The 72,089-nt window shown below is 36.7% G+C and overlaps 3 protein-coding genes and 1 long non-coding RNA gene across 7 annotated transcripts; 3 read left to right on the plus strand and 1 right to left on the minus strand.

Annotated features, from left to right (window-relative positions):
• Positions 1–3,496: 3,496 nt before the first annotated feature.
• Positions 3,497–24,237, minus strand: LOC102148421 (uncharacterized). 3 transcript variants are annotated; one of them, XR_011438672.1, is made up of 5 exons: positions 24,085–24,237; positions 23,811–23,955; positions 15,389–15,460; positions 13,032–13,110; positions 3,497–9,976 (listed from the first exon to the last, which is right to left on the minus strand). It is a non-coding gene; the product is annotated as an uncharacterized lncRNA (long non-coding RNA). The 3 variants fall into 3 exon arrangements; XR_001380829.3 differs by having other exon boundaries at positions 23,811–23,866; positions 24,005–24,099; XR_002807999.2 differs by lacking the exon at positions 15,389–15,460 and having other exon boundaries at positions 23,811–23,866; positions 24,005–24,099.
• Positions 24,238–38,211: 13,974 nt separating this feature from the next.
• On the plus strand, positions 38,212–54,774 carry OR10AA6 (olfactory receptor family 10 subfamily AA member 6). Of its 2 annotated transcripts, XM_070266246.1 has the most exons (2): positions 38,212–38,300; positions 50,818–54,774. In XM_070266246.1, exons 1-2 carry the CDS (start codon positions 38,255–38,257, stop codon positions 51,765–51,767), a joined length of 996 nt encoding a protein of 331 aa, XP_070122347.1. In that variant the 5' UTR covers positions 38,212–38,254; the 3' UTR covers positions 51,768–54,774.
• Positions 42,364–43,308, plus strand: OR10AA1 (olfactory receptor family 10 subfamily AA member 1). The gene is given in 1 exon segment (NM_001391778.1): positions 42,364–43,308. A coding segment is annotated over 1 exon segment (945 nt).
• Positions 54,775–62,398: 7,624 nt separating the features above from the next.
• On the plus strand, positions 62,399–63,352 carry OR6N2 (olfactory receptor family 6 subfamily N member 2). Its single transcript, NM_001390984.1, has one exon. The coding sequence runs from the start codon at positions 62,399–62,401 to the stop codon at positions 63,350–63,352; it is 954 nt and encodes a 317-aa protein (NP_001377913.1).
• The last annotated feature ends 8,737 nt before the right edge of the window (positions 63,353–72,089 follow it).

Here is a 72,089-nt window from a genome sequence, read left to right on the forward strand (position 1 = left end):
TGATTTATCTCTCCATGCAAACTTTAGAATCAGGTTGTTGATACTCACAAAAGAACTTGCTAAGATTTTGGTTGAGATTGTATTGAACCTATAGATAAGTGGAGAAGAGCTGCCATATTGACAATATTTAGTTTGCTCTTTTTTTTATGGTTTCCGAAGAAGGAAGCATAGGTGATGGATTTTAGATCTTTCTCCTTTCCAATACATGGATTCAGTGCTATAAATTTCCCTCTAAGCACTGTTTGCTGCATCCCACAAATTTTGATAAGTTGTATTTTCATTTTTATTTAGTTAAAAATATTTTAAAATTTCCCTTTAGACTTCTTTGATTCATATGTTGTTTAGAAGTATGTTTTTTAATCTCCCAATATTTTGGAATTTCCAGCTATCTGTCTGTTATTAATTTCTAGTTTAATTCCATTGTGGTCTTAGAACATCCATTGTATAATTCCCATTCTTTTACATATCTTAAAGTGTGTTTTATGGCCCAGAATATGGTCTACCTTGGTGAATGTTCCATGTGAGCTTGAGGAAAATGTGTATTCTGCTGTTGTTAAATGAAGTATTCTACAGATGTCAGTTATATCAAATTGATTGATGGTGTGGTTTAATTCAATTATGTCCTTATTTATTTTCTTCCTGCTGAATCTGTCAATTACTGATAGATGGGTGTTGAAGACTCCACCAGTAACAGTGGATTAATCTATTTCTTCTTGTAGTTCTATCAATCTTCGCTTCATGCATTTTGACACTCTGCTCTTAGGAGCATACTTGTTAAGACTTGTTATGTCTTTTTTGGAGAATTGTCCCCTTTATCATTATGTAATGTCTCTCTTTATCTCTTATAATTTTCTTTGTTCTGAATTTATTTTGTGTGAAATTAATATAGCAAATCCAGCTTTCTTTTGATTAATATGAGCACGATATATCATTCTTCATCCCTTTACTTTTGGTCTGTGTCTTTATATTAAAAGCAAGTTTCTGGTAGACAACATATAGCTGTATCTTATTTTTCAGTCACTCTGAGAATCTCTATTTTTTAATTCATATATTTAACCATTGACATTTAAAGTGATTGTTGATATTTTGGATTAATATCTACCATATTTGTTACTGTTTCTATTCATTACCCTTTCCTTTATTATTTTTTGTCTTCCATTCTTTTGTTTTTTTCTGATTTTTAGTTGAACATTTTATATGATTCCAGTTTTTCCCTCTCTTAGTATATCATTTATACCTTTTTGAAACTCGTTTTAGCAATTGTCCTTGAGTTTGCAATATAAATTTGCAATTAAATCCGAGTCTTCTTTCAATAACACTATAACCTTTCACAGGTAGTGCAAGTACCTTATATCAGTGTATTCCTAATTACTTTCTTCTGTCCCTGGTAGCATTGCTGTCATTCATGCACTTATCCATAAGCTATAATCACTGATTAATACATTGCTGCTATTAGTATTTGAGCAAATTGTTACATATTAAATCATCTAAGAATAAGAAAAATTAAAGATTTCATTTTGTCTTCATTTATTCCTTCTCTCATGTACTTCCTTTCCTTTTGTAGACTTGAGTCTCTGACTTTTATATTTTTCTTCTTCCTGAAGTATCTCTTTTAACATTTCTTGCAAGGCAGGTCTACTGGTAACAAATTCCTCATTTTTTGCTTCTCTGAGAAAGTCTTTGTTTCTCTTTCCCATAGGAAAAATAATTTTGCTGAATACAGAATTCTAGGTTGGTATTGCTTTTTCTTCTTTTTTTAAAAACACTTTAAATATTTCATTCTCTTCTTGCTTGCATGGTTTCTGAACTGAAGTCTGATGTAATTCTTATCCCTGCTTCTCTACAAGTAAGGTGTTTTTTTCTTTGAGTTTTCTCTTTGTTATTGATTTTCTGCAGTTTGAATATGATATGTGTAGATGTAGACTTTTTGGTATTTATCCTGCTCAGTGTTCTCTGAGAAACTTAGATCTATAATTTGTTTTCGTCAATTTGGGAGAAATTTTCAGTCATTATTACTTCAAATACTTCTTATTTTCTTTTCTCTCTTTTCCTTCTGGTATACCCATTATGTGTGTTACACCTTTTGTAAATGTCCTACAATTCTTGGATATTTTGTTTTACCTTTTTCATTGTTTTTCTCTTTGAATTTCAGTTTTGGAAGTTTCTATTGACATTATTTTAAGCTCACAGATTCTTTCCTCAGCTAGGTCCAGTCTACTAATGATGCCATCAAAGGTATGATTCATTTCTGTTATAGTGCTTTTGACTTCTAATATTTCCTTTTGATTCTTTCTTAAAGTTTCCATCTTTCTGCTTATATTACATTGTCTTTTTTTGTATATTCTACACGTTTTCCATTAAAGCCCTTAGAATATTAATCATGGTTATTTTAATTTCTCAGACTAATAATTCCAACATCTCTGACATATCTGAGTTTGCTTCTGATGCTTGCTCTCTCTGTCTCTTCAAACTTTGTCTTTTGTCTTTAGTATGTCTTGCAATTTTTTTTGAAAGCTGGACATGATGTACTGGATTAAAAAAATAAGGCACGCAGGCCTTTACTGTAAGGTTTTATGTTTATCTGGCTAGGTATTGGGCTGTGCTTATTGTTTGCTGTAACTGTAGCTGTCACGGGCTAAAATTTTTCTTTGTTTTTGTCTCTCCAGTTGTCTTTGGGCTTCTCTTGAAACTTTTTCTGAAATAAGGTGTGAGACATATAGTTCTTTCATTTGCATTCCCCTGTTATTATATAGGAGCCCTGTTAATGTGCTGTAAGGTGTGAGGATGAAGAGTCCAATGGTTCTATGATTAGGTTTTATTCCTTTGGTGAGCTTAGGGCCCTGAGCTGTGACTGTCACAAGTGCTTTTCAGTTCCCTCTCCCACCTTAGGTGTGACAGGAAAGCTAGAGAGGGCTGGAGTTGGGTATTTCTCTTCCTTCACGTCTTTTAGATAAAATCCCAGTTGGTTAGGATCTGGTAAAATAGTTATTTTTGAGATTAGGTCGTGTTAAGAAGAATAAAATGTTCTGAACACATCTCAAAATGGCAACTTACTCCTTTCCCTTCTGGAAACATGAGGGGATTTTTCTTGCAATCTTCACTGTGAGAACCTGGTAGGTCTCCTGGAAATAAAACTCACAAAAACCTGTAGGTGCACCTGAGACTAGGCACTCTTTAGTTTTAAATCCTCAGACTTGTCCACACTGAACTTCCAGCAACTCATCAATTAGAATTTTGATTTTCCTGCCCTGGTGCTGGTTCTCAGGAGGTTTTTCCTTGTAGGTTTTGGCTCTGCTAAGTTCAGATTCTTCATATCTGCCTATGTGTGTCTCTACTTTTTTAGGGTATTAGTTTGCCCTGTGTTCTCAATTCTACGATGGATCCAAGAACAGTTGTTGGTTTGCAGTTTGTTCAGCTTTTTTCTTATTTTGTAGTTGATGACTTCTAAGCTCTTTACACACCAATTCAGAAACTGGAACTGAAATACAGTTGCAATGAATACCATAAATTCAGAGATGCAAGGAACTCATCAAAACAGAAACACAAAGAAAACCACACTGAGACAGATTATTATCAAATTGCTGAAAACCAACAATAAATAAAAGTTCTTAAAAGAGCCAGACAAAGGAGGTACAATCTGTACAGAGGAACAAAGATAGGAATGACCACATTTTATAAACACAATGCTTTTTATAAATGCATTTCTTATCAGAAAGCATAAAAGCCATAAGACAAGATAACAACATGTTCAAAGTACTGAAAGAAAAATACATCAATTTAAATTTCTATACATTTAAATACATAACATGCACTTCAAAAATGCAGGCAAAAGATAGACTTTTTCAGACAAACAAGAGGTAAGAATATTTGTCACCAGCAAAAAGATACTCTCAAAAAATGTTAAAGGAAGTTCTTCAGGCATAAGGAAAATGACCTTTGATAGAAATTTGGATATATGGATAAGAATAATCAACCCTGGAAGTGGTTAATATGCAGATAAATCAGAAAGATTTTTTTTCCATTTCATATACTTTAAAAGCAATAAAGTATTTAAAACAAACACTAACACTATCGTTGTATTTATAAAATGAGTTGTAAATTGTATAATGACACAAATGACAAGCGGAAGAAACTGGAAAAATGTTGCTGTAAATATAATATATGTGAAATGGTAAACCATCTTATGAAGGTGTATTGAGATAAGTTAAAGAAACAAATTGTGAACCTTGGAGCAAAAGATTAAGAATCTAACAGTGATATAGCTAATTAGCCAACAGTTTAGATAACATGGACTACTAAAACAAATAGTAGTAGAGGCCAGCCCCATGGTATAATGGCTAAATTTAGCACACTCTGCTTCAGTGACCCGGGTTTGTAGGTTCAGACCCTGGTCGTGGACCCACACCACTTGTCAACCATGCTGTGGTAGTGAACCACATATAAAGTGGAGGAAGATTGGTACAGACGTTAGCTCAGGGCTAATCTTCCTCAGTGAAAAAAAAAACCAAAAAGTAGTAGTATAATGACAAAGAACATGGATAAATAGAAAGTAAGTAGTAGCAAGACAGTAGCATTAAATCCAAACATATTGGTAATTTCATTGACTATAAATGGCTTAAGCATTGAAACTAAAATGAAGATATTGTCAGAATAAATTAAAAAGTAAGACCCATCTTTTTGCAGTCTACAAGATACATCCAATTTAAAGACAGGAGTTAAAAACAAAAGAATGCAAAATATGTACCACACCAATTCTAATAATGATAAAGCTGCAATGGCTATATTAATATCAGAAAAAGTAGACTTCAAAGTAAGTAACATATTACCAAGGATTCAAAGGGAAAATTTAGAATGACCAAATTTCAAGTCTGGAAGGAAGTGAAACTGTCTCTATTTGCAGATGCTGTGACTTTATATACAAAACACTAAAGAATCTACTAAAAAAACCTTAAGAAATAATAAATGAATATGGTCTAGTTGCAGGATACAAAATCAACATACAAAAATCAGTTCCATTTCTGTACACTAACAACAAAGTAGCAGAAAGAGGAATTAAGAATACAATCCCAACTATAATTTCAAGAAAAAGAATAACATATCTAGGAATAAAAAAAAAATTTCAAGTCATCAAAAAGAAATACCAAACCTAACTGAATATGTGTCAAATTTCAGACCTTAAAAATTCAGGAAGCAAAATCTGCAGAACTGAAAGGAGAAATACATAAACCCACATTTATAGTTGGAGATTTCAACAAACATCTCTCAGTAATTGATAAAACAAGTAGATAAAAAATCAGTGATGGGCACTGGCCCGGTGGTGCAGCAGTTAAGTTTGCACACTCCTCTTCAGTGGCCCGGGGTTTGCCTGTTCAGATTCTGGGTGTGGACCTATGCACCGCTTGTCAAGACACATGCTGTGGCAGACGTCCCACATATAAAGTAGAGGAAGAATGGCACAGATGTTAGCCCAGGGCCAATCTTCCTTAGCAAAAAGAAAGAGGAGGATTGGCAGCAGATGATCGCTCAGGCCTAAGCTTCCTCAAAAAACAAAATCAACGATGACAGAAGAATTGAACAAAAACTATAAGCCAGCTGGACCTAACTGATGTTTAAGAACACTTCAACCAACAACTGCAGAAATAATTTTGTCAAGTGCACACACATCATTCACCAAGGTAGAGAATATACCAGGTAATAAAAAAAACTCTTCAAATTTAAAAACAATCACATCATACAAAGTAAGTTTTCTGACCACTGTGAAATTAAATTAGACAATACTAAAAAAAAATCTAAAAAATTCACACATGTTCAGAAATTAACAGACTTCTCAATAGTGTGTAAAATCACAAGGGAAATTAGGAAATATTTTGACTAAATTATAACGAGAATAAAATATGTTAAACATTGTAGGATCAGCTAATTCAGTTTCAGAAATATAACTATAGCTTTAAGTACTTCTATTGGAAAAACTAAGAAGGTCTAAAATAAATGGTTTAAGCTTCTTCTGTAAAAAGCTGAAAAACCAAAAACCTCCAGCAACTAAACTCAAAATAAATAGAAGGATGAAAATAATGAAGAATGCAAAAAAAATTGAAGAAGGCCCAAGCAGAAAAATCAATGAAATCAGAAGCTGTTTTTGTTTCGTTTTAAAGATCAACAAAATTTTCCTATGTCTCTGGTCTCTTTCGCTCGACAAAAGCTTTCTGAGATTTATCCATGTCGTGTATATGAATAATTTGTTCTTTTCTATTATTCAGTAGTATTCCATTGCATGAGTATATTACAGTTTATTTATTTTGTATTGTTTCCAGATTTTGACTATTATGAATACCGTTGATATGAACGTTCTTGTATAAGATTATGGTAAATATATGTTTTCATTTCTCTGGGTATCTAGGAGTAGAATACTTCGTGATATTGTGATTGTATGTTTAAAATTATAACAAATCGTTAAACTTTTTCTAAAGTAGTTGTATCATTTGACATTACTAATAGCAAAATATGAGTGTTTCCATTGCTCCACGTCTTTGCTAACACGTTTTATGATTTTAACCATCCTTGTGAATCAGAAATCGTATCTCTATGATTTTCATCTGTATTTCCCTGATAACCAAAGAGGTTGAAGGTTTTTTATGTGCTTATTTACTATCTGTGTATCTTCTGTGAAATGTCTGTTCAAACATTGTATTCATTTTTTTAATTGGGTTATTTGCCACCTTATTATTGAATTATAAGAGTTCTTTATCTCTTCTGGATACAAACCTTTTGTCCAATATGTATTGAGAATAACTTTTCTCAGTGTGGGGTTTATTGCTTCGTTTTCTTTTTTCTTTTCTTTTTTTTTTTTGAGGAAGATTAGCCCTGAGCTAACTACTGCCAATCCTCCTCTTTTTGCTGAGGAAGCCTGGCCCTGAGCTAACATCCGTGCCTCTACTTTATATGTGGGATGCCTGCCACAGCACGGCTTGCCAAGCAGTGCCATGTCCACACCCGGGATATGAACCGGCGAACCCCGGGCCGCTGAGAAGCGGAGCGTGTGAACTTAAGCGCTGTGCCACCGGGCCGGCCCCTGTTTGGTTTTCTTAAAAGTATCTTTTGAAGAGCTGAAGTTTTTAATTTTGAGGAAGTCCAGTTCATCAATTCTTTGTTTTTACATTCCGTGCTATTTATTTGCTGACTAAGAAATCTTTGCCTACTCCTGATTCACAAAGATTTTCTTGTCTGTGCTATTTTATTGCATTATACTCCTAAGTTTTCTATTGAATTCTATGATCTCACTTGAGTTAGTATTTTTCTGTGTGGGGCGAAGTAGAAGTCAATGTTGACCAATTTCTTTGTATTTAGACTACTTAGCGTTGACTGAATCTCTTAGTCAATGTTTTTCAACACATTTGTGTAATTTTCACCCATTATTTCTTCAGATTTTTTCTGCTTCATTTGTATTCTCCTCTTCTTCTGGGACTTAATTACACATATATTAGGCTTGCTGCTATTATCCCACTATTCTGTAGGTTGAGTTAATCTTTCTTCAACTTTTTTCTCTCTGCACTTCCTGTAAGATAATTTCAACAGATCAGTATAGGAATTTACTTATTCTTTCTTTTCCAATCTTCACTTTGTTGTTAAGACAACTCAATAAATTTTTCATTTCAGGTGTTAAACTTTTCAGTTTAAGAATTTCAATTTGGTTCTCTTTGAGTCTCCTTATCTGTTCGTTTATCCAGATGAATTTGCTTATAATTATGCGAACATTTTATTTCAGATTTTTGCAAATATTTATGGGTTGCCTTAAAGACTTTGCTAAATACAATACTGGGCTATCCCAGCATGAATTTCTACTGGCTGCTTTTTATTTTTTCTCTTGTAATTGATTTCTATTCTCATACTTGGTATGATTTCAATCTTCTTAAATTTGCTAAGAGTTGGTTTATAACCTAATGTATGTGGATTATTATTCAGCTGTGAAAAGAGAAGGAAATCTTGCCACTTGCAACAACATGGATGAAACTTTAGGGCATCATGCTAAGAGAAATAAGTCAGACAGAGGAAGACAAATACTGTATGATGTTACTTATATGTAGAATCTAAAAGTCAAACTCATAGAAACAGAGAGTAGATAGGTGGTTACCAGGGGTAGTGGGTAGGAGAGATGGGGACATATTGGTCAGAGGGTACAAACTTCTAGGTATAAAGTGAATAAGTTCTCAGGATCTAACGTGCAGCCTGGTGACTGTGGTTAATAATACTGTATTACATACTTGAAAGTTTCTAAGAGAGTGGATCTTAAATGTTCTCATCACACACACAAAAACAGATAATTATGTGAGATACTAGAGGTAACTAATCTTATTGTAGCAATCATTTCACAATATATACATATATTGAATCATCCCATTGGACACCTAAAGTTACATGATGTTATGCGTCAGTTATATCTAAATAAAGCTAGAAAAAACCTCTCAGACTCATATCTTTTTCCTGAATCACGTTGAGGCTTAGTTCCAGGCTGTGTTAGGATGGGTCTAGAGCTGTCATTAGTCTGTTGTACGATGTTTACTCCTCATATTCAATCTCTCTGCTTTGTTAGTTTGATACCCAGGTGCTAGAGATGTGTCTCTATTCTAGTAACATCCAACGTTGCCAGCACTGTTTGTTCTCTTGTACCTCTGTTCTGTTCTCAACCCCGTAGCAGCTGTTCTGTGGCAGGCTTCATTTTATCTCACCTCCTATATGTGCAACCCAGGACTCACCAACGAATGGGGCCCCCTCAGTGTTCTCCCTTCTCTTTAGAGTCAGTGTCAAGAAAACTGATTCTTACCCCTTTGGCCCAGTGTGACTGCCATGCTCTGATTTGACACCTGCTTACTAGCCTGCAGTCAGGAAATCCTCCTAGGTAGCGATGTGGGGTGATTATAAAGCCCACCTTCTGAGTTGCCTTCTATCATGGATTTATGCTGATGCTGCCTATTGTCCAAAGCCTGGACACTGTCACCTCATGTTACTTTATTGAGTTTTGTTGTTGCTTACAGTGCCGGGCCACTCCGTAATCATCAGAAACAGAAGTCAACAGTTATATTTTAAATATTGATTTTAGATATTTAATTTCTTTAGATGATATTTACTGTCGCTTAGAATAGATTTAATCCACTTAGAGTAGATTTAATTTACTATTCATTACTTTTTGCTCAATGCATGTCCCTACTTAAGTAACGTTGGTCTGAAATCCACACATTAAAAATGTAACAATAAGAAAATATAGTTTGAGAATAATGAGATGTACCTACAAATCAAATGAATGAGACTAGATATTCCACAACAGCTGGGAATAGGGGAGACCCTTGCATATATTGGTATTTTTGTGCAAATCACTAATGGTGCTTCCTCCAGAGAAACCAGTGATTCAAATGTTCCCCTTCTGGGCATACAGTTACAAAAAGGAATTCTTTTCTGTGTATCTTTGAACATAGGCTGTGGAACCAACCCGCATAATCTTAGACATAGCCATAGTTAGAGCCTTGTTTTCTGGAAATCACAATCATAATGTAGATCCCATGTTGATGAGGCCCTGTGTGTACCACCCGGTGTGCCTCACATGCACAAATCAACCATCATCAAATAGCTCACGTCTGAATTAAAAAGGCCATATCTGACACTTTGGCAGACAGTGCCCTTTAAAAAAGAAATTTTATGTATTTGCTTTATGGATGTTAGAGATGCAAATTATAGTATTTTTTAAAAATACAGAACAGTACAAGAAGAAATGTTTTAAAAAGAAAGCCACTTAATCTACAACTCAGATATAAAACACATATATTGTGGGGTATTTCTACTGAATCTATTGTTGAAATGAAAATCTCAGCTTTTACAAAATCAATGTCAACATCACTTAATTGATTGATAGGAGGGTTCTTCACTTCACCTTCCAGATTTAAATTAAAAGTGACTACTCTTTTCTTGCTTTTCTGGTCTTGATAACCTTGGAGGAGAGATTAAAAAAAAGACGTAATGAGATTCTAGCAATTGACATGAGGCTCTGCTTATATTTCTCCCTTTTCCCACAGTGTCTCACTTATCTAAGGGCCAATCATTCCCACTTGAACCCTCTCTGAGGCTATTCTTTCTTTCTTACCAATCTCTTTTACTACATTACCACCTTTTGAGTTTTTCCCCATGATCATGGTCTGGAGCCTGTAAAGAAATATTTTCTCATTTTCACATTTGAACAGAGTAGGAGTTCCACGAAAGAAGTGAGAGAAAACCACAGGAGAGAGAGAATGGCTTATTCAAAGGCTTATTAAATGCAAGGCATTGTGGGAGGTCCTAGTTAGGCAGCATGTTGGGAGGGGTTACAGTAGATAAAAGTTTTTCATGGTGCAACCACTGTTCTTAGATTAGAGTACAAGGATTGTTGAGGGAATTCGAGAAGTAGAATAAATTGTGTGCATATGCATGTCTGTGTGCCTGATTATGTTAGTATTTTCATTTGAATCATTTGTATTTAAATTTAGCTTTGATTAGTGTTATCAATAAACCCATAGCAGGCCTCTGTGTTGTGTGGTTTTTGGGGTATGAGAGAGACAGTGTGATGCCATTTAGAGTCAACCACAACTTTTCCCTGTTGGCCAGGATGCGCATTTCAGCAAAGGACGGGCACCGTGTGCTCTTAGATGAAGTTTATTCCAAGACTCTGGGACTCCTTTTATAATTTGTCTGGTATGAAGAGTCGAGTCCTCCTCGCTAAACTTCTTTTTGATGCTTATTATACATATTTCAGTTTTCCTTTGAAAACTCTGTTCATTTCTTTTCATTCTCATGGTAGAAGCCTTTCACCTCTGGCCACTCCCAAATACACATTCATCTTTTCCATAGCTTTACCCTCATCTGTCTGATCTTCTCATTCATCTTGCCTAAGAATCTACATTCTGGAGCCAGCCAGTCTGGGTTGAAACCTCAGTTCCACCACTTACTGGTTGTGAAAATTATAAGCATCAGTATCTATATCTATGAAATAGGAATGATGATCATATCTTCATTATTGTCTCTTGTAAGGATTAGTTAAGCTAAAATACTTACAATACTTGGAATATTTCCTAGTATATAGTGAGTGCTCAGTGTTTTCTATTGGTATAAATGTAAACGTTATTATATGGTTATTTCCTTCAAGGAATATCATCCAAACTCATAACTTAAACAATTATCTCTGAACTGAAAAATACATACATCTCTAGCACAAATTACTTTTTTATTCCAGATCTACAAATATCCATATTGATGTGTAGATATTTCTTGGATATCTAATAGACACTTCAAATTCATCCTGCCCAAGAAAGAACACATTTTCATTCCCTGGATCACGTTCTTCTGCATTTTCAACCTTAGTGAATAGTAACACCATTCATGCAGTTGCATATATAATATTCTTGAATCATCCTTGAATGTTCCTTGAATCCTCTTTCTCTTTACCATCGTCAGTTAATTAGTCACAAAATCATGAGTCTCAACCTTCAAAAAGTCCATTTTCTCTGCTATTAATCCAAGCCCTCCTAGTGTTTCCCCTTCGTAAGTAGATTTCTAAAATTGGTGTCCTGGTAAACTAGCTCTGCAACTTTAAAAAGTCCTGATTTCTAGGATTTGCACATTTTTATGTTATAACTAATTCCACCATGGCTGATTTCAATCTGCCAAAGATTTAACAAACAGCTCGTATAATTCCTGAATATTTAACCGTCAGCTCTTTTTTGTTAGGAAATCACTGCATCCAGCAGCCCGCTGTTTCCAGTCAATCTCTCTTCCTCCAAACCTAATCACTCTCTAATGCATTGCTCTAGATATTTACCAGGATATTTTTTGCTAAATTGTTAAAGTGATCAAGCATTCTTCTGCAGAAAATCTCTTGTTACTTATTTTCACAACGAATTTTCATTTCTTTATTTCAGACAAAAGGCTACATGTCTGTCACTTTTTTTTAACCCTCTGGTCTCCTCTTTCCACATTACTGAATTTCAGTTGTATGAAACTCTTTATACTATTTGGGATATTTGCATGTGTCATTTCCTTTGCTTAGAACTCTTTCCAATGTCTTTACCTTGTTAAGAAAAATGATACATAATGCAGATTAATTTCTTACTATGTGTAAGGGCAGTGAGATAAGTAACGTGGAAATAGTGTCTCATTAACTTTTAAGCCAACCCTATGATGTAGAGATTTTTACCATTTTAGAGGACTAATTAAACTTTTCTCCAATATCAGGCAACTAGTGAGTGCTGAAGCCAAGATTCAAATCAAGTTTGTCCTAATCAAAATCCTGCTCTTGACCACTATATTAAATTATTTCCTCACCCTGCTAATTTATAGAAACCTTTTAATCAATTAGCACAAATATCATATCCTTTCAAAACCTATATGTATGCCATTTCCTTAATGTCCTTTTAACAATCCTCCACTTACAAATGAATGCAAGGGCATTGTTTGTGTTCTCCTCCCACCTGCTGAACTCTCTGTGTAAGAAAACAGGATCTGGTGCTCTAAAAACCTAAACAAAATTATTTGCCTCTTCGTCAAACAAATGATCCTCTAACCAATTCCCACTTCAATGAAACTGTGATTTCTACATGTCAGTTTCAGCTTCTGATCTGTTGTTCTCAGTTGAAAGAAGAAAGGGGGTGTTCATCTCCTTCCTCGAACTTGATATTGTGTGATTTTCCAATCCCCGCTACATCCATCCTTCCTGTGTTATCCTGTGTCTCATAACTTGTATTCTTCTTATTCACTCTTTTCTGTAAAAGATTAACATCCAGTTTCTGAGAGCATGTTAGTAACTGCCATATGTGTGAGAAAGAGTCTTCTGATGGAGTAAATACCATATGTGTAATAGTATCAGCATGTAGAGATACACATGTAGCTTGGCCTAGGTCATCTAAGAAGGCCCTCCTTTTATTACCCTGCTTTTCTTAAGCCTTTTCTACTCTAAGCGTTTTTCTGTCTGGTAATTCTAGAACAATGAATTATCTTTCTGTTTCTTCAGATCTCACCTTCAGTGCAGTTGAGATTACTTAAAGCATCTGGGTATAGAGGAAGCAGAAATCTTTGGTGGATTTCTTTGGCTTGAGCCTTATACAGAAATAAAAGAATATCCATTACAATTATTCTTTCAGTAGATCATAAGGAATTTTATAAAAAGCAAACTTCTATAACTCACTAATTCTTTTTCAACCTTTCTCATTCACTTGTCCCCATTGAATAGCTCACTGAACACACACTCTATAGTCTTTCACATGCCTCAGCTATTACTGATCAATTCTATAGTTGCATTTATAAGCATGATCACTTAAAGAGAGTGTAAGAAAATAATGGAGGCAAAATTAAGGAGTTATCCTAGAAGACAGATATAATGGAATTATGTAGCAGTCAATCAGGTAAAATGTTAATAGAGTTCATAGCAGTTTGTAAATTTTGGTGGGGAGGAGAGGTAGAAATTGAATGCATTATACTAACTAGTACCCTGAATTTGGACATGGATATATCAGTAAAATTCTCTGTGACTTTTTATTTTTCGGTTTGTAAGTTGGAGGATTAAATTACCTTATTTTCCTCATACTGTGCAGTTCAATATTTCTCTGTTGTTCAATAATCTTTTCATGAATAAATGAATAAGAGGAGACAGCACTGACTGGTTAGATCATATGACTAGTATTGAATGTATGGGGGTCTGGGTATGCTTTTTCCTACTCTACAGCGTTAGCCAGCCTGGTGCAAGGGGACGGATAGTAACAACACATGCATGCTGCCTCAGTAGTTTTTGTACTCATTCCTGTGCAGTGAGCATGTCCTTCTCATCTTCTGGATCCCATGTACCTCAGTCAAACTCTCTCCCAACTCCGTTCCCCTATCATTTCCTTTGAAAAAAGTCTAAGATTTTCTTGATGTTGACTGGTTGGTCATGTACTTTAAAAGATCTGTTAAAATTACAGAAACCAGTGAAAGAAAATATGATATGGATTTGTGAGGTGACAAAATGGCAATAGTATCCTTTGAATTTTGAAAAATTTTGTTTTTGCCCAGTGATTTTATAAGAGGGTAAGTTCTTTACACCTCTGAGAGGTAGGTTTTTATGTTAACTACTGCTATTTCTTTGTTACTAGAGGGGATGATGTTCACAGAGCAAATAGTCTTAATAGAACAGGCACTTTAAGTGGTCAAATGCAAATATTTTTAAATAAACCAGAATTCTTAAGTTATTATTTTGTCATTTTCTAGCATTTCTAATGTACTGGAAGTCTCAGCCTCTCATCAAATCCTTCTGTCTTTCATTCTTTATCCTCACCCCAAATACACCCTCCAACACACATCAATACCCATTATAAGAAAGAGGATGCCTGAAATTGTCAGCTTATTTGCATCTGAAGTACCACCATTGCAATGGATACTGAGCAGCAAATTGGGAAAGGGATGTATCACCTATGACCAAGTCAGGGTTCTAGTCAAGGTTGAGGATGGTGCAGAGACAGTGAGAGTGAGGATTTCTTCCTCATTACCTTTCACTTTTCAATTTTAAGGATTTTTAACAAGGCTTTTAAGTTCTCCTAAGTCTTTGTCTTTGAATGATTCTATTAGTTTGTCAGCACAAGTGGCTCCTTGGAACTTTACTGCCACCACGTCAGTAATCTTAATTTTACTACGGTTTTTTTTTTTTTTTTGAGTTTTTGTAGTCAGTTTTAAATCATTGGCCAACAAAGACTTACTGCAATTTCAGGGTACTTTTGCCTATTCTTGCCCCATCCCTTCCCCACTGTGGTGCTGCATGGTCAGGAAGAAGCTGTCCAATTCCTAGTTACTCCCTCGAAATGAAAGGAAAAGAGTGAAACACCTTCAGTATTCTGGCTTGTGTAGGGGATCCTCAAGGAATTTGTTTCTGTCTCATCTGATTTGGAATATGATGAGGATGGTAGCATAGTTTGGATATCAGAGTTGAGGTCACTAAAAGCAATGGTGGGTGCCCCAGCACATGAGAGCTACATGAGGACTACAGACCCACAGGCACCAGGGGGCAAGACATCATGGACAAAGGAATATAATATATCATTCAACCTGAGTGAGAGTCTTGGGGAAATAAAGACATTTAAAACCAGCTTTGTTTGAGAGAGAATTGGAAGGAAAGCACATGCACAAGCCCAGGGAAAACATATGTCTTAAATTGGCCTTGAATATCTTGAATCTTCACATTAAGCTGAATAATGAAGATCTTCCCCTACCTTGCGGCAATACACAAAAACTAGGGGAAGTGATTGTCTTTTCAGATGTCCAATTTTCAAAAAAGATCATAAGGCATACAATGAAACAGGAAAACATGGCTCAATCAAAGGAAAAAAATAAATCTCCAGAAACTTACCCTAAAGATACACGGGCCTCAGAGTTATTTTAAAAAGACCTTAAAACAGCTGTCTTAAATATAACCAGTGAGCTAAAGGAGAAAATGGATAGACAATTAAATGAAAATAGGAAAAGGATAAATGAACAAAATGAGAATATCAACAGCTGTATTGTTAGAAATATAAAAAAGAACTTATAGAAATTATAAAGAGAAATTATAAAAGAGATAGAAATTGTTAAAAAGAATCAAACAAAATTTCTAGAGCTGAAAAACACAAAATTGAGTTGAAAAATTGTCAGAGAGGTACAATAGCACACATGAACAGGAAGTAGAATCAGTGAACTTGAAGACAAGTTATATTAAATTATCAAGACTGAGAAGCAAAAAGAAAAAAGAATTAGGGAAAGTGAACAGACCCCAAGAGACTTATAGGATATCATCAAGCAGGTCAATTTTGAACTGCCAACATTATGGCAATTCAAAAAGGAGAAGAGAAAGAGAAAGGAGTAGAGAGATTTTTTTGAAGAAATATTGACTGAAAACTTCCCAAATTTGAGGAACGACATGGGTATACAAATACAAGAAGCTTAACAAGCTCCACATAAGATAAACCCAAGGGGACATACACCAAGACATATTATAAGCAAACTATCAAAAGTCAAAGTTGCCAAGAGAGTAAATCTTAAAGTTCACATCACAAGAAAAAATACTTGTAAATTTACCTGATGATGGCTGATAACTAGACTTATTGTGGTGATCATTTTGCAGTGTTTACAAATATCAAATCATTATGCTGTACATCTGAAACTAGTATAATGTTATATGCAAATATATATGAATTAAAAAAATGCCAAAGACAAAGAAAGAATCTTGAAAGCAACAAGCAAAAGGCAACTCATCACTTACAGGAGAGCCTCAATAAGATTATCAGCAGCTTTCTCAACATAAACCTTGCAGACCAGAAGGTAGTGGAATGATATATTAAAGGTGTGGAAAAAAACCTGTCAACTAAGTTTACTATATCTTGCAAATTTGTCTTTCATAAATGTGGGAGAAATCAAAGTATTACTAGATAAACGTAAGCTGAAGGAACTTATTATAACTAGACCTGCCCTACGTAAAAAGCTAAAGGGAGTCCTTCAAGTTGAAGCAAAGGATACTAGATGGTAACTGGAACCATATAAAAATATAAAGTTCTCAGCCACAGATAAATATATGGACAAACATAAAAACTATACTATAACAACTTGATCTATAGCTCTATTTTTTATTATTTTGTAGGACTTAAAAGGTGGAAACATAAAAATTATAAACTATATTAATGTAGACACAGTATGTTAGGATATAATTTGTGACATCAATAACAAAATATGAGTGAGTTAGAGCTCTAAAGGAGTAAAATTTTTGTATGTGATTGAAGTTAAGTTGTTATCAGTTGAAAGTAGATTGCTATAACTTTGAGATGTTTCCTGTAATCCCCATGGCAACCACAAAATAACTATTGAATATATACAAAAAGAAATGGGAAAAGAATCAAAATATATCACTACAAAAAATCATCTAAACACAAAGGATGGTGATAAGGGAGGAAATGAGGTACAAAAAAGCTTTAAGACATATAGAAAACAAATAAACTAGCAATTGTAAGTTTTTCCATATCATTAATTACTTTAAATATAAATAGATTAAACTAATTGGTGGAATAAAATGGATTAAACAATCAAAAAATATTATTGGTAGAATGAAAAAAAAACCAGGATCCAACTAAATGCTGTCTATAAGAGACCCAATTTAGGTTGCAAACAAAGAATGGAAAAAGATATTCCATACAAACAATAACCAAAAGATAGCAGAGGTGGCTATATCAGACAAAATGAAGTTTAAAATGAAAGCTGTTATAAGAGAAAAAGGAGGATGTTGTATAATGATAAAAGGGTCAATTTACCAAGAACATATAACAATTATAAACATATATGCTCCAAACAACAGAACTCCTATATATAGGAAGCAAACATTGACAGCATTGAAGGGAGAAGGAGACAGCTCTACAATAACAGTAGCAGACTTTGGTACACAATTTTCAATAATGAAATAAGCTACCAGAAAGAAGATCAATAAGAAAATAGAGATCTTGAAAATTAGACCTAAGAAATACATACGGAACACTCCACCAAACAATAGCAAAATACATATTTTTCTCAAGTGCACCTGGAACATTATCCAGAATACATCATAAGTTAGACCACAAATCAAGCATTAATACATTTTAAAAGTTTGAATCATGTAAAGTATCTTTTCCAATCAAAATGGAATAAAATTAGAAATCAGTAGCAGAAAGAAAACTGGAAAATTCATGACCATGTGGAATTTAAACAGCACACTCTTGTTAATTAATTAAATAATTTATTTTTGGTGGGGAAGATCGGCCCTTGCTAACATCTGCTGCCAGTTTTCTTCTCTTTCGCTTGAGGAAGATTGTTACTGAGTTTACATCTGTGCCAATATTCCCCTATTTTTTGTATGTGGCATGCCACCAGATCGTCGCTTGACAAGTGGTGTGTAGGTCTTCACCTGGGATCCAAACCTGTGAACCCTGGGCGAATGAAGCAGAGCGTGTGAACTTAACTACTACACCACCGGCCGGCCCCTAAACAGCACATTCTTAAACAACCAATGGATCAAAAAGAAATCATAAGGAAAATTACAAAATATCTTTAGAGAAATGAAAGCACATAATGTCATTTCACCAGATGCAGTGAAAACAATGCTGAGAGGAAAAATTATAGCTGCAAACCCTTACATTTACAAAGAAGAAAGATTTCAAATCAACAACTTAACTTTACACTTCAAAGAACTAGAAAAAGAAGAATAAACTCAAAGCTAGCAGAAGGGAAGAAATAAAAATTAGAGTAGAGATAAACAAAATAGAGATTAGAAAATAATAGAGAAAAATCAATGAAAATAAGCATTTCTTAAACGATAAACAAAATTGGCAAATCTTTAGCTAGACAAAGTAAGTAAAATGGAGAAAAGACACCAATAAATAAAATCAGTGATGAAAGAGGGCTATTACAACTGATATCACAGGAATAAAAAGGATTATAAGAGGCTACTATGAACAACTGTATACCAACAAAATGGATAATCTAGATGAAATGGATAAATTCCTGGAACTACATAACCTTTCCAGACTGAATCATGAAGAAATAGAAAATCTCAACAGACCAACAATAGATAAAATTGAATTAGAAATCAAAAATTTCTCAACAAAGAAAAGTCCAGGATAGGATGATTTTACTAGTGAAATCTACCATTTAAAGAATAATTGACAACAATCTACCTCAAACTCTTCCAAAAGAATACAGAAGAGGGAAGGCTTCAAACTCTTTGTGAGGCCAGAATTACCTTGATACAAAACCTGACAGAGACACTACCAGAAAAGAAAATAGCAGACCAATATCTCTGATGAATGTTGATGCTAAAATTCTCAATAATATACTAATAAACAGAATGCAATATCACATTAAAAGGATCATATGCCATGACCAAGTTGGATTTATGCCAGGAATGAAAGGATAGTTCATCATATGAAAATCAATAAATGCGATAAGCCATATTAACAGAATAAAGGATAAAAATCACATTATCATCTCAATAAATGCAGTAAAAACATTTGTCAAAATTCAATACCCTTTCATGATAAAAACTCTCAACAAATTGGATATAGTATGAAACTACTTCAATAAAGGTTATATTTGACAATCCCACAGCCAACGTTATAGTCAATTGTAAAAAAACTGAAAGCATTTCTCTAAGTTCAAGAACAAGACAAGGATGCCCACTCTTACCATTTCTGTTCAACATATTACTGGAGCTGTAGCCAGAGCAAATAGGTAAAAAGTAGAAAAAAGAAAAAAACATGCATGTTGGAAAGAAAGATGCAATATTATCTGTGTTTGCAGACATCATGATCCTATGTGCAGGAAACTTTAAAGATGCCACCAAAAAAACTTGTTGGCAGTAATAAACAAATTCAGTAATGTTGCTGGATACAAACTCAACATACAAATATCAGTTGTTTTTCTTATACACTAACAATGAAACATCCAAAAAGGAAATTAGGAAAACAATGAGTGCAATAGCATCAAAAAGAATAAAACACTTAGGAATAAATTTAACCAAGTGCACAAAAGACTTGTACACTGAAAAACATTGAAGAAAGAAATTAAAGGGGAAACAAATACATGGAAAGACATTTCATATTCATGGACTGAAAGGCCTAATATTGTTAAAATGTCCCTACTACCCAACACTATCTACAGATTCAACAATATCTCTATCAAAATTCCAATGGCATCTTCTACAGAATTGAAAAAAAAAAATCCTAAAATTTGTATAAAACCTCAAAAGGCTCAGAATAGCCAAAGCAATTTGGAAAAATAACCCACAAAACTGGAAGCATCATACTGCTTGACTTCAAAAAATATTACAAAGCTATAGTGATTAAAACAGTACAACACTGTGATAACAACAGGCCATCAAACAAATGGAACAGAATAGAGAATCCAGAAATAAACCCACAAATATGCAGTCAACTGATCTTTGACAAAGGTGTAAAGAATACACAATGGATAAAGCAAGGTCTCTTCCACAAATGGTATTGCGGAGACTAAATATCCATGCAAAAAAAACATAATTGGACCTCTACCTTACATGATACACAAAAATCAACTCAAAACAATATGATCCAATATGAAGAACACCCTAAAGTTTCCACTATTACAACTAATAAATAAATTCAGCAAAGTTGCAGGACAAAAAGTCAACACACACAAATCAGTTCCATTTTTACATACTAAAAAGGAAATTAAGAAACAATCCCATTTGCAATGGAATTTTGAACAAAATGAAATACTCAGGAATAAATTTAATCAAGAAAGCAAAAGAATGGTACATGAAAATTACAATATGTTGATGAAAGTAACTAAAGAAGACAGAAGTACACGAAAAGTCATCCTATGTTCATGCATTGGAAGAGTTAATATTGTCAATGTGCCAATACTACCCAAAGTGATCTTCAGATTCAATGCAATCCCTCTCAAAATCCCAATGACATTTTTTTTACAGATATAGGAAAATACATCCTAAAATTTGTATAGAATCTCCAAGATTCCAAATAGCCAAAACAATCATGATAAAGAAGAACAAATTTGGAGGTCTCACACTTCCTGATTTCAATCAAAACAATGTGGTACTTGCATAAAGACAGACATAAAAGACACCAATGCAATAGAATAGAGAACATAGAAATAAACCCTCATATATCTGGTAGAATGTCTTTGACCCAGATGTCAAGTCCATTTAATTGGGAAAGAACAGTCTTTTGAAAAATGGTGTTGGGCAATCAGGATAGTCACATGCAACAGAATGAAATTGGACAATTACCTACACCATATACAAAAATTAACTCAAATGGACCACAGATTTAAACATAAGATCTAAAACTGTAAAACTTTCAGAAGAAAATATCAAAGAAAAACTTCATGACATTGGATTTGGCAATTATTTCTTTGATATGACACCCAGTGCACATTCAGGAAAATAAAAACTAGATGAATTGGACTACATCAAAATTAAAAGCTTCTGTGCATCAAAGTACACAATCAATGAAATGGAAAGGAAACCTATGAAATGAAAAACAGTATTTGCAAGTTGTATATCTGAAGGACTAATATCTGAAATATATAAAGAACTCATACGACCCAATGGAAAAAAACAAGTACTCTAATTAAAAAGTGGGCAAAGAACTTGAGTGGACAGTTATTCAAAGATGTTATACCAATGGACAGTAAGGACATGAGACTCAATAATCATTAAAGAAATTCAAATCAAAACACAGTGGTATACCACATTACATCCACTAGGATGGATACTATTACAAAACCAGAAAATGGCAAGTGTTAGGGGAGAAATCAGAAGACTAGTGCATTGTTGGTGGGAATGTAAAATGTTCCAGCTGCTATGGAAAATGATATGGAGATTCCTCAAAAAAAAAAAAGAAAATAGAATTATTATGATATAGTAATTCCACTTCTAGGTATATATCCCAAAGAAGTGAAAGTAGCATCTCAAAAAAATATTTACACATCCATGTTCACTGCAGCATTATTCACAACAGCCAAAAGGTTGAAGAAATACAAGTGGCCGCCAATAAATAAATGAATATTTATCATTATAAATAAATGATATATACACACAATGGAATATTATTCCACCTTCCAAAGAAAAGAAATTCTAACATACACTATAACATGGATGAACTTTGAGAACATTGTGCTAAGTGAAACAAGTTAGTCACAAAAAGAAAAATACTGTATGATTACACTTACATGAGGTACCTAGAGTATCCAAATTCATAGAGACAGAAAATACTGTTTCTGGGGTTTGCCGGGGCCTTGGAGGAGAAGGAATGGGGAAATTACTGTTTAGTGGGTATACAGTTTCAGTTCTGCAAGATGGAAAAAGGTCTGGCAATTGGTTGCACAACACTGTAAATGTACTTAACACTACTGAACCGTATACTTAAAAATTGTTAAGATGGTAAATTTTATGTTAGATATATTTTACCACAATTAAACAAAATATAACTGTTTTCATACTATAAGCTCCAGGAGTTTTGCAACACATAGATTCAGATCAACAACTCTTCGGGAAGAATTATTCAGTGAGAAAAGAAATAAATCTAAGAAATGTTGGAGGCCAAAAGGGAAACAGGACTGAACAAATACCTTCATTAGGGGGTCTTACAAAAATAAGTAAAGCCAGAACCAAAGAGAAGAAAACAGCGAATTTATCAACATAGTAGGGTTGGAGGTTGGGGGACCAGAGGATATAAAAGTTTGCTAAGGCACTTGTCTTTAAGGAAAAGATAGATAAAATTTTTTAAAGAAAAATTTGGCAAGAAAGGAGAAGAAAGCACAAATAAGTGTTACAAATTGAAATAAACTAAGATGGCAGAACCAAGTTAAATAATATACATAAAATATGTACATAAATGGACTAAACTCACCAGCTAAGACACAAATTCTTTCAATTTGGGTTAAAAATAAACCCAGCTATATGTGGCTGATAAAATATACACAAAGTATAAAGTCACTTAAAAAAAGTTGGAAAAAGTGATCTTATCTAAACCCTAATGTAAAGAAAGTCAGTTTAGATATAACAGTGTAGCTTAAAAAAGATTTTTAGAAAAAATGTATCAGGACAGATAGAGCTTCACTACCTAGTGACAAGATATTCAGCTCCCAAGAAAATACAATTTAAATTATGTATTTACATAATAAAAAATATATATGTAATTTATTTATATTACTTGATATGGTAACATATAATACATTTTTCTTTATTTACAAATATACACACAAAATATATGTCTACTTGTATATATATGCAAACTATTTATAAAAATATATGTTAGAAATCAAAACTATAATGAGAAATTGACAAAATCTCCATTAGAGTTTGAGATTTCACCATCTCTCTCTCAATTGCTGAAAGGAAAATGTAAAACAAATTAAGATTTAAATTTAGAAGATTTGACTAACAATCAACAAGCTTAAGAAATTTTATCTGACTCACAGGATTATGAATTAAATATTTATAAACTCTTCAAGTACACATGAAATAACTAGAAAATATTCATCATGTGCCAGGTCATAAAAAACCCAAAATATACCCCCAAATGAATGTAATACATTTAAGTGACTCTTCCCGCCTCTTCTTTGTATCTTGGTACCAAAAAAAGTTATCCACGACTGAATAAAGAATGGACCAACTGGAAAGGATTGAAATAAATGCCTGTGACTCTTTAGAATGAAACATAAAATAAAATTAAACTGACTCATGAAAAAGCAAAGAAGCCATATTTTTGTGCCATTGTGTTGGGGAATTGAGAGATTATCTCCTGTGCATATTCTAAAATTGGGATAATACCATAAATATCATGTAATATAGCTTTACATCCTGCTTTATTTTTTACTTAATATTATTTCATGATAATTTTCTCATGCTACCCTCTTGTCTTTTACCCAGGCCTGACACCAGTCACCACGTTTCCCACTCATCCTCCAGGTAAGAAAACAAGCCTTCCTCCAAATATCAATTTATGCTGATAGACATGTGAGAATGAATTTTAAAACTCATCATAGTGAACATGCATTTCCCTTTGTTCAAGCCTAAGTTGTGGTGGAATAAAAGATGTCTATTTTCAGTGTTGATGGGTAAAGGATTAGAATCAAGCTACTTTAGTTTTCAGTTTTCTGAATATTGTTGATACAGCCCTTATTCTCCCAGACAATCCCATAATTCATTCTCCACTGTCGTCTTGTGTTAACAACTAGGTACCCAGCTCTTTCTCTAGAGAAGTTCCCACAGATCTCACCTCACTGGATACTTCTTCCACAGCAGTCTTCAGAAATGCAGGTATCATTGTCTTGCCTGAATAAAAAGATATGTCAGAAAAAACTCTGCAAAGACTGAACTTCAGGATGTTATAATCTCGTGAAGAATTGAGAAGATGAAGTATTCTGAAAGATAAGGAAAAATGGCACTAGTTAGAGTCACTGAAAAACTCACTTGCTGATGTCCGTGTCACCCTCTGCTAACTTCTAAGGAGAAAGAAGTTATGTATTTATGAAACAATTTTGAAGCTCCACCTGTCAAACTTTGTAACTTTCTGTTTCAGTAGTCAGAGAAATTGAACATTTCCCGTTTGTAAACAGTAATCTTAGCCACAAGAAGAAATGATAGTTAAGTGCTCCATCTTTGCTTTTTTGACTTAAAAATATCAGTGGCTGAAAGGAGTGTGAACATAAGAATTTTCTTATTCAGCTGACTTACATGTGGGTCGTTAGAAACCTGTAGCCTGGAATGAGGCTTAATACATCACGTGAGAAAACTGAGTCACCCAGCCTCTTCTCCTGCTTTCCTGTTAGAACAGCAGTGGACAGAGGAGATATTAGTAAAGGCATATATCACTGCTAGTACCTCACTGCATCTCCTGGAATGGGGAGGGTCTTCTAGGAAATTGCTTTTGTTTAAACGGTACATCAGCATTCATCCAATTATTAATAACTGGCAAACTGGAAGATTGACAAACATAGATGGTGATTATGAATATATAAATCCTTACTCAAATGTGTCAAAGGAGTTTGGCACTCGTTGCCCTTTTGACTATGCCTAGGGTGCATTATCTCAATGATTAAAATCATGATTATTTATGCTTTCTGCATTATTCATGGATAAATACAAATCAGTGATGATCACGTATTATGACAGTATTGAAGCTTTGAAAATTCTGGAAGAGCACTAAGCATCTAGAAGAGTAAAGGGCCTGAGAAATCCTTGTCCTTCAGGATTTTTCTGTGACATGGTGGATGCACTCTGGAGTATCATAAGCCCTGAGATATCAAATAAAAGGCACCAGTCAGCAGACAGTATTGTGGTAACCCACCAGCTCATCTGCAAGAAGAATGTGGCCATGACTGGAAGAAGAGTCCCAAAAGATAGCTATTGTAGCCAAATGATTCGAGGGCATCTACGAGAAGAAAAAAGCTGATTGTCTTAATCCAAATGCAACATCATAGAGGAAAAAGTTGAAGTTTAGATTTGAAACCATCTGAATAACTCCACTAAAGCAGGAGTAAGTTGGGAAAAATCAAGGAGGATCTGGAGTAATAGCCTACTTGTGTGTGTTCATTGTTCTCTTACAGACTTTAGTTTCCTGGTTATATGGATGCTTCAAGCTATCTTAAGTAAAGAGTAGACAGGAACATAAAGAGAGTTCACAGAGGGCCCCAATTCAAAGTTTGGAGACTAGAAGAACTCATGGCAGGAACGACCATGATAAGGACATATTTCTACCCTTTCTAAGAAACCAATTCATGTGATCTGATACCCTCTGTTGATTTTCCAGGAGACATCATGCAAATTGCTGACTCAAATAAAAGTAATCCCTAACAATACTCCCTTATCCAAACTGTGTAATTGGAATTTTAATAAATGGACTAAAGTAATGCTCAAAATTGTGTAGTTTTACTGATTTATGGGCAGTGGCCAAGTAAGAGGGGTTTTAGGTAATTATGTAAAAAGCTCGCTAGTAGAAAATGTGAGAACTCCCACAAACACAAGATGTCTAGATAAACTTGTGTGGCTTCCCATCATCTCAAGTTCTAATCCTCAAAGTCATTCAAAATCTTCAAGGAAGCGTTCCCGCCAGGTTGATACCCTAATAATTCAGTCTAGAAGATGGTCAGAAGTCTCCTAAGGAGAAGCACGAGAGCAAGAAGAGCAACCACACTAAGAAATAGCAGCCATGTTCTTTAAAGTCCATATTAGGCCCAAGGATAAAGGCATAGGTGTAAGGTCTGTAGTCCCAGAAAAGCAAATAGAAGGGGACAGTGTGTTGGGCATACTCAAATGAAAAGTCTTTGTCCATCTCCTTATCTCTAAAGACCAGAACAACATCTTTCAGTGTGGGAGCCTGAGCTGACCAAGACGATTTATGCATTCACCTAGTCATCACCCAACTAAACAATACACTTCCCTAGTTTTCCTTTGCAAGAAAATCAGTTTTTTGCTCATCCATAGTTGTCATCTGGGAGTGTGACCAGGATGATAATTCATTCAAGTTATATTTTAACTCTTAGCTAGATCTTGCACTATTTCTAAGCTCTGTTTTTATTTTATTTTTTTTAATCAAGTCACCCAATTCCATAAATACTATTAAAGATCTTCTTCTCCTAAGGTAAAATCTGTGCATTAGCTTCCTATTGCTGCTATAACAACTTAGGACAAACTTGGTGGCTTAAAACAGGAGATATTTATTGTCCCACAGTTATGGAAGCCAGAAGTCCAAAATCAGTATCACTGTGTATTAGCCACGTTCCTAGCTTCTGTAAACTTGATACTTTAACATCTGCCCTACATGCTTATGCCAGACATATTTTGTTCTGGACAATCTAATATATGACTGAGTCACCTAACCTTGGCTTCCTGGTGCTCTCATCATGCCCTTTCATTTTTAGGTGGTGTCCTCCTCCGAGAGGTGCACTTTTCAAATGGCAACCAACCAACTCAGAATTTGTACACTCAACCACTTCCTTTATCAGGCTCTTGCCCTCTACTCTGGGCTACTGTACTCCTGCCCTAGTCACCCCAGGACCAGGTACCAGACAACTAGGGACAGCCCTGCACCCCAGAGCCTGCTGAAATTGTTCAAACTAGCCAATCCCAAACCTGCTTACCCTCCTTCATGTGTTCCTTCCTGCAGAAACCACAATAAAGGCTCTTGCCCACAGTTTCCTTCCTCTCTCTCTGCCTCAGACTGAGCCCAGTGCTTTCTCCTTGTGGCTTTGGATGACACGGCATACCCTTTCCTCTTGGGAAGTGGGCATGAGAAACTATCTTTTCAGTGGCACTTGTATCCTGATCTGTTCACCCTACTATATCTCAAAATTTCTATTAATACAGTATATTTTAAACCACACAATGCTGAAATCAAGGTAAGACCACCTTCATTCCAGAGGCTTGAAGGGCGAATTGGTTCCTTGCCTCTTCTATCTTCTGATGGCTGTTGGTATTCCTGGACTCCAGTATTCAAGATCAAAACCTCCTATTTCTCCTTTGCCTTCATATCACCTTCTCCTCTGGTTGTATGTCAAATCTCCTCCTGTCTCCTTTTATAAGGGCACTTGCGATGGGATGTAGAGCCCACCAAGATAATCCAGGATAATCTTCCTATATCAAGATCCTCAATTTAATGAATCTGCAAAGATCTTTTTTCCAACCAAGGTAATAGTCACAGATCCCAGAGATCAGGACATGGACATATCTTTGGGAGCCATCATCAACCTACCTAAGCTGAAGAGAGAAAATCCTCCATGATCTGCACCACGTTCACTGATTCAGGTTTATTTCTCATCACCTGTTTTCTCCAAACGCCCTGCACTTTTTTCCTTATCTGAGATATCTCACCGTTCTAAGTTTAAACTATGATCACAGACACAAGAGAAGAAGCCATGTGATCAGGGGTGGTGCAGGTGGAGGCAGAGAGTGGGATGATGTGGCCACAAGCCAAGAAAGGCCAATACATCCACAATAAGTTGGAAGAGGCAAGAAAGGGATTTTACACTAAAGCTTTCAGAGGGAGCACAGCTCTGCTGATACTTGATTTTGGACTTTTGGCTTCCAAGACTATGAGAGAATAAATTTATCACCAAATTCATAGTAATTTGTTACAGCAGCTACAGGAAATAAAATCACCTTATCTATCAAAACATATGACTTATCAAAATCTGAAATTATCTCACATATTTATTTGTTGGTTTACTTATTATCTGCCCCTTTAATAAAATGTCAGTTATAAAAGAGCAAAGACTTTGTCTTATTTACCACAATTCTCCCAGTACCTACACACAGTCAGTACAGTGTCTAGCACATAGTAGGTGCTCAGTAAATCCTGGATAAATGAACTAATGAATGAACCAGTTATTCTGTGTTGTTCCAGGAGTAGGAAATACTGAGAAATAATTTGAAAGGAAGAGAGACAACTCAGATGTGCAGGGTCTCTGGTCTCCAGCAGATACTCCTAACTAAATCGATCCTAAACAGTTCAACTCCTTCAATAAACAAACAAACAAAGACTTCTTCTCCATCTCTTGTGCCATTATGCTTACAACCATATAAAAATATGATTTTATCTCATGCATATTTCCCAAAGAATACACTGGTCTCCATCTCTACTACAACGTCACTGATTCAAATTCTCACGACCTCTTTCTAGGACTGTTAGTGTTGTAACTGATCTCCTCGCCCCCAGCCCAAAGTTCTCAAATATACCTTCCATCATTTTAAGAATGATCTCTTAAAAAATTAGATAGTAACAGATTACTTTGATTGCCTGCACATAGTTTGTCTACATAATGCTTCCCCCACCCCGCCAAAATATTAGCCATCTAAATATTTGTGCTGGCCTGCTCTTCATCTCAAAGAGTGGACTATTATTTATCTAAGTCAATTAGGGAGGTCTAAATCCCCTTTCAGCAGTTGATTGAAGAATATCCGTGTAACCCAATTTTAGCTAATGGTGCCAGAATAGAAACCTGCTATAGGGGAATATCTGAAAAAGATTTTCTTTGCTAGTAAAGAGATGCCCAGGAAGAAATACATCTTTTTTTCCTGAGTATGTTTGTGTTTGCATTTGGTGTGAGATGTGAAATAGTTGGATTAAGAAGAAAAGAAGAAATGTTCCATAGAAGATATTATTGAACCAATGACCTAACTACCCCTGCCCCAGCTATAGAATTTTCTTACAAATTTCATTCTTTTTTTTCTTTTTATCTTACCCCCTTCATCCATTTATCTCATCCTCCATCCCCCACATCTGGCAACCACCAATTTGTTCTCTTCATCAATGAGCTTGTTTTTGTTTTTTCATTTTAGATTCCAACTATAAGAGAAATTACATGGTATTTGTCTTTGTCCGACTTATTTCACTTAGCATAATGCCCCCAATCTATCTATGTTGTTGCAAATGACAAGATTTTATTCTTGTTTAAGGCTGAATAATATTCCATTATATGTATAACACTTAGGCTCTTTCCATATCTTGGCTAATGTAAATAATCCGGCAATGAACATGGGGGTGCATATATCTTTTTGAATTAGTGTTTTTGTTTTCTTCAGATAAATACCCAGAAGTGGAATTGATGAATAATATGGTAGTTCTATTTTTAATTTTTTGAGAAACCTCCATACCATTTTCCAAAGTGGCTGTACCAATTTAAATTCCCATCAACAGTACACAAATGTTCCCCTATCTTCACATTCTGGTTAACATTTTGTACTTCTTGTCTTTCTGATAATAGCCATTCTAACAGGTGTGAGGTGATAAGTCATTGTGGTTTTGATTTGCATTTTCCTAATGATTAATGATGTTAATCTTTCCATGTGCTTGTTGCCCATATGTATGTTTTCTCTGGAAAAATGTCTATTCAGATCTCCTACTCATTTTTTAACTGGATTTTTGGGTTTTGCTATTGAGCTCTGTCAGTTCTTTATACTCACAGAGTATAAAACTTTTGGGTGTAACTGCTTAACAGATATAGATTTGCAAACATTTTCTCTCATTTAGTGGGTTGCCTATTCACTTCATTGTTACTTTCCTTTGCTGTACAGAAACTTTTTAGTTTGATGTAGCCCCACTGCTTACTTTTACATTTATTGCTTTTGCTTTTGGTGTCAGATTAAAAAAAAAACATCACCAAAGCCTATGTCAAGGAGCTTACTGCCTATGTTTTCTTCCAGGAGTTTTATTGTTTCTGGTCTTACAGTCAAATTTTTAATCCATTTTTAGTTAATTTTTGTGTATGGTGTAAGATAGTGGTTCAGTTTCATTCTTTCATGTGTGACTCTCCAGTTTTCCCAACACCATTTATTAAAGAGGTATCCTTTCCCCATCGTGTATTCTTAGCTCTCTTGTTGTAAATTAATTGACCATATATGCATGGGTTGATTTCTGGGCTCTCTAATTTGTTCCATTGATCTATGTGTCTGTTTTTGTGTCAATACCATATTGTTTTAATTACTATAGCTTTGTAATATAGTTTGAACTCAGGGAATATGATGTCCCCAGCTTTGGTTTTCTTTCTCAGGATTGCTTTGGCTGTTTGAGGTCTATTGTGGTTCCATAAAAAATTTTAGGATTGTTTTCTCTATTTCTGTGAAAAATGACATTGGAAATTTGATGGGGATTACAGTGAATCTGTAGATTGCTTTGGGTGGCATGGACATTTTAAAAATATTAATTCTTCCAATCCATAAGCATGGGATGTCTTTTAATTTATTTGTGTCTTCTTCAATTTCTTCCTAACGTCTTATAGTTTTCTGTGTACAGGTTTTTCACCTCCTTGGTTAAATTTATTCCTAGGTATTTTATTCTTTTTGATGCAATTGTAAATGTTATTGTTATCTTAATTTCTCTTTCTGATAGTTCATTATTAGTGTCTAGAAGCACAATAGATTTTTCTGTATTGATTTCATATCCTGCAAATTTGCTGAATTTGTTAGTTCTAGTCTTTTGATGGACTCTTTAGAGTTTTCTATCTATAATATCATGTCATCTACAAATAGTGACAGTTTTACTTCTTCTTTTCCAATTTGGATACCCTTTATTTCTTTTTCTTGGCTAACTGCTCTGGCTAAGACTTCCAATACTAGGTTGAATAAAAATGGTGAGAGTGGGCATCCTCATCCTGTTCCTGATCTTAGACAAAAAGCTTTCAGCTTTTTGCCACTGAATATGAGGTTAGCTGTGGGGATATATTTTTTACTTTTTAAGCCTTTTTAGTTAGTTCTATGTTACCTGCAGCTGAAAATATTTTAACTGACTCACTGATCGCTTAATTTCCCTTCTTAAAATTCTCCAGTGATTCCTCATCACCCATCAGATAAAGTCCTGATTCCTTAGCTTAGTATTCAGACCTTCATGACATGATTGCTCTTTTCCAGTCGAATTTTCTATCAGTCCCTACCTCTTATCTAGTTTTTCAGCATCATCTGAAAGATTCAGGTTCACACATTTCCAAACCCTCCTCACATATAGTACGATTTCATGACTTAGTGAATTTACTTATTATCTTCTTTCATCCTGAGATTCTCTTCTCACCTTTTTCACTTTACTATCTACCACATTTCCTTTTAATAATGATGCTGAGGCTTAATTTTCTTTGGAAACATTTCCTTGTCCACACAGATTGGGAAAATGCCTGCCTTTGGGTGCTTCCATGACACTCTATACATTCCTATATCAACACTTATCATGTTATATTGACATTTTCTGTTTATGTGTCTTTGTTCCCCTCTGTGTTGAAAGAGCCTCGAGGCAAGGAATCATTATTGCATTAATTCCCCTTTATCCATGGGGGATGCATTCCATGACTCCCAGTGGATGCCTGAAACTGTGGATAGTACTTAACCTTATATATACTATGTTTTTTCCTATACATACATACCTATGATAAAGTTTAATTTATAAATTAAGGACAGTAAGAGATTAAAAGCAATAAGTAATAATAAAATAGAACAATTATAACAATATACTATAATAAAGGTTACCATAGACCTTAGCAATCCCAGTATATGATTTTTTTCTTTCCTTATTAAGTTGAGAACTTTCTCTTTTTCACTTAAAGGAAGCACTTTATGGCTTCTCTTTGGTATATGTGAATTGCCAACATTACTATTCATGTGCTTTGGGGTCATTATTAAATAAAATAAGGGTTATTTGAACACAAGCATGCGATAATGTGATAGTGGAACTGAGAACCCAGGTGGCTACTAAGGTACTAAGTGACTAATGGGCAAGTAGTGTATACAGTGTGGATATACTGGACAAACGGATGATTCACATCTTGGGTGGGCTGAGGTGGGATGGCATATTTTATCACACTACTCAGAACAGTGCTCAATTTAAAATTTATGAATTGTTTATTTTAGGAATTTTACATTTAATATTTTTGGTCCAGGTAACCAAGATTGCAGAAAGTGAAACCACAGGTAAGAGAGGACTATTGCATTTCTTGTCTTTGTCTGACAAATTGCCTGACATATATAAAGATGATCAAGAAATATTGATTGAACTAAACTAGCTATAGTCAAATATGCACAAAATCCACCTAATAAAATAACTGAAAACTATTTGGATGATTTGTTTTGCATTTTATTTCTTCCCTTTCTTTAGCAATTAGAACTAAATAAAACACAATCATTTCTTTCAAAGTTGTTTTCCTGTACTTATTTTAAATTCTGCTAATAAAAAGGATTTATTAATAGAAGTGAACTTCCTCAATTGATGTAGAAAATCTACCAAAAAACTACAGTTAACATCATGCTTAACGATGAGAAAGCTGAAGCTTCCCAGCTAGGATCAGGAACAAGACAAGAATGTTCCCTTTTACAACTCCCTTTCAACATCATACTGAAAGTCCTAGCTAATGCAATAAGAATGAAAAGGAAACAAATGTATATGGATTGGGAATAAAGAAATAAAACTTTCTTTGTTCTCAGATGACTTGATCATCTATGTGGAAAATCTTAAATAATCAACAGAACTCCTGAAACTTATAAGCGGTTATAGCAAGGTTGCAGGCTACAAGATTACTATAGAAAACTCAATCAGTTTCTTATATACCAGCAGCAAACTATTGGAATTATGAATAAAAACACAGTACCATCTACATTAGCACTCCAAAAAATGAAATACCTTGGTTGGAATCTAAGAAATTGTGTACAAGATCTATATGAGGAAAACTATAAAACTCTGATGAAATAAATTAAAAAAGGAAATAAATAAATGAAAAGATGGTCCATGTTCATGAATAGGAAGAGTCAATATTCATTGTCAATATCTCAGTTCTTCCCAAATTGATCGATAGAGTCAACACAGTCTAAATCAAAATTCTAGCAAGTTATTCTGTGCATATCAATAAACTTATTCTAAAATTTATATGGAGAGGAAAAAACCCAGGATAGCCAAAACAATATTGAAGGAAAACAACAAAGTCAGAGGACTGATATTATCCATCTTCAAGACTTACTATAAAGCTACAATAATCAAGATAGTGCAGTATTCATAATAGACTGGCAAAGTAGATCAATAGAAAAGAATAAAGAGCCCAGATATAGGCCCACAAAAATATAGTCAACTGATTTTTGACAAAAGAGCAAAGCAAATACAATGGAGAAAAGATAGCATTTTCAACAAATGGTGCCGGAACAACTGGACATCCACATGCAAAAAATGAATCTAGACCAGACTTTATATTCTTCACAAAATTTAACTGAAAATAGATCATGGGCCTAAATGTAAAATACGAAACCATAAAAATCCTAGAAGATAATATAGGAGAAAAATCTAGATAATTAGGTTTACATATGACTTTTTAGATACAACAACAAAGGCATGATCCATGAAAGAAATAGTTGATAACCTGCACTTCATTAAAATTGAAAACTCTGCTCTGCCAAAGATATTGTCAAGAGAATGAGAAGACAAGCCAGAGACTGGAAGAAAATAATTTCAAAAGACATAGGTGATAAAGGACTATTATCAAAAATACACAAAGAACTCAAAACTCAACAACAAGAAAGTGAACAACCTGATTAAAAAAAGAGCAGAAAATCTGAACTGACAACTCACCAAAGAAGATATATAGATTACAAAGAAGCATATGGAAAGGTGCTCAACATCATAAGTCACTAGGAAATTGCTAATTAAAACAACAATTAGATACCACTACACACCTATTAGAATGGCCAAAATCCAAAACATTGACACTAACTGCTGACAAAGATATGGAGCAATAGGAACTCTCATTCATTGCTGGTAGTAATGCAACATGGTACAGCCACTTTGAAGGCAACTTGGAAGTTTCTAAACATACTATTACCAAAAAATTTCAGCAATCTTGCTTTTTGGTATTTATCCAAATGAGTTGAAAACATGTATCCACAAAAAACCTGCACACAGATGTTCACAACAGCTTTATTGATGATTGCCAAAACGTGGAAGCAATCAAGATGTCCTTCAGTAGGTGAGTGGATAAATAAACTGTGGTACATTCAGGCAATGGTTTACTATCCAGTCATAAAAAGAAATGAACTGTTGAGCCATGAAAAGACATGGGGGAACCTTAAATGCATATTATTAAGTGAAAGAAGCCAATCTAAAAAGGTTGTATGATTCCAACTATGTCATTCTGGAAAAGACGAAAGTATGGAGACAGTAAAAAGATCGGTAGTTGCTAGGTGTTAGGCAGAAGGGGCCAAGTACATGGAACACAGGAGATTTTTAGGGAAGTAAAACTGTGTGTGTGTGTGTGTGTGTATAATTTATTTACTTACTTTTTGTGAGGAAGATTCACCCTGAGCTGACAGCTGACATCTGTTGCCAATCTTCCTCCATTTCATATGTGGGATGCCTCCACAACATGGCTGATGAGTAGAGTAGGTCTGCACCCAGGATCCAAATCCAAGAACCTGGGCTGCAGAAGCAGAGCATGTGGAATTTTAGCTATTCAGCCACAGGCTGGCCTCCAGTAAAACTATATTTAATGATGCTGTAATGATGGATACATTTCTTTATACATTTGTCCAAACTCATTAATGTACAACACTAACAGTGAACCCTAATTGCAAACTAGACTTTGGGTGATAATGATGTATCAACACAGGTTCATTGATTGTAGCAAACGTACCACTCTGGTGGGGGATATTGGTGGTGGGGAGAGCAGTATGTGTAGCAGGGCAAGAGGTATATGTGAGCTCTCTACTTTCTGCTCAGTTTTGCTGTGAACCTAAAACTGCTCTAAAAAAAATAAAGTATACTGAAAAAAACGATGTGTTATGGTATTTAAAGGCAACTGAAAATTTCTTTGCAATAAAACAACAGGAAGACCAGAGCTTGTATGCAACCCTCTGGGTAAGGTGAAAAGTGATCACACTTTGATAAAGATTTTAGTAATATGGGCACTTCTGAAAGGGAAGAGGATAAAACAATATTAATTAAACTTCTCTGTAACAGGCTTTGATCAGAATCCTTTCTTATGTCTTCTGATTCCTCCCAATAACTCATTAAGGCTGGTATGTATCAGTTGAGACCTCATATGTCTCTAGATGGGATCTCTTCTTAGGTCATGGCTAAAAAATTATTCTGGTTTGCTTGGCCCTTTTCAGAAGAAGAGTTCAGATCATCAAAGATAACTAAGTCTGGGTGAGTTACGGAAGCGGTTCTGATCACTTTTAAGTAGCTTGTTCTGTGAGTGATCGCAAGGCTTCTGAAAGGACACTGTGACTCCACAGAACTAAAGCTTGTTTAGTATTTTAGCACTTTGTTGAACTCCTCAGTGAACTATTACTCTTGTAGATTGAGGAGTCATCTCTCTGGTTCTTTTAGGTATTAGATGTGCAAATACAATGCTGATAACAATAGCAATCAACATAGTCAGATTTCATTCTTGTAGCACCTACTATATGCCAACATAAGTTATCTTAACTCTCCTAGAAACCTTAAAGGTAGGTATTGTTAACATTTTCAGTTTTGAAAATGAGGCAAAAAGGGGTTGGCTAAATTGCACTCAATTTTACAAATGCTTATTTATGACATTAGAGTTCAGACCCAAGGTTTTCTTCCTGCGTGTTCTTCTATATTATTACGAACACTGAAAATTGCACTTGTGGTTCTTATTTCCTGGTAGCATCTGAGAGTCACGAGAGCTAGTGCCATATATGTATGTATGGGTGTGCAGACAAGCAGAGATGTGCAGATACACAGATGATCGGAAGTGCTTTATTTTTTTCTAAAAGTAAATGATAGTCTTTGTTCCTAAAAAGGAAATGAGAGTTTAGAAGATGTTCTGAAAGAACAAACAAATGTGGCAATGCCTTCCTTTGTTTGAAGTCAGATGGTATACACCTCTCCTTTGTGGGGGGTGAGGTGCCCCTTGGGGCATATATTTATTTCACTCTCATATTCCTTACTTCTGTCTTCACTTCCTTCACACTCAAGAATTTTTTTTCAAGCAGAAGTGAGGCTACTACTTTTGAATCTTGATGTTGCTGCCTCGGGTTTCAGAATGAAAAACATGATTTATCATAGTTCTTAACAGTACAGTTCAAAGAAACTGAGTAGTTCATGAAAAAAAATACAAGTCAGGGAAGGTGTGTGACACACTTTGAGTGAGAGTGAATTAGAGGCAGAGCTTAGACTAAAACTCAGGCCTCCTAACTCCCAAACTACACCTCCAGAGTGCCTCCTATGAATGTAGGAAGCAGATGCTCTTCCGTCTGGTACAGGCAAAGCTGTGAGGCTGGGGTCTCCTGGGTAGGCCTGGGGAAAGAACTCCTAGAAGTACTGTATTCTAGATCTGTTTTTGTGACATCCTGGTCTGCATTCTCACGTTCCCAATTAGTATTAATTGAGAGAGGCAAGAGGAGAAAACTGGGACCTCCCCAAAGCTCTCTGCTCCACACTCAGTTTCTGGGAAGTCTCTGCAGACAAAATACCGATAATTACTGAAGTTGAGGCTGTGCTTCGTTAAACAGGCACAGCCCCCTCCTGGGAACAGTTCCTCTGACTCATCCTCTGGCCTCCCCAGCTCAATTAAGCAGCTTATTCGCCTTCTTATTAGCAAACTTGTTAGGGCTTTGCTCTGTTCCCCTGAGTTGCTCAGAAGAAAAGTTTTGTGGAAGGATTTCCTTAGCTGGCTAGGTCTGTCTCTCTTGCTTCCCTATGGGATATCTAGGTCTCCAGGTCCTTCAAACAGGCTGTGTGCGACAGTGGTAATTCAGCAGTGAGTCCAAGGCTTCTCTGCTTGACCAAAGAGAAGTGGAAGCAAAAAGCCTGGATTGGATAAGGATATGAAAGTTCAATACAACTGCCTGAGATCTAACTGAGAAGAAGGGGGAATGGATATTTAAGAGTTGTTTTGGATACACTGCTCAAAGATTGCCAGGGTCATCTCCTGGTGCTGGGCCTCTGAGCAGAAGTACCCATGCCATCTGGAAGCTTCCCCATGTACAGAATTCCTACAGGCCCCATACATTGGTACAGCTCTTTAATACTTACCAAGCACTCTCAAATTTCAGTAGTGCCTACTCAATGAGGCAAGGTGGGGCACATTAGGAGACTATACTGCTAGGGGGATTTCTAGCCCTATCAATTAAGATCGGTTTAAATGATGTTCAGAATTGCCTAATCCTTTAGCCCGTTCGGACCAACCATCAGTAATTTAATTCAATACATAGATTTACAGCCAACACATTAGTAGTAATAGCAGTAATACTATTTATTAAGTGCCCACTAAATTGGGTATATAAACTTATACATGAATATACTGAGGTTCAGAAAGGCTCTATGACTAGTCCAGGACCACAGCAAAAATGATGGCTCATGTTCATGCTTTAGTGAAGAAAGAGGGAGGAGGACATTTTCTATAAAGCAGTGATATAGGACAGGTAAGGAGATGAGTTCAGTAATTAGTAAGTCTGGAATTCTTGGAGAGGAAGGCACATAAGGGGAGGTAAATGGGAGACACAATTAAAGATAATAGATTCAGAAAATGCGAGAGCTCATCATTACCCTGATTTTACCTTCCCTGACCTGTGACACCTGGATCTACTAAAACTCTCATCCTTATTCTCCTAGACTACCCAGTTTCTGTGTTAGACATAGCAGAAACAGAAGACTCCTTAGTATGTCAAGGGTCTCAGACCCGGCCCCAGTTTCCTCATCCTCTCTGTCCCTCACTATTACTAGGAGTTTTAAATTAAGTTAGGCCATCATTCAGCCCTTGGTTTCTGGACTCCAACCCTACATGAGGCCCTAGTCTTGTCGACTGTTTTGATGAGAGCACTGAATGGTATTACCAGTTCAGAATGTACCCCTGCCTATTTCTGCCACAGGTAGGCAGGTAACCTGGAACTAGGAATGTTCTTTCCTTCTTCACGTTAGTTCAGCAATTGTCGCATAACCCTAGTAAGAAGTAGACCCAGCTTTCTCAAAGTATCAAAGAAGACAACCAGGGAATCTGATCCTATATTTTCAAACAAACAGCATTAGAGCCATAGTAGATAAAGCAGATGAGTAAAAAGCAGAAAACAGCCCGAAACAGAAAATAGAAACAGGCACCGGAAGCCGTAGCCACTCCCTATGCCCTCTTTCCTCTCCTGGTTCCTCAACTAGTTCCTCTGCTGAGATGATTTAGTTCAATCTTCTTACTTTTCAGATGAGTGAATTGAAGGCCAAGGAGGCAACATGACCTGCCAAGGATGCACAGCTCATTGGTGACTAAGACAGGACTGGAATATGGCAGAGGCAGGTCACTGGGTCATGACTGCTCTTTATTAAATTGTTTTTAATCATTTTTTCTGTAAAAATAAAAACGGAAAGATTACTGGGCTTATACTAAAGAGACATGGATTCAACTTCAGATCTACTCCAGTGGGCTGGTGACCTTGGCAAGACTTCCTCAGCCACATTCTCTGTCTGCCAAATGAGAGGCTGGAGTGGAGACTGCTCACATTGCTTCCTGCTTAGGGAGTTTTCCTTTCATGATTGCAATACTTCTCAAAGAAAGCAGGATTTGAACTAGACCCACATGGGTAAGATACAAATTTCCAGGTCAGAGAGGGAAGATGTTGGTCCAAAGCTAAGTTTTGCCACTTTTTGGTTATACTGTTTGGAGTAAAAAACTTAACCTCTCTCTGAACAACTGTTTTCTCATATTAAAAAAAAAAAGAAATTATAATGTTCTCCACCACACAGTCCTAATTGGCATTTAAGTGTTCCTGTTGTTTTATAAATGCCTATTTTGGGATCTGTCTCCTCCACTCCAAATTAAGTATCTTGAGGAAAGACAGTATGGTTTATGCAACTCATTCTTTTCCTAGTATGAGGTGTGGAAAATAGCAATTAATAAATATATTTAATGATTGAATAACAGAATCATTGTGATTTCCCCTCTCATATTATTTAAGCTGTTTTCCTTGTTTTTTTTTTTTTTTTTTTGAGGAAGTTTAGTCCTGAGCTATCATCCACCAGCAATCTTCCTCTTTTTGCTGAGGAGGACTGGCCCTGAGCTAACATCTGTGTCCATCTTCCTCTTCTTTATATGTGGGACGCCTGCCACAGCATGGCTTGAGAAGCAGTGTGTAGGTCCGCACCCGGGATCTGAACTGGTGAACCCTGGACCACCAAAGGGGAACGTGTGAACTTAACCACTATTCCACTGGGCCAGCCCCTATTTAAGCTGCTTTTGATAATACCTTTTCTAGCTTTTGGGTCACAATTTTTTTCTTGGAAAACAGTATTATATATAAACATGTCCATAACACAGAGCATTTAGATGGACAAAAATTAAAATCACTTATGAGATTATTTTACTAAAAGTCTTCACCTATTCTTTGTAATCATTACCTATAACATAGGCTTTTTTCAAATATTAACAACATATTGTTAAAAGTTGATGCTTTTAAAATCATATGTTCTTTGCTTAACACTGTAACAGGGAGTCTTAGTTGTCTCTTTTGTTAAATCATCAATTTCTTGATGGAGGTGTTAGACCTTGCTCTTTTCTCTTGATCCATTTCTGATGCAGAATAAATATTAAGTGAGAATGTTCTATTGGTGGGGGATGACATGAGAAGAAAACAAACTATTTTCTTAGCTAAGCAAAGCCTAAACTTGAAACTCTCCAACTTTTATTTCCTCTCTTCATGCTACTTTTAACTCAAACACTTCACTCTTTATTGATATACAGTGTTAAATATTTAACATATATTTTTGCATTGATTTGGGTTTGTATATAAGCTTCATATAAACATACATTTGTGTTACATTGATTGCTTTGTGAAGGCAAACACACAGCCATTATAATATACTCTTTTAATGTCAAGCCATGGTGATATACGTGGGCACTGCAAAGCATGGGGGAAGGCTGTCTCAGAATCTGTCGCATAGATCCATAAAGAAAACTGCAAGTTAGGAGTGTTTTGGTGTTTGGGACTGTGGGGAATGCAGCAGTTTTTCTCCATTCTGGAGAAAGGTCAGGTGTTTAAGATGAAGTGGAATCTAGCTGCAAGGTTGGAAAAGACTGAATGAGAACCTCTAACTCCCTAAGCATCTGAGAATTTTTTATTCAAGTAGAGATTCTTCCAATCTTGAGGTTACATTATTTTCTAAAGTAAAATTCTCGAAGCCAAGCATCATCTTTTTCTACTGTTTAAACAACTCCAGCTCTTGCAGGAAGATTTTCTACGTTAATCTGAGGAGATTCAGTGGTTTCTCTTAAATTTCTGTGGTCTATATGCGAATCTTTTATGGTTAAAGTCCTGATAGACAATTTAATTTTGCTATTATCTTGTCCCATGCCTCTGATTTGTAAATGTTAAACCACATTTCCATCTAAAAGTGATGCAAATTTATTACTCTCTGACAGGTTAATGCTTTCAATCTGTTATTTCTATGGACTTTTATATCCATCCAGTACATGTGTAGATATAGTGCCCAGTTGAGGTCAGAGTTCATATGCTGACTGCAGAAATTTTATGAAGATGATGCTGATGGTAATAAAAAGGAGAGTGATGATGGAAAACTGGATACACATTCTGTGGATGTCCCATATAACAATAATAACAGTAGTGGTGAAAAGGACGATAGCAATATTGGTGGTTTAGAACAGTACATAGTAGACATTCAATAATGATTAAATCAATGACTAAATGATAGTGGACATGGTGAAGGAAGTGGTGGTGGTGATTGTCATGAAGATGAAGAGAGTCAAGGTAGAAGTGATGGTGCTGCTGATCTTTCTCATACCGTGGTAAAGTTAGTAGTGGGCAAATTGATTTACCCCTCTTGTGTCATCCAGTTCTTGTTATTGGAGTTGAATGGAAATGAAGATGATTGAGAAGTCTCCTTGCAAGGCAATTTTTAAAAAAAACGACACTCACTTCTGGGGTGCTCAGTGATTTTCTCTCTCCATTTGTACATAAGATTATGCAACATGGGTTGTGTTTCCCCATAGAAAGCTATATGGGACTTGAAAAACTTCTAGTGCCTCAGAAGAGGCAATGTCCCTGATATTGGATTCTAGAACCCAACAATCAGATTTGAAGAGTTAGAAAAGTCATTTGAGGAATGGAGCTGATCTGCTTCACTTTCCTGCACCCAACATCCTGCCCCAGAGGAACTCCTATTGAGAGCTAGCCATAACCAGAAACCCCAAGGAACACACAACAAGGAACCCCTGGGAAGCCAGCATTTACAAGAACATGAAATATAAGTAGGAAAGTGTCCTGAGGTAGAAAGAATGCTCGGGAGAATGCTGCAAATCCTAATATCATCAAAACAGTCAGGTAATGGGCAGTGATGGTGCAGCAGAGATGAGAGTAACTGGAGAAGAAGATAAGGCAAGGGCTTTGACCTTTCCTAGATGAGGTGTGGGAGAAAAACTCTAGGGACGGTGGTGTTGATGCCCGCCACAATCCATAAACATTTTTCAGTGACTTTAGGGAACTATAAATTATCTGTGTTGTAAGAGTCTTTGAAAACATCTGTTCAAATCTTTTTTCTTTTAGAGAAGAAGAAGTTGGGGGCACGTGAGGAGAAGTTGCTCTGCCCGATGTGTGTTGTCAGAGATACTGCAAGTTCACAAAGCCAAATCCCTGACTTGACAGAAGGCTCTCTTTTTAATCTTCAGGATTCCTTGCTTGGGCCTTCTAACCTCATGGCTTTTCTTGTTGAGAATTCCTGGTTCGTGTCTCCTTTGGAAATCATCTTTCAAAACACATAGCTTCTCTGCTGAGTGAGTTATCGGGTGCCACGGACGTAAGATTTCAGGGATTGTTCTCAGAGCTTCTGCATTTCTTTAATTTTCCATCTCTGCTTCTAGTGCTTATGAGAACAGTCTGTAAACTTCTGAAGGCTTCCTGAAAGAGGCCTCAACAGTCACTTTTAGGGGATGACTTTTCTGTCTTCTCCACAGCCCAATATGGCTGGTTATTTTATCAGTGGAAAGTATAGGAAGGTTGGAGGTAGGAATTTTCCTCTCTCTTTTGTTTCCTGATGGTGGTGTAGGGAAGAAATCCAGTTTCTGAGCACCTAGAACACAATATTATAACATGGAAAAGGACTGAACTGGGATCAGGAGCCTTGGTTTCTAGTTTCAGCCCTATTAACAGATTCTATGGTACAGGGTCAACAATTTCTGCCTGCAGGCTACAATTCCTCTATTGCAAAGTGAAGAGCATTCCTTAGATAATGTCAAGTTCCTTTCAGGTGCTCCCATTCAGTGTTCTTTGCATTGGGAAAGTTTTCTGAATAGAGGAAGAATCCTGAAGTAGTTAATTGTTTGTCTTACCCCTTGTTCGTAGGAATCATGGATCATGGCAACCACACATGGACCCAGAATTTTATCCTTAATGGTTTCACTACCACTGGAACTCTGCGACTTCTTGCATTCTCAGGGACCCTGTGCATCTATCTGCTCACCCTGGCAGGGAACTTGTTCATCATTGTCCTCATTCAAGCAGATTCTGGACTATCCACACCCATGTACTTCTTCATCAGTGTCCTCTCCTTCTTGGAACTCTGGTATGTCAGCACCACAGTGCCCACACTGCTGCATACCTTGCTCCATGGACATTCACCCATCTCATCAGCTGTGTGCTTCATCCAGTTATATGTCTTCCATTCCTTGGGCATGACTGAGTGTTATCTGTTGGGTGTCATGGCGTTGGACCGCTACTTTGCCATCTGTCGCCCACTCCACTACCATGTGCTCATGAGCAGGCAGATACAGTTATGGCTAGCAGGGACCACTTGGGTGGCTGGCTTCTCAGCTGCACTTGTGCCAGCCAGCCTCACAGTCACTCTGCCCTTCTGTTTAAAAGAGGTGGCCCATTACTTTTGTGACCTGGCCCCACTAATGCGATTGGCGTGTGTGGACACAAGCTGGCATACTCAGGTCCATGGGGCAATAATTGGTGTGGCCACTGGGTGCAACTTTGTGCTCATTTTAGGACTCTATGGGGGTATCCTGAGAGCTGTGCTGAAGCTGCCCTCAGCTGCCAGCCGTGCCAAGGCCTTCTCTACCTGTTCCTCCCACATAACTGTAGTGGCACTCTTTTACGCTTCTGCCTTCACAGTGTATGTGGGGCCACCTAGGAGTCACCCTGAAGGCACAGACAAACATATTGCTTTGGTATATGCCCTTCTTACTCCTTTCCTCAATCCTATCATCTATACCCTTCGCAACAGGGAGGTGAAGGAGGCCATGAAGAGGATCACTGTCAGGATCAGGACTATTTTGAAGGAATGCTGACAATCTTTATTGTCATAGCCCAGCTTCCCGGTAACTGCAGGAATCAGCCAGTTGGTTAGTTGATCATCTGGTCAGAGTTAAAGTAAATGCCAGTGAAATAATCAGTCAACTCATTTGTCAAACATGCTGCAAACACTTACTCAGGAAGAGATGGTCCTGGATTAATCAGAGTTTGAATATGTACAGAGAAAGGAGATATGTCTTTGATTTCACCCCAATCCAAAGGGGAGAGAAATGTGACAAAGGAGGAAAATAACAGAGACACAGCACAAATGGTTTTGCTGAACTTATAACTTAGAGAGACAGTGTAATACTGAGACAAAGAAGAAAAACTAAAGGTGAGAGTGGGGGCTTTTGTCAAGATAGGATTTCCAGAGAAGGATTGAAAAGGTGAAAAACATGTTTGGAAAAAAGAGACTAAAATTCTAACTTGCCTAGGTTTCAGATGTGAAACAGTGAGCCGTGGGGAGAAAGCTTAGTATAGTGGAATCCAGTGATCTGGGGTTATCATATGATCAAAGGTAGCTCAGGGGAGGAGAGAACAGTTCCACCGGGCAGGAGGCTGGAAGCTAGAGATAATAATTTACTCTCTAATGGGGAAAGAGAAAAGTATTGGATGAAGGTGTTGTCTGAGTTCTCTTCTAATATCATGGAATACACCTTTGAAATCATCTGGAGCTGTATTAAATAAGAATAAATAAATAAATATATATATTTTTAACCAAGCAGCAAAGGAAGAAAAAGCTTTGCAAGTCTTGTATATAAAGCACACTAGTACAAAGTAGAAAACAGATTGAAATAGAAATAGGGACCTGAAGCTCTGACCACATTCTATTGCCTCTTTTCTCCTCTAGCTCCCACACCACTTTCTCTGCTGGGCAACTTTTGAAAATCATTGCTCAGGTTCAACTTTCATACTTTAGTGATGTGTGAATTGAGGGTCAAATACCAGCAAAAGGATGTGAGAAAATTAGTGAGAAAGATCGGACCAAAATCTTGGCAGACACTAGGCCATTATATGGGTTTTAAATATTCTGTTTTTCATTCTTATATAAGTAACTGCTGAAAAATCAAACCAATTTTTTTAGTATGTCTGCCCTATGCCAGAAACAGTGACAGCTGCTTTTAAATGTACTTTTAATTTAATCTTCATAATTTTCCTCTGAAGAAGGAAGAATCATCCCAATATTTACATGATGAAATTCGAAAGATTGCTGGACTTGCTGTAAAGAGACATGGATTCATCTCCAGATCCACTCTGGCAGGCTGATAACCTTGGCAAGACTTCCTCAGTCTCATTCTTTCTGTGCTGAGTGAGAGCCTGGAGCAGAGGACTGCTCACATTCCTTCCTGCTTAGGGAGTTTTCATTCTATGATTGCAACACTTCTTAAAGAAAACAGGATCTGAACTAGGCCCCAGGCGGCAAGATCTGAATATCCAGAACAGAGAGTGGAAGGGGATCCAAATCCAAGTTTTGTCACTTTTTGGCTTTGCGATCCTAGGCAAAAACGAAAGTAATTTCTCTCTTGACTTCAATTTTGTCTTCCTTAAAAAAAATTATGTAACAAAGAGTTTTAAAGATTAAGTAAAATAACACATGACAAGTGTTCAATACATACATTAGCCTTATTATTCCAGAGGCAGGGCAATATAGTGGTCAGAGCATGGACTCTGAGGCCTGTCTGCTTGGGTTCGAACATTAATTCTACCCTATACTTGCAGTGTGACCTTGGGTAATGCACTTAGCTTCCTTGTGCCTCAGTTTGCTGATCTGGAAAATGAGGACAATAATGAAACTTTAGGCAGTACATAGATATTAATCATTATTGCTTCAAAGATTTTCCACCTACATTTCAGCAGTGGGAATTTCTTTCCTTGAGAATGTTTAGTTTCAACACGCATCTCAAATTTTCATTATGTGTGAAGTCAGAAGAATTGGCAGCATCCAGGGGCCCTCCTGGTGGTGTAGCAGTTAAGGTCCTGCACTTCACTTCGGTGGCCCGGGGTTTGCAGGTTCGTCATCCTGGGCATGGATGTACACATTGCTCATCAAGTCATGCTGTGGCAGCATCTCACACAGAAGAACTAGAAGGACTTACAACTAGGATATACAGTTATGTACTGGAGCTTTGTGGAGGGAAAAAAAAAAAAGAGGAAGATTGGCAACAGATGTTAGCTCAGTGCCAATCTTCAAAAAAAAAAAAGAAAAAGAAAAGAATTGGTAGCATCCAAGTGAAGCATCTCCTTTTGACCTAAGTGTCCAAAGTCAACTTGCATTACCTGAACAGTACGTCCTGTTTTCACCAAATCTATGCTGCTTCTCTAAATGCAGGGTGCAATACTCTGTTCCCCTGGCCTGCTATGTCTATTGTTTTTGAGCTCTGATCTTTTCACTCCTCTTGGACACCTTTCTTGAGATGGCTCTTTTTGCAAGTCATTGCAGGCACATCGGAAACTCCTATGCTCCCTCTGGTGGCAGCACAAAAGACTGGCTGAAACTGCTTGCCCTTGCAACGGCTTGGGTCCCATTAATCAATAACCCTGTGGGTCCCATCTCTGTGGGTCTATACTGTGCAGAGAGCCTGAGGGCTTTCAATCCTGTTTTAGAGATAGCAATAATTAACAACTCAAGGCAGCACCATTGATTTATTCATTAGTGAGCAAATGAATGAATGAACTCAAGAGTTAAATGAGTGTGACAGAGATTAAGTGCCCCTCCTATAACTCCATCAGGATATAGTATTTTTCTTAGATCTATTCATAGCTCCAAACTCTCTTGCCTTTCATTTTACAATCTTTCCTCTCTTGCAACCTCCTTCCTTTTAGAATATAAAGTTTATATCATCCTTCGTGCAGAATTTCCCAACTGATAAAAATAACAGTGGTGCTGAGTAACTGATTCCTCACCCCTAACACATGCCCTTTAAATGGTCATATAAGGCTTGAGGAAACTGGAGTCCCTGGACTGATTGCCTCTGGCAGTAACCAGCCTTTCTGATCACCTGTGGGTTCTCTACAAATATTATCACTTTTTATATGTGCTATGGTGTGACAAAAATGAAAATCAATGCCTTAGTGCGTGACATATTGGTGTAAGTGTCCAAGGTAAGACTCAACTTTTGGCTGCTTCTTCCCTGGTGATATCTAGATAACGCCTCTAGTAGGAGAGACAATGAGAACAAGTCAGGACTAAAATCTACCATAATCAGACCAGTTGCTCAGTACTAGTGATAAACAAATGTCAAGCAACAGGATATATTGGAGTATATGAGGAAGCTATTGGTATAAAACTAATTTGGCCTCATTTTGTTTTTTCCAAAAGGGCTTGATGTGGCAGTTGAGCATGCATTGTATATCTGCTGTAAGCATTTGTTTTGTCCCAAAGACAAGAACAAATGCCCTTAAGATAAAGGTGCAGCTTCCCCCACTTTGGCATTTCCTTAAGGATAAGCATCTCTCCCTAGACTAGGAATTGATTGCTGTGCTCAGCTGTGACTAGCCAGCTAGAGACAACAGACCTGCTACCTGCTGTGTCCATCAATCACTGTGCCAACAGGGCAATCTCTTGACTATTGCAAAAGAGACATTTCAATCATATGTGATACGTGCTCTTTGACTGTATAGAACCACTCTCTACGCCCTCACTTCTTTGGAGTGCTCCATTCCTTTGTGGAAGGACTCTCCCAGGCTATGTGGTCCTCAAATCTGGTTCATAATAAACTCACCCCAAGTATGGTTTATAGATTGGTTATGGCTTATTGGCATCAACACTAGCATTAAGACTAATATTCCGTCATATAAAGTGTTTATACAGTTGTTGCCTAAGCTCAAATGCGTTAGTGAGCAAAAGGAGGTACTGTTAATAACTACTCTAGGACATCAGATATATTAACCCAGAGTTGGGGCAAACAAGGACATATGACCACAGCATAACACTGAACTAACACTTTTTTTTTAAATGTGACTTCTTTGCTTCAACAAATAATACAACTAAATGTTTCAAAAATCAAAGCAATCCAGGAGTATTTACGTAGAGAAGTCCTGCTACTCCCAATTCCCAACATATTTGCTCCTTTCTATCCCTCATTCCCACCCTGACAGGTGGTCACTTTTAATAGTTTTTCCTGTATGATTGCAGTGTTTCTATATGCAAAACTCAGAAGATAAGAATAATTTATAATCTCCTATTCTTAAGCATATGGCTCCATACTACAAACTTTGTTGTGTCTTTGCTTTTCTTATTCTTAGTAAGAAATCTTGAAAATCTTTTCATTTCTTTGTAAAGAGTGGTTTCCCATTTGAAAAAATAGCTCCATAGTATTCCAATGTATGTTTAATTTGACTAGTCCTCTACTAAAGGACTCTTGTGTTGCTCTAGTCTTTGGCTATCAAATAGAGATCTACAATGAATAACTTTACATATACATTATTTCATATATGTACATATGAATTCCCAGCAGTGAGATTCTCAGGTCATTGTGGAAATGTACATGTAATTTGGGCAAATATTCTTATATTTTCTTTGAAAGAGATTATGCCATTTAGTTCTTCCACCAGCAATGGATGAAAGTGTGTTTCTTCATAGCAATTTCTGTAAAGTGTGTTTTCAAACTTTTGAACCTTTGTAAATACGAAAATTAAGAAATGTTACCTCATTGTAGTTTTAAACTTAAATTTATCTTACTGTGCATGAGGTTGAAATTTTTTCTTATGTTTAAAAAAATTATATTTTTTATATAATTGTCTGGTTTGAGGGTCCATCTCCCAAAGTCTGCAGTAAACATGTTAGGGAAAAGAACTGTGTTTTGTGCATCTTATTTTCCCCAGTTCCCAGAATAAGACCTGGGCATAAAAGATGTTTAAAAGATGTATTAAATGAAGGAATGAATGAATGATTGTGATTTCCCATATTTATTACATTATTTTAGTATTTGGCAAGACTTTCAGAGTCTGGCTCGTAAAAGGAGAATGTAGGAATACCAACGTGGTGTGCAGATATACAGAACTAAAAATAAATATTAAAGTGGCCACTCTGAGTCCAGCACAACCATTCATCTGAAGAATCTAGACAGATGGCTAATCTATACACATCCATGAAATAAGGAGAAAACGAAGAGTCTTGGTGTTTGGGACTGTGAAGGATGCAGTAATTTAGTCAAAGAGCAGTGACAACTATTCATCCTAGACAAAGGACAGGTATTTCAGATGAAGAAGGATGTAGGCTCAATACTGCTTGAGAATAAACGAGGCTCTCTGTCCAAATACTTGAGTTTTTGTTTGCTTTTCTTTCCTCAAAGAGACTTTTCCAATTCTGAAGTTACATTAGCACTCTCAGAAGCAAATATCTTCTTTTCCTTTTGCTCCAACATCTCCAGTCCCTGTAGGAAGTTTCTCCAATGGGATGTCAGAAGGTCCAATAGTTTCCTTCATTTTAGTGTTGATACACTTGTTCATATTTTGCAGTCACCACTTTATATTACATTTAATTTAGCAACCATCTTGTCTCTACCTTTGATTCTGAGAAAAAGTACATTTGATCTATAAAAGATTCAAATGTATTACTTCCGATAATAAATGCTTTTATTCTATTATTTTTCTAGATTCCATATTCATCCAAGCACATGCTCACAGATAGTTCCCAGCTGAGGTCAGAGCTCAGATGCTAATCTCAGGGCTTTTGATATAAAGATAATCTCAGGGCTTTTGATGGATATAAATAAAAGTGATTACGAAAAAGTGGATAAGCCTCATGAGGAAGTCCTGGGAAATGATAATAGTGGTGGTGATATAAGTAATGGCAACAATACTGGTAACAGAGACTTAGAACAATACACTTAGAACAGTATTTTAGGTATTCAATAAACAATGATTAAATCAATGAATAAATGATAGAGGACATAACGAAGGTAGAGATAGTAGTGAGACTAATGAAGGTAGAGATGTTCAGCCCAGAATTGATAGTGGTGCCTGAGTTGATTGTGCCCATAAGGTAATGAGGTTAGTTGTGATCGGAAAGAAAAGTTGGATGAGAAATTTCCCTGTAAGGAGAATTTTTAAAAGATGAAATTCACTTCTGGGATGCTCAAGATGTAATTCTCCATTTTTGCACAAAAGTATGCAAGTTGTATTATCTCTCCCCATAGAAAGCTATATGGAACTTGCAAAAAATTTCATGGCCCGAGGAGGCAATGTCCCTGAGATTGGATTCCAGAGCCCAACAGTCAGGGTTGCAGAGTTGAGAGTCATTTGGGAAATAGAGCTGAGCTGCTTCACTTTCCTGTGCCCAATCTCCTGCCCCATAGGAACCCCTACTGAGAGGTAACCACACCCAGCAACCCCAGGGAACACACAGCAAGGAGCACCTGGGAGGCCAGCATTCCCAGAAATGTGAAATATAAGAGGGAAGTCTTTTGGAGGCAGAAAGAACATTGAAAAAGAAGCTACAAGTCTTAATATCATCAAAACAGTCAGGTAATGGACAGGGATGGTGAAGCAGAGATGAAAGAAGCTGAAGAGAGGACTAGGAATGGGCTTTGAACTTTCATAGGTGAGGACTATTACATGTGTGGGAAGAAAACTCTTAGGACATTAGTGTACATCATCTATCTCCACCATCACCCCAAAGACATTTTTCAGGGGCTTTAGAGAATCGCAAACTACCAGGGCTGTGTGTAACTTTATGAGGCATCTATTTAAATTTCTTCAGTTTAGAGAAGAGAAGGTTGTGGTAAGGAAAGGAGAAATTGCCAGGTTCAACGTCATTTTGAGTTAGTGGTAGAGCAAGTTTAGAAAGCCAATTCCCAAAGAGAATGTGTTTTGTCTTGTTCTACAGCACTTTAGACTGACATCATAGGGTCCTGACTTCATCAATTCACACACAACCCCCTAAAGACATTCTGTTACATAATTCCCTTTGGGAGTCCTTCCTTAAAATGCACCAGTATTTACATTTCTTTTTTTCTCCCATCTTTTCCTTCTACAGCCCTTACTGAGAACATTCTTGAATTCTAGAGAGGTTCCACAAAGGAGACTCAGCAATCACATTTTAGAAAGTATATGTCTCCTTTCCCACAGTTTAGTACAACTGATTGTTGGATGTAGGGTGTACGGTACAGGTGGATGCTTTAAAGAATTGTAGGAAATTTCATTTTAACTGTAAGAAGATGAGTGTGAAAATTTTCCTATCTCTTCTGTTGCCCAGTGGGGCATGTGGGAGAAAATCCTCGGGCCTGAGACTCTGGTGTCACATTCTATACAACTGGAAAAGTGCTGGGCTGTGAAGCAGGAAACGTGGACTCCACTCTGACTTTGTCATCAGCAGACTGTGATATTACACAAATAACTTCTGCTTTCTGGTCTTCAGTTCCTCTTTTGAAAAGTGAGGGAAGTTGGTTTGATAATGTGTAAGATATTTTTAGGTGCATATGTTCTATACTTCTGGCTCTGGGGAAATTTCTCAAGAAGAATCTTGAAGTAGTTAACTTTCTGTCTCTACCTTTCATTCCTAGGAATCATGGATCATGTCAACCACACGTGGATCCAGAGTTTCATCCTTGTTGGTTTCACTGCCACTGGAACTCTGCGACTTCTTGCATTCTCAGGGACCCTGTGCATCTATCTGCTCACCCTGGCAGGGAACTTGTTCATCATTGTCCTCGTTCAAGCAGATTCTGGACTATCCACACCCATGTACTTCTTCATCAGTGTCCTCTCCTTCTTGGAACTCTGGTATGTCAGCACCACAGTGCCCACACTGCTGCATACCTTGCTCCATGGACATTCACCCATCTCATCAGCTGTGTGCTTCATCCAGTTATATGTCTTCCATTCCTTGGGCATGACTGAGTGTTATCTGTTGGGTGTCATGGCGTTGGACCGCTACTTTGCCATCTGTCGCCCACTCCACTACCATGCACTCGTGAGCAGAAAGGTACAGTTATGGCTAGCAGGGACCACTTGGATGGCTGGCTTCTCAGCTGCACTTGTGCCAGCCAGCCTCACAGTCACTTTGCCCTTCTGTTCAAAAGAGGTGGCCCATTACTTTTGTGACCTGGCCCCACTAATGCGATTGGCGTGTGTGGACACAAGCTGGTGTGCTCAAGTCCATATTGTAGTGATTGGTATGATCAATGCATGCAATCTTGTGCTCATTTTAGGACTCTATGGGGGTATCCTGAGAGCTGTGCTGAAGCTGCCCTCAGCTGCCAGCCGTGCCAAGGCCTTCTCCACCTGTTCCTCCTACATAACTGTAGTAACACTATTCTTTGGATCTGCCTTCATTGTCTATGTGGGGCCAGCTGGGAGTCGACCTGAGGGCACAGACAAGCTTATTGCCTTGGTGTATTCTTTTCTTACCCCTTTTCTCAACCCAATTATTTATACTCTTCCTAATAAAGAAGTGAGGGAGGCTGTCAGGAGGGTCAGTCAGAGGATTAGGGCCATGTTGAAGGGACCCTGAGGATCTGTAGAGTCATAGGCATTCATTTGGTAAATGTAAGATTTAGTTGATTAGTCAGTCAACTAATCTAATAATCAGTCAAATAATTTGTCAAACACACTTCATAGACCAACTAAAGTGGACTGAGTCTTGGATTGTGACAAATCGGGATATTTGTAAAGGGAGAAGAAATATGTCCTCTAAACCCATACCTATCTAATATGGGTGAAAGGATACATAAGTAAAAAAATAGCCAAAAAATAAGGATGCAAGTGTAAACTTTTAGGTAGACTTAGAGAGAGATAGAACTGTGTTTGAAAGAGTTTGTAAGAACCAAAGCTGACTGTGGGATTGGGTTTAAGATAGGGTTCCTGGAGAAGAACTGAGAAAATAGTAAATGAGGTTAGCAAAAAAATAAATAAATAAAGGAACTTCTTGGGTACATGTTCAGATATAGATCAGTAAGTTATGAAAGGAGAGCTCATGAGAACGTTGAGTTCGGTGTTCCTGGGTGATCCTGCAATAAAAGAGTGTCTGGGTTTCATGTTTTTTCCTAAAGATGTTGAAATATTTTATTTCTAGTGCAAAGATGACTAGGTGTTTATTTTAACTTATTTTACCAGAAGGAAAATGTATGTGGGGTGACATACAGTAACATTGGCTTCCCTCTCAATTCAGGAATCCTGACTAGAATAATGAAATGTTCTGGAATCCCAACTTATTTAATGTGGATGGGCTGTCCCACTTGAGTTTGCTTTTTTGTATGACAATGTAGCCTCAGCCTCAAGTCAATTTTCCCTAACCATCCAGCCCAGATTTGGACTACACTCTCTGCTCTGAACTATGGTAGGTCATAAGTAAAGGGAAACCCATTTTAATATTATTAAACTATGAAGACTAATGCTGTGGGTAGAGAAAAACAGCAACAATAGCAGAAATCGAACCTGTGATTCTTTCCTTTCCCAAGTCAAAGCAATTTTTCTTTTGTTGTGAGAAGTTGATGGGAGTAGGAGAGATGGGCTCATACTGGTAAGACAATAAGACTAGGTTCAAGTCTCAGGTTAAGTCAACATTCAATGTTTGAAGCCTTACTTTGAGCAAACACCATTTGCAGCTAGGCATTGAATCACTGAACTCCTGAGTTAGGCATCTGGCAAAAACCCATCTGTCTTTACAGAAGATAAAACTGAAGTGAAGATGTGGGAAATAACTTAACCAAGGTTGCATGGGAATTTAGAAATAGGCTGGAAATGGGATAGCCAAAGTTTTCTAACCCTTCCCATTATGTCACTACACCATTTGGCCTCTAAGTTGCCTTCTTACCTGAAGCAGAATGTCTGTGGCACTGAGCACCATGCAGCAGGAGAAGTGGGTGGGAATGAAAATTTGGTGAGTGATAGACGTCTTCTGGGAGCCTATCTCTCCCACAGAGTAACTCTCCTACTCATAGAGAACATGGCCTGCCATGGATTTTTACAAGGCTTTCTCTGGTCAGCCTTTTGCTCTAGGCCTCCTGCCATCTCTATTTTCCTTTCTGGAGTAGGAATGGACTCTCTACTTCATAGAACCATTCCATGCTCTTGCTTAATTCCATAATCTCTTATGCAAACAAACCATTTATGCTTGAATATCTTGTGTCTATTTTCTCATTAAATTTCCCACAGTGGGAAAATGGATAAGTGTCTTTCAAAAGTCAGTTAGTAGGGTAAAGAATTCAGTTCAAAAATTTTAGCTCTACTGAGTAAGAGGAAAGAACAATATTTTAAAAACAGAAGATCTGATTCTGCTGACTGAATCTTTACCCTCCCTCCCATTCATGCCAGCTGTGGGTTTTTCAGAACCTGTATGAACCCTTGAATCAGGTCACATATAATTTTTCACTTAAGTGTAGGCTAGCTGGAGAAAATCCTTTTAAACATAATTTATACGAGCCTACAGAAGCATTATTGGAAAGGTATTTTGTTCTCTACAGTCATAAAGTTCTAAAAATAAGAAATTATAGGCAATTTCTTCAGTTCTTTAATTCAGAGAACAAGTCACTAAACCATTTTGAACCGTCCCCAAATACAGGGACGTTGATTAGTGGTGGGATAAATGAGCTTCAACAAATCACCTGGAATGTTCTCAGGTAAACCTTAACTGTGGATAAGGAATTTTATCTTAATGAGAATGTGCATCTGTGACCTTCTAAATTAGAAACTTTGAGGGTGGGATCTAGCAATTTGTGTTTTAACAAGCCTCAAGCTGACCTGAAGCAAGTTCAAGTCTCAGAAGCACTGATCTGATTGGTGAGATTGGAAGAGGAACGGGGCATGTGTAGCCCCGTCCTTTCCTCGGCTCCTCTCCTTGGGAGCCAGCCTGCCCAGTTTGTGTGTTCTGCTCTCTACTCTGGAGTGGAAGGGGATTGTCTCTGCGGAGGAAGTCTGTGGCTTTCAGGGCTTCCTGGTAATCAGATGGGAGAACCATGAGGAAAAATAACACACCCACTATGATAGTAAGATATTTGAATACCCTCCCCTGAGTAAATAATATACCAGGTGGATAAATCCTAAGTGAGTGTATAAAAAATTTAGAGAATAATTAACAAGACCCACCCACTGAAGGCATATAGAGTACAGATCAACTTCACGCACATGTGGAATTAAACAAATGCTAGGTTATAAAATAAGGCTTACTGAAATTTTGTAGCTTTTGTTCTGGAGATCTAATGTACAGCATGGTGACTACACTTAATGATACTGTTTTGTACGCTTTTTTCCTTTTATTTGCTAAGAGGGTAGACCCTAAGCATTCCTACCACAAAAATAAATAAATAAATAAATAAAAGCAAAGAAAGAAAATGGTAACTATGGGAGGTGACAGATATTTTAGTTAGCTTGATTGTGGTGGTCATTTTGCAATGTACAAGTATATCAAAACATCAAGTTGTACACCTTAAATACATAAAATTTCTATTTGTCAATTGCATGCCAATAAGCTGAAAATGAACTAAAATAAAATAAGCTTCAACACAGCTGAGAATTAATGTTATACTGTAGACTGGTTTCTAAATCATGTTATAATTAAATTTGTAGTAAATAACTAAGTGATAAATTTAAAATGTCCATGTGTTTCATATTTAAAAAACAACTCTAGGGGGCTGGCCCATTGGCATAGTGAGTAAGTTCACACGCTCTGCTTCGGCAGCCTGGGGTCCACAGGTTTGGATCCCAGGCATGGACCTACATACTGCTCATCGGTCCATGCTGTGGTGTCATCATGCATACAAAATGGAGGAAGATTTGCACAGACGTTAGCTCAGGGCCAATCTTCTTTGACAAAAAACAACAAAAAAAAACCTCACTTCCAAACAACTTATAGATATAAGAAAAACTTTTAAAGGAAAGTAAGAAACATTTAGTCCTGAACAATATTAAAAACCATAATTTCAAAACTCTTGGAATAAAGCTAAAGTGCTTATCATAGAGAAATTCATAGCCTTAAATGATTACAATACAAAAGAATAAAAGTGTAAAATTAGTCAAGGAAACATCCAAGTTGGGGACTTACAGAAATTATATTATGAGGAAAGTAGTATTAAGTAAGTAATATACTTACTAATAATACTGATAATTACTAAGTAATATACTTAGTAAGTATATTACTAAGAAAATAGGAGGCAGAAAAAGATAAATACAGAAAAAGAAATTAATATAATAAAAATAAATATAAAACAAAGAGAACATGTAGATTAAAAGGTTGGTTCTAGGGGAAAAAAAATAAAATAATTATACTCCTGAAGAGACTAATAAAGAATCAGAGGGAGAGAGGGGTAAAAATAAGAAATATTAGGAATGAAAAAGTGATATAATTACAAGTTCAGCAAAGCTTAAAACGATAATAAGATGATACTATTAACAACACATGTCAATTAACTAAAAGCTTAATTAGCTGGATTTATTTCCAGGAAACTGAAAATTACCAATATCAACTTCAGAATCAGTAAAAAATCTTAATGATATTGAATTAAAATTGAAAAATACCACTAGAAAGAAACTTTGGACCCGGATTGATTAACAAGTGAGTTCTACCAAATATTAAAGAAAAATATGTCTCCACTTTTACACAACCTCTTCAGAGAACAGAAACACTGGACATACAGCCCAACAATGCACTTTCTGATTCCAAAATGAATCAAATCAGTGTATGAAGGATTTAGAGGCCCACCTCACTCATTAACATAAATACAAAATTCTCCCTCCGAACACTCCTAAACCAAACTTAATAATCTATATCAAGTGATTATGATTGATTTTGGCTTATCTCAGGAATGCAAGACATTTAACATTTGAAAAGTGAATAATATAGTTTATCGTATTAACAGATTAAAAGAGGAAAAACATGATAATTATCTCTTTTGATGCAGGGAAAAAAGCATTCAATAACTATTCATAATTAAAAACATAAGAAACAACAGCAGTAAAACTACAAATACAAAAAAACTTCCTTATCCTGATAAAGGGCAGCTCTTTAAAATCATGCAGTAGAACTGATAGTGAAGTATGAAAAGCATTTCCTTTAAGATCATGAACAAAACAAGATTAATGGCTAATATAACTTCTGTTCAACATTGTTTGGAGGTACTGACTATTGCAGCAAATAAGCAAAAAGAGTAAAGAAATTAAAAGTATAAATATTGGAAAAAACCCTGTAATTATTTGTAGATGACTTTCTTATTTATGCTGAATCATAGAAAACCACAGATAAATTATTAAAATTAATATGGGAGGTTGACCAGCTTTTTATATAATTCAAAGAAAAAAAAGCTAATTGCGTTATTGTATAATAGCAACAGTTATATCATGTAATTAATGAGATAGAATTTATAACATCAACAAAATATATATAAAGTATTTAACAAAAGATGTTCAATACTTTTTCTGGAAATTCTTATAGATTGGTATTTAAAGTCATTATATAACACATATAAATGATGAGATAGAACACATTCATGGGGAGGGAAATGAATAATAGAAAAAATATTTCTTCTCCCTAAATTGACCTATTGATAAAATAAAATCTCATACAAAATTCTAAAAGTGGTGTTATGGAATTTGACAGTTTTTCCCAAGGTCAAGAATAGTCCTGACTTCAAGAGAAAAAAGAAGAGGAAAGGTAGTGTACTGTGGTGATGGAGGTTTCTACCAGAGATCAAATGATTTCAATTTATAAACTAATTTAGTTATACTCAGTGGCCTATGAAGATGAAAATATTAGAAGAAATTATAATTTAAACTTTGGTTTGTTTGATACAGAACTATTTTGAATGTGAAGCTTTTCACTAACGGCGTTTTAGAAAAAGAATTAAAATGGGCCATGTGAGAGTGGATTAAACCCATACGAGAAGCTGAAAAATATTCAGAATTTGGAATCCTGAACAGGAGGTTAGAGGGCATCTGTCACAGTTTATAAAAAGCTCCACATCATGTGTAGCTTGAAAATTGCCAAAAGAAGTTTTCCTTTCTTTTCGATTCCTACAAGCTTGAACAGAAGGGAAGGAGAAAGTAAATATGATTATCAGTTTGGAATTTAAAAGCTGTTCTGAATTCTTATAAATTTTTCCCTTGGAAAAGGAAACTTTTTTTTTTTTTTTTGGTGTGGAAATACCAAATTCAGATATATCCAAAATGATTAACCACAAACACAAGTTACGAGCCATTCTTAATCTTTCCTACTGGACATGCTCTATGCCATCCTGAAATCTACTAAATGGTTTTATGTCTTATGATAAGCATGAAGGTTTATGTTTTATGTGCATAATTAAAATTAACAACAGTACAGTCCTCATTTTTCATCCTGAATTCACAGAAAGAAAACAGGTGTGGTCCGTGCTTATGGTAGACTGCCAGACAGAGTTAACATTAATCTTATCTAAGAATTTTGCTTCGCTTTGCTTAGTAGGCACAGCTGTCTAGATTCCAGGGGCTTATATAATTGTATTCTTATGCTTCTCTTATTAACAATGATCAAGAGATTTATAAAAGAGTTTCTAAACAAACTTTGAGGTCCCAGTGATGACTTTACAGTTTCCTTTCAATTATAGCTTCCTTCTTTCCTAATAGGCTGGCTTTTGCTGCTGCTTCTATATCAATTACAACTTTAATCTACCTTCTAGATAAAGTGAATTAAGATACCAATGATAGAATTATCTCCAGTAACTGACAGAATCCAATCCAGACCAAGCCCTGCTCCTTGAAGCCTCCCCCAAATCACATAACATGAGCCCACATCCTGTAATAGTTTCTTTCTAACACCGCCTACTGAAACGCCTCACTGTCCACAGGATGTGTGATCTCTCTCATTGCAGCAAAAAGATTAGCTCAATTTTGTTAAGCTATAGGTGTGTTCCTATCCTTTGGCTCGAAGCATCGCCATGTTGTTTGACTCTCAAAACAATCCAAACACACCCTTTTTAAGGGTGAAGAAAATAAGGCCGTGAGACGTTAAGCAACTTAGATGTGGTAACAGAGTTATATGGAGTTTAACAAACATCTACTCTACACCTGCAGGATTATATGTAGACACATTTTAGAACGAATATAGTTATTTTCTGTATTTCATCTCACTTAACCCTCACAACACAACATTTAAACATGAGAAAGTACAGATTCAAAGAGATAAATGACTTCCTAAAGGCATATAGGTAATGAGTGGTGGTCAGGAGTAAAGGCCTTGAGATAGGCACCGTTTGTGGCTATGTGACCTTGGTTATGTTCCTTCAACCACTATCAGTGCTTCTGGAAGCAGTGGAGCTTAAAGAGATGAGCACAGGTTGTGGGGTTAGAGTGCTTTGGTTCATAATCTATGGGCACCTACCAACTGTGTGACCTTAGGCACATTGTTAAACTCTCTCTGCCTCAGTTTCCTCAAATGTCAAACAAGAATAACAATTGTACCAATCTCATAGAGTAATTGTGAGGATAATATTAGTTTATACACGTATTCTGCTTAGAACGATATGTGTTACCTAGCAAGGGCTCAGTAAATGTGTATTTTATTGAAGCCAGGATTCAAATAAAGTTTTCTGGGGCTCCAAAACCCACGCTTTTTTTCAGAACAGGCAACTCCTATCAGAGAGGTTTCTCAAAGGAAGAATAATGTTGGATTGGATCAGGCACATGATTAGGAAAAGTAATTCGTTGAAAATACGAGGGGAAATGCAAAGTCTCTTTGGACTTGAGAGGTGAGACATGGAAATGTAAGAGTATGTGTGTTTAGGGGTGGAGTTATGGGAGGGTTGGGGTCATGTTTTCAGAACCGGAGTTCAAGAGTCTGTGTTAAGAAGTCACTGGAGATGGGGAGAGGGGTGGGTGTAGAAGAAGGGATAATGAGATGGCAAGGACTTGGGGAAAAGCCTCTCTGAGACCAGCTGGTGGAAGGCAGACTTCACTTCTATCCAAGTTCCCTCCCAGGGGCCTAGCCTGAGCCTGAGTCTCATCTGCCTCTGGGGCTGGAGCTCTCTCCCTTGCCTGTGCCCCTCATGGCCTGAAATAGTCAAGGTTAGCTCTGGGGACCCTGTCCCAGGGTGATAGGACTCACTGAAGAGGAAGAAAGACTCCTAGATCCAGTCTTGATCTCCCACATATATCCGAGCCAGGCAAGACAGAAGCAGATACTGAATGATGCTCAGCGGCTGGTAGGTGATCTTGGAGCTACGCTAGCTATAGTGATTTGGGATCTGAAAGGTGGGATCTATAATAAAGGTTTCAAAAACAGATAATATTTTGAAATCAGAGAATTGGTTTAGTAGAAAAATGTCTTAAATAACTGGGACTTGGAAAGTCCAATTTTGGGAATCATAGAGTATCAGATTTAAAGAGACTTTAAGAGCCATCTGGTCCACCTTCCTCCCCATGATACTTAGTAATTTACTCTACAAACAAGAGATTGGATAACGCTTGATGTTGAGAGACAGTCAGTTGCCCCGTGTGCTGCCACAGACTGGCTATGTGCTTGCATGGATGGCAGAAAGTAAAGGTTTCTGAAAAAATCATTCATGATGTAGGAGCTGTGACTAAGAAGATTTAATGAGGTATCGTATCATCTCAGGAGCAGCTGTATTTGAAAAGACTTCACCTAGAGAGGACTATATACAGGGTCTCTAATTGAGGGTTAAGGACATCTGATAATGTAAGAATTTAAGATCCGGAGGTCTTCAGAGTGTGTCTGAAATAATTCCATGTTTGCAAGATCTTACTCAACCTACACATACAGCTGGCTTCAGAAAAGCTCATTTGTAGAAAGATGAAACATCGTCAATAACGGTTACCTACACACAAAATATGATCCTGAATTTAATTTCTCTGAGTGGGTGGGAGTATGATGAGTTCTTCAACAGGATTAGGGAAATGGGGGCAAGACAAACCTTGAGACGCTAAGTTCATTTAGATTTATTGAGCTTGAAATGTCAAAAGGACAACGGGAGGAATCTAGTTAGCTTCAACTAAAAAACAGAACAAAGTCATGCTACAGAAAAATTCAAGTACATTCAAGAAACATTAATTGAGTTTACAATTCTATGCTCATTGTTCTAGGCATTAGTAGGGCGATATAAAATAATTAATGAAGTACTACATTTACTGTCAAAGATCTTATCAATTTCTGGGAAATACAGTATGCTAACTGGATGCTATGTTAGGAAGATGTAGAAAAAGAAACAAGGAACTTTTTCTGGGGGAGTAAGTTCTTCAGTGTAAGGTTTCACTGAAGAGCTGACTTTTGACCTAATTTTGAAGGATGAGAAGGAGTTGCCAGATGGAGAGAAGAGAAAGAGGGGTAATCCAGAAGAAAATGGTTAAGAGGGGCAAAGGTGCCAGAAATGTAATGAAGCAAAGATTTCTGTGGTAACATATTTGTCTCCTGTAATTAGAGAGGTGAATGTACAATCCCTTTAGAATAGAAAAGATTAAAGAAGAGTGCCTTAAACACTAGTTGCTTTGAATCAGTTTAGCATTTTAAAAAATCAAATCCAGAAGTTTCTTTCCACGGCAGGGCATTTGGGTTTGGGAGGAATATTTGGATTTGAGTAGTATAACTTGAAGGGAAAGCATTAGGGGTCAACTAATTATTAAATTAATTGTTAAATTAATTAGTTTGATTTAACAATTAGTTTTTATTGACTATCTTTAATGTGACAGCCATTATGGCAAGGGTTAGTATTACAAAAATAAGCAAGAGATTGCAGTTTGTGAGTATGGAGGCTAGAATTTGGACAGCCCTCTCCAAATGCAGTGCGGTCTATGGGGTCTGATGTGACTGACACTGTCTACCATTTTTATGCATTTAAAGTCACATTGTTTATGTTTCCTTGTTGTGGTGATTTCTTTTCTTTTCGCATCTATTTTCCATTTTGCTTGAGAACAATTAGAAAGTCAGTACTTTTTTTGTATAAAATTTTACCAAGCCAGCTATGTATTCCTCGTCTATATTGATATAACTAGTTTTCTGAAAATGAAGGATTTATGCTTATTGCCACTTCATCATGTTTGTTTTTCAGTCTGCGTTCTCTCACCAGATGTGTTAACCGTCCCACTCATCTTTCCATCAGCAACACTTGCAAGGCAAAGTCACACCTTCCTTTCTGAGTTTGAGGTTAGAGTAGTTAAATATCAGTGATATTTTAAAAATCTGCATCTGATCATGTCATTCATCTGTCTAGCATTCTCCAGTGGCTCCCCACACCTTTTGGGCTGAGGTCCTAAATCATTAGGTGAGCTCACCAGTTGCCTTACCATACAGGGGATCGTACATTTCCCTAACTCAGGCTGCTTCCTGCTCAGCACCTGCATGTGTGCTTTCTGTCTGAAATGTTTCTTTTCTTCTTTTATCTCACTAACTCATTCTTCCCAGAAGGTTCAGCTCAAGTACTTGCTTCTCCAAGAAGCCTTTCTCAGTCATTTTAGTCTGAGAGACGTGACCCTTCCTTACCCTCTGTAGTGTTCTGTACTTCACAGGCTGTGTTGAGATGACTGACTGATGTCTGCTTCCCTAAGAGGTCGTAAGCATTCTGTGGCAGAGACTGCACCTAGTTGAATTGTTTTCCTTATGCCTAACACATGTGAATTTGATAATTGTTTATAGAGGTGAACTGAACAATAAGACTTGCCACTGCATTAATCTCATATAAAAATTTACCTTTTTCAGACTTGACCGAAGGAAAAACTATGACCCGGGGAGGGGGGATAAAATGTTTGTGGAAGTCCATATAGTATAGAGATAAACAGCATGGAATTCGAGTGCATAAATTCAAATTCTGTTTCTGTGACATGGTATGTACATGAAATAGAAAAGTTTCATAATCTCTTCATTCTCTCTGTTCCTGAATTTTCTCATCTGTAAAATAGGTATCACAATGGTATGAATCTCATTGGATGTGTGAAAAGTAAGATATTGAATGAAAAACATTTGTAAAAATATTTGATGCATAGTGAGTACTAACAAGAGTTAGCTATTATTATTTTTAGAATAGTGTTAATAGTAGTAGCAGTAATAGTAATAAAGTGCTGCCATTAAATAATAATTTAAAAAGAACAGAGAGAAATAAAGTTTTGAGTTGGATTTGGCAGTCATCTCAATCCAGTTTTTTCTCCTTTCTTTCCCCATCTCAGTCTCCCATGGAGCAACACAACCGTTCCAGTCTAGCTGAATTTGTACTCCTTGGCTTCCCCAAAGTGGGACATGTCAGAGGCTGGCTTTTTGTCCTGTTATTGTTGGCATACCTGTTCACTATCTGTGGTAACCTGCTCATCTTCTTAGTCATACGACTGGATGCGGCCCTGCACATACCCATGTACCACTTTGTCAGTCTTCTCTCCTTCTTGGAGCTGTGGTACACAGCCGCCACCACCCCCAAGATGCTAGCTAATCTTCTCAGTGAGAAGAAGACCATTTCTTTTGCAGGATGCCTCCTTCAGACCTACTTCTTCCACTCCCTAGGGGCCTCTGAATGCTACCTTCTTACAGCCATGGCCTATGACCGATACCTGGCCATTTGCCGGCCCCTCCACTACCCTGCAATTATGACCCCAACACTCTGTGGCAGGCTGGCTGCTGGTTGTTGGGTTTGTGGCTTCCTGTGTCCCATTTCTGAAGTCATCCTGGTCTCCCAGCTCCCCTTCTGTGGCTACAATGAAATCCAGCACATCTTCTGCGACTTTCCACCTCTGCTGAGCCTGGCCTGCAAGGACACATCCACTAATGTCCTGGTGGACTTTGCCATCAATGCCTTTATCATCCTTGTCACCTTCCTCTTTGTTATGATTTCTTATGGAAGAATCATTGTGGCTGTACTGAAGATAAAAACATCAGTAGGAAGAAAGAAGGCCTTTTCTACTTGTGCCTCACATCTCATTGTGGTCCTCATTTTCTTTGGGAGCATCACCTTCATGTATGTGCGACTAAAGGAGAGCTATTCACTGACCCTTGATCGGACACTTGCTGTAGTCTACTCTGTACTAACACCACTGGTCAACCCAGTTATCTACAGTCTTCGTAACCAGGAACTCATTAAGGCCATCAAGAGGACCATCTTCCAAAAACAGGGCAGAACTAGTCCCATTCACCAATGACTTTCTACCAAGGTCCTTCTTCCACTTCAATGTTGATCTCATAAAAGCTCTAGGTACCTTTGTCCTGACCTTGAATAATCTTCTTCTATCACCACACATCCTATGGATCCCACCTCCTCTTATCTTCTCAAAGACTTTATTTCATTATGTTTTTCTTCTATTTCCTACATACTTATGCTTTCCACTTTTTACTTGATAAGTGCTTTCAACATTTAAGAATACTTTAGTATTGCCATTCTTAGAAACAAGCATATACATTTCCTTGGTCACAGCAAGAGGTCTATTTCTCTCCACTCCTTTTTACAATTAAACTTCTCAACATGATTAATGACACAATCTATCTTCTCTTTTTTGCTTCCTAGTCACCCATTCCAACTTGGCTTTAGCTCAGACCTTTTGATAAATATTTTGCAAAGGTGACAAATGACCTTGATGCTGCCAAATACAATAGACTTTTCTTGTCCTTCCTGTTTTTTTTTTCAGTTTTTTAAATTTTTTAATTTTTATTATTTTTTTCCTTTTTTTTATTGAGTTATTGATAGGTTACAATCTTGTGAAATTTCAATTGTACATTAATGTTTGTCAGTCATGTTGTAGGTGCACCACTTCACCCTTTGTGCCCATCCCCCACCCCACCTTTCCCCTGGTATCCACTTAACTGTTCTTGGTCCATAGTTTTAAATTCCTCATATGAGTGGAGTCATACACAGATTATCTTTCTCTTGCTGGCTTATTTCACTTAACATAATTCTCTCAAGGACCATCCATGTTATTGTAAATGGAATGATTTTGTTCTGTTTTGCAGCTGAGTAGTATTCCATTGTATATATGTACCACATCTTCTTTATCCATTCGTCTGTTGATGGACACTTAGGTTGCTTCCACGTCTTGGCTATTGTAAACAGTGCTGCAACAAACATTGGGGTGCACAGGACTTTTGGGATTGCTGACTTCAAGCTCTTTGGATAAATACCCAGTAGTGGGATGGCTGGATCGTATGGTAGTTCTATTTTTAGTTTTTTGAGGAATCTCCATACTGTTTTCCATAGTGGCTGCACCAGTTTGCATTCCCACCAGCAGTGTATGAGGGTTCCTTTTTCTCCGCAACCTCTCCAACATTTGTTGCTATTAGTTTTAGATATTTTTGTCATTCTAATGGGTGTAAGGTGATATCTTAGTGTAGTTTTGATTTGCATTTCCCTGATGATCAGCGATGATGAGCATCTTTTCATGTGCCTTTTGGCCATCAGTATATCTTCTTTGGAGAAATGTCTGTTCATGTCTCCAGCCCATTTTTTGATTGGGTTGTTTGATGTTTTGTGATTGAGTTGCGAGAGTTCTTTATATATTAAGGATATTAAGCCTTTGTCAGATATATGACTTGCAAATATTTTTTCCCAGTTAGTGGGTTGTTTTTTGTTTCAATACTGTTTTCATTTGCCTTGAAAAAGCTCTTTAATCTGATGAAGTCCCATTTGTTTATTCTTTCTATTGTTTCCCTTCTCTGAGAAGGCATGGTGTCCGAAAAGATCCTTTTAATACTGATGTCAAAGAGTGCACTGCCTACATTTTCTTCCAGAAGCCTTATGGTTTCAGGTCTCACCTTTAGGTCTTTAATCCATTTTGAGTTTATTTTGGTGAATGGTGAAAAAGGATGGTCAATTTTCATTCTTTTACATGTGGCTTTCCAGTTTTCCCAGCACCATTTGTTGAAAAGACTTTCTTTTCTCCATTGTATGCCCTCAGCTCCTTTGTCAAAGATAAGCTGTCCATAGATGTGTGGTTTTATTTCTGGGCTTTCAATTTTGTTCCACTGATCTGTGCACCTGTTTTTGTACCAGTACCATGCTGTTTTGATTACTGTAGCTTTGTAGTATGTTTTGAAGTCAGGGATTGTGATGCCTCCCGTTTTGTTCTTTTTTCTCAGGATTGCTTTAGCAATTCGGGGTCTTTTGTTGCCCCATATGAATTTTAGGATTCTTTGTTCTAATTCTGTAAAGAATGTCATTGGGATTCTGATTGGGATGGTGTTGAATCCGTAGATTGCTTTAGGTAGAATGGACATTTTAACTATGTTTATTCTTCCAATCCATGTACATGGAATGTCTTTCCATCTCCTTATGTCGTCATCCAATTCTCTCAGAAAGGCCTTGTAATTTTCATTATATAGGTCCTTCACTTCCTTAGTTAAATTTACCCCAAGGTATTTTATTCTTTTTGTTGCGATTGTGAATGGTATTGTAGTCTTGAGTTCTTTTTCTGTTGGTTCATTACTAGAGTATAGAAATGCTACTGATTTATGCAAATTGATTTTATACCCTGCAACTTTGCTGTAGTTGTTGATTACTTCTAACAGTTTTCCAATGGATTCTTTGGGGTTTTCTATATATAAGATCATGTCGTCTGCAAAAAGCGAGAGTTTCACTTCTTCCCTCCCTATTTGGATTCCTTTTATCCCTTTTTCTTGCCTGATTGCTCTGGCCAGGACCTCCAGTACTATGTTAAATAAGAGTGGTGATAGAGGGCATCCTTGTCTTCTTCCTGTTTTCAGGGGGATGGGGTTCAGTTTTTGCCCATTGAGTATGATGTTGGCTATGGGTTTGTCGTATATGGCCTTTATTATGTTGAGATAGTTTCCTTCTATGCCCATTTTGTTCAGAGTTTTTATCATAAATGGCTGTTGGATCTTGTCAAATGCCTTCTCTGCATCTATTGAGATGATCATGTGGTTTTTACTCCTCAGTTTGTTGATGTGGTGTATCACGTTGATTGATTTGCGGATGTTGAACCATCCCTGTGTCCCTGGTATGAATCCCACCTGATCCTGATGTATGAGTCTTTTGATGTATTGCTGAATTCTGGTTGCCAAAATTTTGTTTAGAATTTTTGCATCTATGTTCATCAGTGATATTGGCCTGTAGTTCTCTTTCTTCGTGGTGTCCTTGTCAGGTTTTGGTATCAGCGTGATGTTGGCCTCATAGAATGTGTTAGGAAGTGTTCCGTCTTCCCTAATTTTTTGGAATAGCTTGAAAAGGATAGGTATTAAATCCTCTCTGAAAGTTTGGTAGAATTCCCCAGGAAAGCCATCTGGTCCTGGGGTTTTATTCTTTGGGATGTTTTTGATTGCTGTTTCCATCTCTTTCCTTGTGATTGGTCTGTTCAAATTGTCTGCCTCTTCTTGAGTGAGCTTTGGGAGATTGTAGGAGTCCAGGAATTTATCCATTTCCTCTAGCTTATCCATTCTGTTGGCATATAGTTTTTTGTAGTATTCTCTTATAATCTGTTGTATTTCTGCAGAGTCTGTTGTTATTTCTCCTCGCTCATTTCTGATTTTGTTTATTTGAGCTTTCTCCCTTTTTTTCTTTGTAAGTCTGGCTAGTGGTTTGTCAATTTTATTTATCTTCTCAAAAAACCAGCTCTTTGTCTCATTGATCCTTTCTACTGCCTTTTTCGTTTCAATAGTATTTATTTCTGCTCTGATTTTTATTATTTCTCTCCTTCTGCTGACTTTGGGCTTCATTTGTTCTTTTTTCTCTAGTTCAGTTAGGTGTGCTTTAAGGTTGCTTATTTGGGATTTTTCTTGTTTGTTAAGATGTGCCTGTATTGCGATGAATTTTCCTCTTAATATAGCTTTTGCTGTATCCCATATGAGTTGGTATGGCATGCTATCATTTTCATTTGTTTCCAGGTATTTTTTTATTTCTTCTTTAATTTCTTCAATGATCCATTGCTTGTTCATTAGTGTGGTGTTTAGTCTCCACATCTTTGTGCCTTTCTCAGCTTTTTTCTTGTAATTAATTTCTAGCCTTATAGCACTATGATCTGAGAAGATGCTTGTTATTATTTCAATTTTTTTAAATTTGTAGAGGCTTGTCTTGTTTCCCAACATATGGTCTATCCTAGAGAATGTTCCACGTGCACTTGAGAAGAATGTGTATTCAGCTCCTTCAGGGTGGAGTGATCTATATATGTCTATTAAGTCCAATTGTTTTAGTTTTTCATTCAGCTCCACTATTTCCTTGTTGATTTTCTGTCTGGATGATCTGTCCATTGATGTGAGTGGGGTGTTGAGGTCCCCTACTATTATTGTGTTGTTTTTAACATCTTCCTTTAGGTCTGTTAATAGTTGCTTTATGAATCTTGGTGCTCCTGTGTTGGGTGCATAGATATTTATAAGCATTATTTCTTCTTGATGAAGTGTCCCTTTGATCATTATATATTGTCCCTCTGTGTCTCTCTTTACCTGTCTTATTTTGAAATCCACTTGGTCTGATATAAGAATTGCAACACCTGCCTTTTTTTCTTGCTATTTGCTTGAAGTATTGTCCTCCACCCCTTCACCCTGAGTCTGTGTTTGTCCTTGGGGCTGAGGTGTGTTTCCTGGAGGCAACAAATTGTTGGATCTTGTTCTTTAATCCATTTTGCCACTCTGTGTCTTTTTATTGGAGAGTTCAATCCGTTCACATTGAGAGTGATTATTGATGCATGTGGACTTAATGCTGTCAATCTGTCGCTCATTATCTTGTTTTCCTGTGTTTCTTTTCCTGTGTGCTTTAGACTACCCATTTAATACTGCAATTTCTTATGCTGGGTTTCTTAGATTTTTCCTTATCTATGATTTGTGACTCTGTTCTGTACTTTATTTTAGTGTCTACCTTGAAGTTTGTATTTAGAATCTCGTGTATAATATAGTCTATTCTCTGGTGGTCTCTTACTTACTCGACCAATACTGATTTAGACCCTTTGCTCTTCCCCTCCTAAATAATTATTTTCATTTTTTATTCCAACTCATCATATTAATTTGTAGTTAGAGTGCTAAGATCATCCTTGTTTTGGTAGTTTCCTTATTTTTACCCTAATGCTATAGTTGAATATTTGCTATCCTGTTCTGGTTCTATCCATTGGTCTCCCTAGTCTGTGGATTGTGTCCCCTTTCTCCCTTTTTTCTTTTTTCAAGTATGAGAGCCTTCTTGAGGATTTCTTGTAATGGAGGGCTTTTAGTTACAAATTCCCTTAAGTTTTGTTTGTCTGGAAAAGATTTAATTTCTCCCTCATATCTGAAGGAAATTCTTGCTGGATAGAGTATTCTTGGCTGAAGGTTTTTATCCTTTAAAGCTTTGAATATATCACTCCATGCTCTCCTACCTTGTAGGGTTTCCGTAGAGAAATCCGCTGACAGTCTGATAGGGGCTCCTTTATAGGTTATTCTCTTTTTTTTTCTTACTTCCCTGAGTATTCTTTCCTTATCATTCCTATGTGCCAACTTTACTATTATGTGCCTTGCGGTGGGTCTTTTTACATTGACAAATCTAGGAGATCTAAAACCCTCCCCTACACACATTTCTCCGTTGATCCCTAGATTTGGGAAGTTCTCTTCAATAATTTCGTTAAGCACACTTTCTGCTCCATTTTCCTTTTCCATATTCTCGGGAATTCCTATGATCCTTATGTTCTTACTCCTCATTGAATCCATTATCTCTTGGAGATTTTCCTCATTTTTTTTAATTCTTAGTTCTCTTTCTTCCTCTGTCTGGCACCATTCAGCCTGTCTGTCCTCAATTATGCTGATTTGCTCCTCTAGGTTGTCTACACAGGCATTCAGGGAATCCGTATTCTGTTTTATCTGGTCTATTGTGTTTTTCATCTCAAGTAATTCTGTTTGATTCTTCTTTATGATTTCAATCTCTTTTGTGAAGTAACTCCAGAACTCGGTTTGTTTCTCTATCTTTCTCTCTACCTCATTGAGTTTTTTGATTATAGCTGCTCTGAATTCATTATCACTTAGTTTACCTAATTCCAAGTCCTCAGGACTTCTGTGTTTTTATTGTTTTCCTTCTGGTCTGGGGCTTTTATAAATTGCTGGATGGTAGAGGAGCAGTTTTTTCTCATGGTGGTAGAATTCAGTTGCAGTTATAGCCTGTCGCCACTAGATGGGGGTCGAGAGCGGCGTGTTAGCTCTCCGCCTTGGGGCAAGATGGCTGCGCCCACTGGCTTTGCTGGGGGGGAGGGGCTGTTACTCACACGCGCCGGTCTGGGTTCAGATCAGTTCTGTTCTCTGGTCTCCCAAGGCCCTTAATTTATAGGGTCCCCGTGGACGGAAGCTTTCCCCCTGTCAGCGGGTCTCCACTGAATCAGCGGCAGGAGTCCTGGATGATCCCCCAGTCGCGCGGCCCCTCCCCTGCTCCTTCCCGACCTGTGCCACAGGGATCGCAGACTCTAGGGGAGGGAGCGATGTTCTCTCCTACCATTCTGGAGCCTCCAAAGGTGTAAAGCTAGGTTTATGATCTCCTCCTTCTTGGTATAGTAGGTCTCTAACGAGCTGGCATTATGTTTATTCTCTGAAATTCAGTTCTTCCAATCTTTTGTTGTATTTTGGAGGGGAGAGAATCCCGGGTCAGCTCACCCCGCCATTTTGCTCCGCCCACCCTCCGTCCTTCCTGTTTTTTTGAACTCTTGATACATATGAAAAAGTTTTACTCTTTTTCTTTTGTTTTCTTTTTTCTTTCTTTCTTTCTTTCATTTTTTTTTTTTTTTTTGATGAGGAAGATTGTCCCTGAGCTAACATCTGTGTCAATCTTCCTCTATTTTATATATGGGACACCACCATAGCATGGCTTGATGAGCAGTGTGTAGGTCCATGCCTGGGATCTGAACTCACCCACCCTGGGCTGCCAAAGTGGAGTAGGCTAACCCAACCACTATGCCACCAGGTTGGCCCCAGTTTTTACGTTTTTAAAAAAATTGTCTCTTAGCTTCCATATCATCACTATCTCTTGATTTTATTCTTATGCCTCTGATGCATCTTTCTCAGTCTCCTTTGTTCTGTAGCACTGTCTTCCTAGATGCTCAGAGTCATCCCTATGGTTTTAAATATCATCCCTACCTATGCCAACTCTTGAATTTACATCTCCATGCCAGAATTCTCTTCTGAGCTTTAGAGTTATATATCAAAGTGCCTATTTAACAACCCTACCTGGATGTTTCCCAGGAATTTAAAACTAAACATGTTAAAAATAAAATCTTCAAATGTCCAAACTTGAAATCTTGATGTGTTTGTTTCTTATGCTTGGACCAGAAAAATGCAAATAATTTATTTCACTTTTTTCTTCTGCCCCTACTTCTAATTCATTATTAACATATGCCAATCCTTCCTCAAAATACATCCTCAAATCTGTTTTTTTCTTTAACATTATTACCCTACAACGTCTCTCAACTGGATCAATACAATAATATTCTAACCACTCTCCTTGATCCTACTCTTCTTCCATTCTAATATATTTTGCACAAAAAACTCAAAGTGGTATATTTTAAACCTTAATGGGATATGTCATTCTCTAAAACCATGAAAGATTCCCAATTGCACTTAAGATAAAATCCAAAGCCTTATCATACTTTTTAAAATTCAACCAAATTCTTTCCTGCCTTCCTCTCCAATACTGACTCCCAACTCTTCTCCATGAGTTCATTCTTATTTAGCCACATTATCACTCTTTGAGTTCTTCAAATATATTAAGATCTGTATGGCTTCAGGAAGTGTGCACTGTTTTTTCTCCACAACATTTCATTTGGTTCACTCCTTCTCACTGTGTTATTTTCTGTTCAAGTGTTACTTTCAAATGACATTATTTTTGAGAGGACTTCTGAACACCCAGCCTAATTTATGTTACTCACGTTTTTCTTTTGAATGATATTTTGTTGTTCTTCAAAGTATGCATCACAATTTATATGTATATGCAGATTTTTGTATATGTGGATACAGACATAATTTGTCATTCTTTCCTACAAGTTGATAAACTACATTCAGTATGAAATCATGTCAGTTTTGTTACTTGCTATATGTTCAGAATCTAGCAAGTGCCTCAACATGGTGAGTATTCAATAAAAATGTAAAAAATGAAAACGTGATGACTTACCAACTCTTATCACTAGCATATTTTGATCTTTAATGATTCTGTCCAGATTCTATCACTACTGGATCCCACTCCTCTATAAGAGCTTTGACCTACTCTAGTTGCGCTCACTTCTCTCTTCTATACAACAGCCTCAATTTATCCTATATCTGGCTTTTAAATCTCTTTCAATAACACTTATAATTAGTCCTTACTTAGCCACTAACTGGGTGTTACACTCAATTATCTTTTCTGGATCTCTATTTCTTTATTTACAAATTGTGGTGGGTAGGTGAGCTATCTTTAGGTGATGTTCATTGCTAACGCTGTACGGTTCTAAGATCCCATTTAACACTTTACTTTCTTGTATGCCCTTTATAGCCCTTGAATTCCAAGGCTAGCAACTTGTCATAAAAATGGAAGTTTTTTTTTCTAAAAGTCGCGAATTTCCCAGAAAAATACATGTATAGTTTGTATATATGGAGTTATAAAAGTTACATATATATGTATCTCTATACATATACAAGCCAGTAACATGTGAAAATATATATATGTAACTTTTACAACTCCATAGAACAAAGAGGGAAGAAGTCATGATCCCCATTTATGGATGAGGCTACTCCAGATTTTCTTTACCTATATTTTAATTTCTCTCTCTTCCTATTTCTGCGTCCATTTTTCTCTCTGTATTATTGTGTATTATAATTATTATTATTTCTCCATATGGTCCCCAGAGGAATATGGAAAGCAGAAAGCTTTCACATTATCGCTTCCTATTTTCTAACACGGATAAAAGTAGCATCTTCCTCCTCTCTCTTATGTCTTCTCCATACTTAGTTTTATGGTAG

The sequence above is a fragment of the Equus caballus genome, chromosome 5 (genome assembly GCF_041296265.1).
Source record: "Equus caballus isolate H_3958 breed thoroughbred chromosome 5, TB-T2T, whole genome shotgun sequence".
NCBI lineage: Eukaryota > Metazoa > Chordata > Mammalia > Perissodactyla > Equidae > Equus > Equus caballus.

Coding starts and splice junctions, on each gene's coding strand:
- OR10AA6 (XM_070266246.1), top strand. CDS start 38,255: ATGCACAGCTCATTGGTGACTAAGACAGGACTGGAATATGGCAGAG. Junction 38,301..50,817: donor AGGACTGGAATATGGCAGAG/GCAGGTCACTGG, acceptor TTTCATTCCTAG/GAATCATGGATCATGTCAAC.
- OR6N2 (NM_001390984.1), top strand. CDS start 62,399: ATGGAGCAACACAACCGTTCCAGTCTAGCTGAATTTGTACTCCTTGGC.